Here is a 70,687-nt window from a genome sequence, read left to right as displayed (position 1 = left end):
GTGGGTCTTACATGTGTCTATTGGACCCATTTAGGAACCCTCAAGTTTCTCATCGAGGCTCATCTGTGTTTATTCTTCCGTTCAGCGGTTTTCTTTTTCATGAATATGGGATGAAAAATTCGACCGTGGGATATATTTCCAAAGTCAGAGAGAGATACTACTAAACTACGAGCTAGTTAGGATACTCTTCAACATAAAAAAGTACTACTAAACGAAAAGCTAGTTGGTCTTCCATTTAGGGTTTGGACACATACAATATGATCATGGAATTTATATTGCAGTGTGTGTGTATATATATATATATTATTTTTTTTTGACAAACAATAGATGTTAATTAAATGTTAGATTAGCCACCGACTGAGTTTAAACCTACGTCATTATGCAAGAGCTCAACATATTTTTACCACTATGATAAAGAGCCACTTGCTCAATCTATATATTCCAATGCTATGCAAATTGTCACTGATCAACCCAACTGTTGAACACATTAAATATTAATATGCGTTATTTACTTATTCCAAAAATTTTCCAATTGCAAGAGAATCCATTACTCAAATGTAATGCTTGTGACAGTGAAGGCTCAAGGAAATGCTCAAGAAACCAAACCATTTATTGAATCTACACCGTCAATCCAAAAACTATAAACTGCTTAGCACCAAACATACATCTTTCTAAATAAAAGGGAGGAACTGAAAGCAATGTCCTGCCTAAATACCACAATCTTGATGTTAAAAATTTAAACCATTTTAAGAAGAGTATATCCGGCCATATACATAATCAGTTCTTCCTCCTACATCATCTTACCTTTTAGAAAGCCCGCTAACGCTCGATTTGTATCGTGACATGGCTGATGTTATACTCCCTTCTGATATAAGCTACTACGTTGTCCAGCACCATGTCTGCATTTGCTTCTGGTCTAACTTTCACATGGCAAGCCAGCAGGATTTTCCCTACTGTGATAGCCCATATATGTAGCTCGTGGACAGCTACCACTTCGTCCATCTCCAACAGTCCTGTTTCAAGTTTCGACGCATCAATCTCTCTCGGAGTGCTCTCCATCAGGACATCAAGAATGTTCCGCATCATATTGATAGTTGTCCCCAAAACAATGACTGAAAAGATTAGGGTGCAGATTAAATCGACTATCTTCCACTCCGGCTTGACCCATATGATTGCCCCTCCAATCATTACCCCGATACTTTGAATGGAGTCTCCAAGCACATGGAGATAAGCTCCCTGTAGATTTATGTTCCGTTGCTTCTTCTCTCCTTGTCCATCTTTTGGCTTATCCAACAGTGGCTCAGCATGATCTTTGTCGGCGTGATGGTGTTTATGATCATCTTCATGAAGGTGCTCATCATCATGTGAGCGCTCCTCATGATCATGATCATGCAAGTGTTTCTCGAGAGCATGATCGTCATGATCATGATGAGAAGAAACAGTCATTCCATGACTATGACCACCGTGATCATGTCCATCATGTCCATGTCCATGTCCATGATCATGACCTAATAGTATGGCCATAACTATATTAACCACTAGACCAAATGCGGCAACGAGAAACATTAGAAATCCATTCACCTCGCTTGTGTTATGTATCATTCTAACTATGGCTTCATATACCAATATCCCTGCAAGCAACCATATGAGTTGGATGGATACCAGGGCACCGAGAATTTCAATCCTAAAAAAGCCGTAAGACTGGCGGGGAGTGGCTTCCCAGCTAGCCGCCCACAGAGAGAACAAGGAGATGGCAAATGCTGCAACGTCCGAAAGCAAATGTGCTGCATCTGTCAATATTGCTAAACTATTGGCTTCAATGCCACCAACTACCTCAACAGCCATGAACAGAACACACAGTACCACTGCTATTAAGAGTTTGCGCATGGAAGCTGATCGTTCTTTGGCATCTTTAGAGTTGGATCCAACATCCGCGAGTCCACATGGTGCTTCCCCACAAATCTTACTCCCACCATTACTTGTCTCACCATCATGAACATCTTGATGGATCTCAATAACCTGTGCATGTTGAGTATTTTGTGCTTCCATCTGAAAATCCACAAAAATAACACAAGTAATATGCGTGAATGCTTAGTGCAGTCAGTATGCAAAATAGCACGGAAAAAAATGTTCTGAAATTGGACAAAGAAAAAAACGCAATATGATTCCATTACTTCACTTTCATGAACCATATTCCATTACTTCACTTTCATGAGCCAACAAAGAAGTTCATTGATTAGCACAGACCAAATGAAGTGTATCCTTAAATCTGTAAATAATTATTACACTTGCCTGTGACCTCCAATCTCTTTCGAACACGGTATTGCGATAAAGTTATCTAACAAGAATAACACAATCTATTGAAAAAACCAGTGAAAGACATAAAAGGAATGATTCTAAACAAGGTAAGAAATTTTTTCAAAGAATTCTTCTATCATTTTTCTAGCTTTGACTTGCATCGTTTGCAGCCACTACAATTTATAGGCTTCAACATTCAACCATTGGAGTTCCTACCTAATGAGACATCCTATAGAAAACAAAACGTTCTTTGCTGGACACAATGCATCCTTTATGTAGGCAGATTTCTGCAACCTCATTAACCCCAAAAACTACAAACTATATCTTTATCAATATCCCTATTTTTCAAAACAGAGCATAAGCATGTTAAACTTCCTAGGTGAAAATGTTTATGAGATTCCTGAAAGCAAAAACATGGTTTCCGCCATGGTTTTCATTTCTTCAGTAGTGGTCACACTGTCTAGTATCTAATTTCCTTAGCAACTTAGAAGGCATCAAAGCTTGCCAACACAATTCTCTGAGGATCATGGTTATAAAATTTCGAACTCATAGTAACTTCTGAAACCATATCTTCCTCTAAATTTCTACATAAAAAAATTGAAAAAACAATGGAAAGAAAAAAGATGGCATCTCATCCCAAATCCCAATTTCTCACAGACCCAGCACAATTCAATAAACCAGTGAAGCTCAGCTGGACTCAAATTTAGCAGCTGTAGTTGCATTTTCATAGTATAGTATGGAGCAGAAAACTCATGATCCATCAAATGACAGGAATTCAATTTAGCCAAACTAACATCTGCAGGAGCAGGTTTCAAAATCGCCTTAGATTGTCTAGGCCGGTTGCCAGGAGGTTTTCGTAGCTTCCAAATAGGAACCAAAAACAAACTATATGACCTAATTTATTCATCAAATTGACAAAGTTGTTGCTGCAGATGTACTGCAAACAGGAATTCTAATAGTCCAAACATTCAGATTATCAAAGGCTTAGACAAATCGCACCAACAACATCAAAGTAAGTTATGGAAATCACAACCCAAAAGACACATCAACAAATGCTATCATTTCAGAATTTCACATACAACACAGCAGATAAGGAAATAGAAGAACCCCATTAACTATCTTTGGTGAAAAAACCCTATCACACCATCAAACCATTTCAAACATATATCGCATAATCTCTATCTTCCAATTCCAAGAGGAACAATTGATACAAGAAAAAGTTTATTACTTGATAAATATAAAAAACAGATTCACAGGAAAGTTAAGAATATATATAAATAGAATTAAGGACTTGAAAAGAATCTACCTTTGAGTTTAGGCACTTACGGCATTCCTATAGCAAAGGGTCTCTCTCTCTCTCAAGTTCAGATATTACTGGCAGTAGCAGTGGTGAGAGCCTTTTTATCTTTGGAAAGTTTTGGGAGTTGGGGAGTCTTTGCCACGAATGGAAGAACAACTTTATAGGGTACAATTATAGCCTTCACCGGATGTTCAAGAGGACCGGAAGACTAGTAGTCTCTGTGCAACTACAAGGAAAGAAAGGAGAGAGAGAGAGAGAGAGAGAGAGAGAGAGAGAGCAAATAAAAAACTTGAGTCGAACGCTGTATTGGAGTAGTACTGTAGTCATGAGGTGACCCCGCGTGGGTCTCAGTTTCTCGAGGGTGCGGCAAGATTTGTCCACACTGTTCATGTCACACAACGGACAGATAATTCATTTAGAATATTCTACTTATTTTTATTTGAAAATTCATAGAATTTTTATTTTAATGTATTAGATTGGTGTTCCGAAGATAGTGGGTTGCCCGGATGAATATTTTGTATAATATGAAAATATATTGGATTTAGGAATGGCAACCGTTCAGTTTTGGAATGAAAATACTATATTCATCTTCATAATCATGAAAATTAACCATATTCATAACCGTCAATTAACCATTGGATATTATCCATAACCATACCCACCGAGTAATGGATTTTCCGTCGGTTAACGGTCCATCTTCGTGAATACAAAAAATATATTCGTTCAATTGACTCATTATAATTTAGTAAATATTAATTTCGTAATTAAATATTTAATGTGTAAAATGATTTAATGAATGAATCTTGTAGAACATAAAAATTAAAGCTAAACATTGATAATGTTGGCTGATTTTTTATTCTCCCATAAGTACTATTGGTTTGGATTCTCATATATTTTGATTCATATCAAAACTTTTTAACTTGCCCACAAAATGCAACTCACACAGTGCAACTTTTGTATTCTCAAGGTAATGGATTTGGTATAATAAATAAATAAATAAATATATATATACACACATATATATATATATATATATTATATAATACATAATTCGGGTCGGATAAGGAGACGGATACAAATTCCTATAACCATATCCAAAATTATAACCTAATATTATTCACGGTTTTTCCTAATATTCAAAATATATCCAAATTTTCACACCCAAATCCAATCTATTCGAACAATTATCCATGGTTATCGATTTTAACCGCTAGAATTATCATCCCTAATTAGATTGGTTATGATTTGATCATCAATAGTTGTTTTATTCCCTGCTAATCATGACTGGCGGTTTCTTAATTTTGCCATAAAAATTTTGACATAAAAATTTTTCTTAAAAAGGGACCACTTATGATAAAGAGTTTTAGATTTGATTCTTATTATTATTTTTATTAGCAAATTTTATGTCAAATTATTATGAGTGCATAATTATATAACTGTGACATCCCATATCGTCTAGGGGAGTGATCCTTATATGTATATTCTCATCCCTACCTAGCACGAGGCATTTTGGGAGCTCACTGGCTTCGGATTCCGTAGGAACTCCGAAGTTAAGCGAGAAGGGGGCTAGAGCATTCCCATGATGGGTGACCCATTGAGAAGTTGCTCGTGAGTTCACAAAAACAAAACCGTGAGGGAATGGTAAGCCCAAAGCGGACAATATCGTGCTACGGTGGTGGAGCGGTCCCGGGACGGATGTGACAATTGGTGTCAGAGCCAATCCCTGGCCGGAAATGTGCTGACGAGGACATCGGGCCCCTAAGGGGGGTGGATTGTGACATCCTACATCGCCCAGGAGAGTGATCCTTATATGTATATTCCCATCCCTACCTATCACGAGGCTTTTTGGGAGCTCACTGGTTTCGGGTTCCGTAGGAACTCCGAAGTTAAGCGAGAAGGGGGTTAGAGCAATCCCATGATGGGTGACCCACTGGGAAGTTGCTCGTGAGTTCCCAAAAATAAAACCGTGAGGGAATGGTAAGCCCAAAGCGGACAATATCGTGCTACGGTGGTGGAGCGGGCCCGGGAAATGATCCTCCCCGGGCCGGGATGTGACAATAACAACTTTTGACAAAAAAAAATAAAAAATTATATAAGTTGACTCAAATTTTAGTCTCTTAATCTAAATATATCGTTGTTTTCAAATAATAAAGAGGTATTGGTCGATTCTCCCTTTCCCTTCACCCCACCCAACATGTAAGGAATTGCCAATTTTCCTTCTGAATTTTAATGTACGCAATTCAAACAAAAAAAAATATACGCAATGAACTAGCGGAACAAAAGAAGAAAAAAGAAACAATATGTGGTCTAAATTAGAAATAAAATTACCTTTTGCAATTATAAAATTAAGTTTAGGGAATAAAAATAAGGAAATTGGCCGATAAAAGTTCATGATGTAATCGGCTAAAACTTAAATCCAGGGAGAAATTGGCCAATTATAAACAAATAATTGGCTAAAATTAAAGTTCATGGGGAAATTAGCAAGCTCCTTAAAGCATCTCCAAAAAATATGTCAAAACTGCCACATAAACATACAACATTAAAAAGTGACAGCAAACTTTCTTCAACCGAGCCTTCAATTTCTTATGTGACACTGAGTCATTTGAAAGCAAGGTCTTCTGGTGGCATTGATTTTATTAGATTAGTTACTGACGGAGTTTAAACCCATGTCGTCGTGTAATGGCTCAACACATTTCCACCATTATGGCAAAGGGCCACTTTGCTTCTTTTTCTTTTTTTTTTTTTCCTTTTTTTTTTTTGCCTTATATGGATAATATAATTTGACATTAAAAAATTTTGAAGGGCCCACCTCTAATTAATGAGAAGTTTTAAATTTAATTCTCGTAAATAACGAATTTTATGTCAAATTATTATGACTTCTTTATTATATAACTTAATGCAAATTTTAATTTCTTAGTCTAAATGTATCGTTGTTTTCAAATAAATAAATAAAATAAAGGGAGATAGCGAAACATGCAGCAGCTGCATGAACTTGCTCTTTCCCATTGAGAGAAAATTGTGAGAAACGATAAAATGACCAAAACAATAATTATGTTGTAAAATTAGACAAAATATGAAGTGCAGAACATGAAAGCAATTTTTGTGTTATTTTCTCTTAGTTTCTAGTTTATAACCTCAACTTGACAAATTGTTACAGATTATTTTTTTGTATGATTACAGTTTAATATGTATGGTTTAAAGATTGAAGATATTCGTTAATACTTTGATTTTTCAAGTTGAAAATATAACCAATTCACCTACACATACCACCCCTTTTGTTGGGAACTTGCATCGAACAAAGTCATCCCACATTAGATGCAACAAGAGCCGCAAATTAAGCATTAGGGCTACACATTAAGCTATGTGGTGGAGGTCAATTGTCGACCAAGCTCGCCATCCATTTGTTACATTTACTCACGGACAATGCATGCATGGGCATCCATATTTATAATTAATGAGTTGTCAACAGCAAAATATGAGTTAGAATTCACGCTACTATGTAAATAGACATTAATCGCTTGTGAAATCAACTTGCTTCAAAGACTGATACATAAATTATCGATGCCATTGTTGGTATTGCCTTAAGCTAGATCCCCTTTATTCTGTATACAATATGCTGACATTGTCAACAGGTAACAAAACGCAACAATAAGATAAGAAGTTTAACATTTACTCATATTCTAATTAATCACATAAAGAAACATTAAACAAGACGTTTACAAACTTACAATTGCACAATATAAAATTATACATGCGAAAAGTAAAATAATCTGACTATATGTATATATTTGTGAATTTTGTGATTTCCATTTTAATTTTCGGTCTTCTATTGCACTCTTAATTCGGTGGATAAGGTAACATTTCCACACCCCATACATCTTTCTTCAGGCATTGAGATTCTATTCTAAAAGCAAATGACAACACAAGCATGGCCCCAAAAATAGGGGTACCCAACACAAGAATGAAAGTTTATCTTTTTCGGGATATAATCTCGTGTGATTGCTCACTCATTACGTAATATATGACAATGTGAATATATTTTTGGTGACACCCAACATCGCAAGAGTCCTACAACCCCAACAAACTGTCAGACAATATTACAACCCAAAAACACTTGGAGTAAATTACGATTCCTACAATTCCTCAAACTAAAATCATGTTAAGCCAACAGTTTTAACTAAACCAATTTTAGGACAAGTTACAATCAAGTTTAGATCTTTCTTTTTCTTTCCTCCCCGCAAAGATATAAAAGCCCACAAAAAATTCCGAATTTCAGGTTTTTGTTTGGGTACAAAGAAGAACAGATAATAAGGAGAAGGCAGGTTCGACATAGAATCTTGGAATAATAATCTCTTTGTACGTGTGTTGTGAGTAGTATATTATGGGTAAGCTTCAACCAATAAAACTAGGAGATCCAAGTAGTAGTAAGATTCAAATTGGTTTCATTACCATTACGTACACAAAATTTATGACCTTTTTGAAGAAAAAGAAGATTGCAAAGAAAGCATTGTAGCGTTTTATCTAGTTTGCCTCGGAGCATGCATAGCATACGTTGGAGTTCTTGGCCGTTAGAACTTATATGCCTGTATCACAAAGAACACGTGGTCCATAGGTAGATGGATCAGGGTCACGTGAGAGTGCCCGGGGTGAAGGCTAAGCCCATTTCTTGATCAAGCAGAAGTAAATGGAAAGTGGGGGAAGATCCATGGAGAGAAATGAACATAAAAACGCCTATACTTCTTGCTCAATCTTCATTGTAAACCCTGGCATCATTTTTCCAGACAAGTTCATTCAGTCGCATAGAAAGTGAATCTGATTTTCTTATTTTGTTTTTTGCTTTCTTATCCCATTCATCTTTGTGATCTTATTTTTATGAAAATGCATCATTTTACTTTGTATCCCTACTTTGTTTTATCCTTGAAACTGATGTCAAAAATTAATTTTTTTTGGTGATTTAGGTCCTTCATAACATTCATTTAGAAGTGCCAATCTTCGAGATTAATTGAGTAGTTAGTTTAATTGAATTTGATACCCTAACCCGCAGCACTTGACAAGTGCCAATCTTAATATCAATAACGTCAATTATTTGTACTAATAATATGCCGATACATTTTGTTATTACCAATGTTACGACGTTTATTCGACACAATATCAACAATTCACCCCTTAATAAATAAGGAACATCCTGCCCTTAAAGGGTCTGTCCGATGTACAATTAATTAAAGAGAGAAAACAACCGAAAACGAAAAATCAAAAGTCAGGGACGACGAGAGAAATCTGGAGGAAAAAAAATCTTGGTGATGCAAACAAAAAAAGGTTTCTATAATCAATCATCTTTGTCCTCCAAATCTAGACCCCAACACTAACAATCAATTTGCAGATTGACACTGCTGAAGCTATACCCAGCTCTAATATAATCCGATCTGGTCTTTTCACATTGCAAGCCCGAAGGGCTAATCCCATTGTGATAGCTCTGTGAAATATATTGCAGAAATATACCAACTATTTATTGACTAGCATAAGAAGGGTAGTATGGTCAAGGTCAAAATGTGTAAAAATGATATAAAAGACAGTTAGTTAGTTAGAGTTGGGAGGTTTTGAAGCTTAGGAGATAAGATAACACTTGGGTATATAAGTGTGAAAGATCTTGTAAGCAAGTAATCAATTGTAATACACGAAAATATCATATCTCTCTATCTCTCTTCTCTATCATTCTTTCTCTCTATATTTCTAGGTATTTTCTGGTTTTCTTGATGAACACTGTTATCATGGTATCAATCACTCGAACGATTCTTGGTGCCATTTCTTCCGCTGGAGATTAAAGAACTGCGGGTGAAGGTTAATGATGGCTGCAAGGTCACAGCGATTTCTGTCAAAAAGGGTCAAGGGGTTTGTTCATATCAGGTTCTTGGTTTCTGTTTTCGCAGTGCACACCATCTGTTTGTGATATGTTCTAGGTGAAGAGTGTGTGTTCTTTTTCTATGAATTTGAAGGCCGATAACCATTGTTAGCAAGTTCAAAGGCCGATAGCCATTATTTGAGTTCGTAAGAGGCCGATAGCCATTGTTTGATTGTGAAATGTGTTTTTTTTTTGTCGAAGAAAGAAAAAGGCCGATAGCCATTAGCAAAGAAGGGTAGCATATTTAGGGTTCAAGAGCATATTTTGTTTAGTTGTTTGGTATTCAAATGGCGGCGTCTAATGTCAAGATTGAAGGGTTGCTTGGGATGCTTACGGTAAAGCTTCAGGATGACAATTTTGTTAAATGGAGTTTCCAGTTTCAGTCTGTTCTTAGGGGATATGATCTTTTTGATCATTTCACGGGTGAAGATCCATGTCCTCCGAGATTTGTTATTGATACAGAGTCAGGAGTTACTACTGAAGTTACTGTGGCATATAAAGATTGGGTGAAGAAGGATCTAGCCTTACTCAGTCTTCTCATTGCTACACTATCTGATGATGTTATGGAACACATTATTGGTAGTAAGACTGCGTGTGAGGCCTGGACTTGTTTACAAGAAAGATTTGCGTCTGTCTCTATGGTTAGAATCAATCAACTAAAAAGTGAGTTCCACACTATCCAAAAAGGTGGGAAATCTGTGGATAGGTTTCTTTTAAGGGTTAAAGTTATTAAGGATCAACTAGTGTCTGCTGGAGAAAGGATCACTGAGAATGATTTTCTTATAGCTGTGCTATCTGGCTTACCTCCTGAGTTTGAAATGATAAAGACTGTGATATTGGCTCGGGATTCTCCTATATCATATAAAGATTTGAGGGCTCAGCTTCTTGGTGCAGAGGCTAATATTGAATCACGAATGAAGTCTTTGAGTACATCCATGGCAGCAATGTATGTTCATGGAGATGGATCTGGCTCCAATGTTTTTCAGAATAATCATAACGGTTTCGAAGTTGGGGAAAGTTCCAACTCTCACAGATTTCAAGGGGAGTATGATGACGAACACTCCAATGTGTTTCATGGTGGTTCTGGCTTTGTGGGGAATGGTGACAGGTTTGTCCAGAAGAGCAATTTTTCAGGGGGCAATAGGAGGTATAATGGCAATTATAACAATGGTAATTTTGATCATAGAAGTACTAATGGTTCAAGAAACTTCTCTGGTAATGGAAATCCATCTGGTCACAGAGGTAACAATGGCAGTTTTAATGGCAATTTTTCTAGCAATGGTAAAAGTGTTCAGTCACAGAATGGAAGTAGTTTCTCCAGTAATGGTTTTCAAAAGAGTAATACCTGGAATGGCAATACATCTTACAGATCTGGTGTTTCACCTGAGTGTCAAATATGTTCCAAGAGGGGACATACAGCAACTAATTGCTATCACAGAGCTGCCACTGGAAATACAGGGTTCCTTGCTTGTCACATTTATGGGAAAAGAGGACATATTGCACTGGAGTGTTATCATCGCAATAATTTTGCTTATCAGGGTACTCCACCACCTTCTTCCTTGACTGCAATGACTGCACAGGCTCATATTAGACAGAATACACCACAGAACAATGGACATGGGTTATCCAATGGGGATACTTAGATTCTAGACACCGGAGCTACACATCACATGACTTCCAATGTTCATGCACTCTCTCAAGTCAATTCTTACAATGGAGATGAGAAGATAACAATTGGAAATGGTGAAGGTTTGGCAGTCAAGAACATTGGTTCTTCTACAATTACAACTCCAAATAATGCTTTAATTCTGCATAATGTGTTGCATGTGCCTCAAATTACTGCCAATCTTCTTTCTGTTAAGATGTTATGCAAAGATAATGGATGTTGGTTTATTTGTGATGATGTGGATTTCTTTATACATGACAAAGCAACAAGGGTGATTTTGTACCATGGAAGGAGTGATGATGGGGAACTTTTCAAGATTCCAGTAACTGTTTTTGACAACTCATTTGCTACAAGGTTGAGTCGATGTGCTGCATTCTTGGGACAGAAAGTAAGGACTGCAATTTGGCATCAACGGCTAGGACATCCATCAGGGGATATTTTAGCTAGAATGTTGAAGACTGCTGACATTAGTACTAGTAAAGATACCTGTCCAACTTTGTGTTCTTCTTGTGTACAAGGGAAAATGTGTAGACAAGTATTTCCAGTAAGACAAAATAAAGCTAAGTGTTTGTTTGAGAAAGTTCACTCTGATGTATGGGGACCATCTCCAATCCAATCTATAGAAAGATATAAGTACTACATTACTTTTGTAGATGAATTTTCCAAATTCATGTGGATTTTTCCTATGATCAATAAATCAGAAGCTTGTTCAATTTTTGTGAAGTTCACAGCTTTTGTGCTTAATCAGTTTCATGCTTCAATTAAATGTTTTCAGTCTGATGGGGGAAGTGAATATATGAGTAAACCATTTAAGGAGTTTCTAACAAGTAAGGGTATTTCCCATATGATTTCCTGTCCTTATACTCCTCAGCAGAATGGTATTGCTGAAAGGAGACATTGTCATGTAGTAGAAACTGCCATTACTTTAATGGCAGAAGCAAGTTTGCCTCAAATGTTCTGGTATCATGCCTGTGCTCATGCAGTTCTCTTAATTAACAGAATGTCATCTCAAGTCTTAGAGTTTCAGTCTCCTTATCAAATTTTGTTTGGACAAACACCAGATATTCATAACTTTAGAGTATTTGGCATTGCCATTTATCCCTTACTGCGCCCATATACCAGTAATAAGTTTCAACCTAGATCTTCACTATGTGTTTTCCTTGGTTATGCTTTGGGATACAAAGGAGCAATCTGCTATGATATGAACACTGGTAAATTGATCTTGTATAGGCATGTCATATACGATGAGGAAGTGTTTCCCTATAAAACAGTCATATCTCGAGGGTGTATTCGTTCTGAACAGTCTAAGCACATATCAGGAGATGTGGTTGTGGTTCAAATGCCTATTCATGCAGTTCATAGTACAGTATTTGTATCAAGTGTAGCTTCAATGTTAGATCCAGTCTCTCAGCAGCCAGTGTCAAGTGGGCAATCCAGTTTTGAAATGGAAGCATCTCATGAATCTGCTAATCGTTCCAACTACTCACAACCATCACCTTCCCATCATCACTCCAATGCAGAAGTCAATGCATCACCCTTGTTACCTGTCCATCATAGTTCCCAACTAGAGGTATTGATTTCTATCTCTCCTCAACTCAGTGAACATTCTGAAAATCATTCCATGTCCCCAATTGCAGTGTTTATTCATCCCATGGTTACACGATTGAAAAGTGGGACTATACAACGACAAGATTATGCTACCTATTTGACATCTTTTCCAGAATTACAGTCTTTACATGTTACAGAAGATGAAGTGTTCTCTGTTGGTTATTCCTTTGTGACAGAGATCACTGATACTAAAGAACCTTCTAATTTTCGAAAAGCTGCAAGTTTCCCACATTGGCAGCAAGCTATGCAGGAAGAATATGACTCTCTCAAGGCTCAGGGGACCTGGCAGCTAGTTCGATATCCTAGTAATAGATCTGTGGTTGGTAGTAAATGGGTTTACAAGGTCAAAAAGAAGTCTGATGGCAGTGTATCGAGATACAAAGCTCGATTGGTGGCTCAAGGGTTTTCACAGGAGCATGGAATTAATTATTCTGAGACATTTAGTCCTGTTGTTCGACATACAACAGTGAGAATCATTCTTGCTATAGCTGCGATGAATCATTGGAGTTGAAACAATTGGACATTAAAAATGCATTCTTGCATGAGGATTTACAAGAAGAGGTTTATATGCACCAACCTCAAGGTTTTATTTATCCCACATGTCCCACTTATGTCTGTAAACTAGTTAAATCACTGTATGACCTTAAACAGGCACCAAGGGCCTGGAATTCTAAGTTTACCACCTATCTGTGTGCTATGGGGTTTCATGCTTCATTGTCTGACACAAGTCTGGTTGTAAAGAACACTGGTACTGATATCATCATCCTCCTTCTCTATGTGGATGATATAATTTTGACAGGTTCTAATTCTGTCCAAATTCAACAGGTCATTCATGAATTATGAAAGGTGTTTGAATTGAAAGATTTGGGCAGACTCAGCTATTTCTTGGGCCAACAGATTTCATATCCTTCAAATGGGGATATATTTGTCAACCAGTCCAAATATATCAAAGATTTGCTTCATAAAGCTGGAATGGATTCTTGTAAACCATCCACAACACCATGTAAGCCACACAACTCATTGCTTCTCACTGAAGGAATGCCATTGCCTGATCCTACATTTTATAGGAGCATTGTCAGTTCTCTCCAATACCTGACATTTACTAGGCCGGATATTGCTTTTGCGGTTAATTCAGTGTGCCAATTTATGAAAGCACCAACTGATGTTCATTTTGGAGTTGTGAAGAGAATCTTGAGGTATCTTAAGGGTACAATACAGTATGGTATTGTATATTCCGCAGCTACAACACCAAGTCTCGAGGCTTTTTCAGACTCTGATTGGGCTGCAGATTTGAACACTCGGAGGTCTGTGACTGGTTATCTTGTTTTTCTTGGCAATAATCCAATTTCATAGCAGTCCAAGAAACAAGGTTCTGTCTCTCGAAGCTCTACTGAAGCAGAATACAAAGCCTTGGCTCACACTGCAGCTGATCTAGCGTGGATAAGGGCAGTCTTGAAGGATTTGGATGTGTTTCTGCCCACATCACCTGTTATACACTATGATAATTTGTCTGCGATTGCATTAAGTGCAAATCCAGTGTTTCACTCTCGAATCAAGCACTTGGATATGGATTATCATTTTGTTAGAGAGAATGTGCAACAAGGTGATTTAGAAGTCTCCTATATTCCCACTGAAGATCAATCTGCCGATATTCTCACAAAGGGGTTACATGGGCCATTATTTGTCAAACATTGTTACAATCTTAAGCTTGGTTCCCCAATTTAAGATTGCGGGGGGATATTGACTAGCATAAGAAGGGTAGTATCGTCAAGGTCAAAATGTGTAAAAATGATATAAAAGACAGTTAGTTAGTTAGAGTTGGGAGGTTTTGAAGCTTAGGAGATAAGATCATACTTGGGTATATAAGTGTGAAAGATCTTGTAAGCAAGTAATCAATTGTAATACATGAAAATATCATATCTCTCTATCTCTCTTCTCTATCATTCTTTCTCTCTATATTTCTAGGTATTTTCTGGTTTTCTTGATGAACACTGTTATCACTATTTATATGATCAAATATAATAAATTAAATGCATAATCACTATTAGACTTATGAAAATTAAATTAGGAAAAATGAATAAGAATATCTGGCCTATGAACCGAAGAGAGGCACGATGTCACTGCCCTAAAGCTGTAGACGCCTCCCTACGTGCAGGTTATGGCGGTGCCTACAACTCTAAGATACAACCCAAGGCCTCACAGGATGTATGACCCATTATGCACGCCAACGGCAGACAGGATTGCCAAGTAGTAATCAATTGCTCAAGAATTATAAAGTAGGAATGTAAATTGACTGACAGAGATATGAGAAGTAAAAGAGACAGAATAGTTTTTAACATATTTTGTTTTCTGTCGGAGTTTTCTTATTTAAAGAACTTCTCATACCCCTTTAGAAAAGGACTATGACTCTTCAAATAAAACACAACTCATAAATACTAAAAATAAATAAGATAATAATAAGTTTTGAATCGTTAATATAAAATATAATTAAAATAATTAAAAATAACCAACAATCCCCCACAAGATTACAAATTCTATGAGGAATAAAATAAACACAATTGAAGATATGGCCACTGTTGGTTATTTCTTTACACTCCAGCTGATGAGTGAATTTCCCAGAAAGATATAATATCCACCTGTTGATCTTCTGTCTAAAGCACAACCGGCCTAATCAGCATTAGTGAATGCATTAATACTGAGAGGTTTAGAACATTTTGGAAACCATAGACCCAAATCAAGAGAACCTTTAAGGTATCTTAGTATTCTCTTGATAACTTGAAAATGAGATTCTCTAGAACTATGCATATATTGACCCATGAGATTAACTGCAAAAGAGAGATCAGGTCGGGACCATGTTAAGTATTGTAGACCACCCACAAAAGACCTATATTCCTCTGGATTAGAGAGCAGAGGAGAAGTATGATCTAGTTTTGAAGTACTTAATGGTGTAGCACAGGGCTTTACTCTATCCATTTTGGCTTTCTTGAGTAAATCCAAAATGTAATTAGTCTGAGAGATAAGAATTCTAGTAGATGATCCTTTAACTTTTATGCCAAGAAAGAAATGTAATGGACCAAGATCTTTAATAGGAAATAAGGCACTGAGTTGAGCAATTGTTTCCTTGCATGCCTGAGATAATAGACCTGTGATAAGGATGTCATCTACATAAACAAATACCAAAACTGGAGCCTTTTTCGCAAACAATGAATGATCATTCTAAGATAAAGTAAACCCTTAAGAGTGAAGGGCACCTTGCAGTTTCTCATGCCAAGCTCTAGGAGCTTGTTTCAAACCATATAATGACTTATGGAGTTGACAAACATGAGTAGGCTTAGTTGAATCCTGAAAACTAGGTGGTTGTTGCATGAATACATTTTCAGAGAGTGAGCCATAGAGAAAAGCATTGCTTACATCCAATTGGTTAAGAAACCAGTCATATTGAATAGCCAAAGTAAGAAGAAGCCTAATTGTAATAGGCTTGGCAACAGGACTGAATGTGTCAGTGTAGTCTAAACCTTCTTACTGGTGAAATCCTTTAGCAACTAGCCTAGCTTTATACCTATCTATAATGCCATCAGCTTTCCTTTTTATTATGAATACCCATTTACAGCCCACAAGATTCTGTGAGGAATGTGAAGGAACAAGAGACCAAGTCCTAGTGTTTAGGATAGCATTATATTCCTCTTGCATAGCATGTCTCCAATGAGAGTGTTTGGATGCCTGTAAGTAAGTATATGGTAAGAAGTCCTTAGAGATATGAGAAGGAATTAGATGTTTAGTTGATGCATAGGCTTTAGATTTGACTATACCAGACTTGGATTTAGTATGCATAGGATGAGTATTTGCGGAAGGGATAAGATGGGATGAAATAGTAGGGTGAGAGCTAACTCTAGGTTCAGATGCAGAAGAAAGTACAGCTGCAGGATTTGGTGAAGCTTCAGGTTGTAATGTAGTTTCATAATTTGGTGAAGTTGGAGGTGCAAGATGTGAGAAGGTTGGAGGGTGTGATGGTAATGGTGAAGATCCTACATTAGTAAACACTAAGGTAGAAGGAATTGAAGAGGGTGAGCAGGCTGAGAAAGTAGGTGAAGAGGGGGTTGAAGTAATATATGATGAAATGGAAAATGAGATTCATCAGAAATAACATGTCGAGAGATGTATACTCGCCGTGTGAAAAAATCAAGGCATCTACACCCCTTATGGTTAAGGTTGTAACCTAGAAAGACATAAGGCTTGCTTCTAGGTTCTAATTTGGATGTGATATAGGGTTTTAACCAGGGAAAACATTGGCACCCAAAAACTTTAAGAGTATTATAAGATGGAGGTTTCTTGAATAAAAGTTCCCAAGGAGAAGACTTAGTCATGGTAGGCAACAGGTTAGTGAGACACACTACTGTTGAAAATGCTTCAACCCAATAAATGTGGGGAACATGAGATGCAGCCAGAAGAATGCAAGCAATCTGAACCAAATGCCTATGTTTGTGCTCAGCACAACCATTTTGCTTTGGTGTGTGAGGGTAACTTCGTTGGTGATAAATGCCATTTGTCTTAAGAAATTGAGTATATACAAAACTTAAAAACTCTCATCCAGAATCAAATCTCAACGCAACAATAGAAGTATGCAACATGTTCTCAACCAATGCTTTGAATTCAAGAAAGGTATGAAAAACCTCAGATTTACACTTAAGAGGAAAAAACCAGCAGTACTTAGTGAAGTCATCTACAAATATAAGGTAATATCTATAACCAGAGACAGACATTATAGATGATGACCCCCATACATCTGTATGTAGAAGTTGCAGAGGTCTAGTTGTAGTACTAGAGACAGATACAAATGGAAGTTTGGAACTTTTTCCCATTGCACAATTGGAACAAATTAAAAGACTTAGTCATGTTAGTTGAAACATGAAAACTAGACTTAGAGACTATTTTATTTAAGATTTTGAAGGAGGGATGGCCCAATCTTTGATGCCACACCTCATAAGAAGCTTTGACTGTTGTAGCAAAGAGTTAATGATTATCAATAGTTGAACTAAAGGCAGTGAAGGGGTAAAAACCATTCCTCACAAGGCCTTTAAAAAGCCTCATCTCCGAAGAAAGATCAATCACAATAAAGTGAAAAGGATAAAGAGTAATTGAGCACCAATTATCAATTGTAAATTGATTTTGCAGATAGCAGATCTTGCTTTAAATTAGGAACATGTAAGACATTTCTAAGAGCAAAGTCACGTTAAGTAGTATGAAGTGTAGAAGAACCAGAATTAAAAATAGGCAAACCTTTGCCATCACCAATGTAGACTTGCTCAAGTCCAATGTAGGGTTCTGAACTCTGCAAGTTTGCAATTGAATTAGTCATATGGAAGCTTGCACTAGAGTCGAAAAGCCAAGTTGGAGTAGCAGATGATGGTGCAGTGTTGGTACACATTGCAAATTGAGATGTCTTAGGGCCAAATTGAGAATTCATGCGATAAGGACACTCAGCAATCTCATGATCATTTTGACGACAAATTTGGCACATAAGTCAGCGTCCAGAAAAATTGGAATCAAATCAACCACCATGATTGTTCCTCTGATAATTGTTACGAGAGTAATTTTGACACTAATTATTAGATCTGTAGTTAGACTAATTCTGGCGCTGATTGTTTGACCTAAGGTTTGAAAAATTCTAATTGAAATTGCGATCTTGACCACGACCTTGATTCTGATTGAAATTGATGAAATTCTGAGTAATAAATGCCTGAGAGTTAGGGTTCTGAGGAGGTAGAGGAAGAATTCCAGCAGAAGATCCAAAAGAGGAATTAGGAGGTAGAGGAAGAATTCCAGCAAAAGATCCTAAGGCAATTGATTTCTTACGATTTGCAAGTTGAATTTCTTTGGTCAATAGTAAACCATGAAGTTCATCAATGGTTGTAGATCCAAAACGAAACTGGACCGCATCAACAAAAGAGTCATAATCTGAAGGAAGGCCATGAAGTGTTACAGAGATGAGCTTAGAGTCTTCAATTGGAGCTCCAGTGCTGGCAAGAGCATCAACAGTCTTCTCAATCTATTGAAGATATGCAGCTGCAGTGGAATCAACCTTCGTGATTGTGTGAAATCTTGAATGAAGTTCATACACATGAGACTCTGAGGCCACAACCAGTCGCGATTCAAGCTTGGACCAAAGCTCTCGAGAAGAATTAACACCAACCGTATACGGAATCAGAGATTCAGAGAGAGTCGAGTTAATCCAAATAAGGATATTTTGATCATTCTCAAACCAAGCAACATAATCAGGATTCAAGATTGCATGTCCAGAAAAATCACGAAGAAATTTGGGTGGAGTAGCCACAGATCCATCAATGATTCCAGTGAGATTGTAACGACGAAAGATCGGAGCGAACAACGCACTCCATGTGAGGTAATTTGGTTGTTATGAGCTTGATTGGCACCATGGAACCAATATTTTGGATCGTGATCGATTGATGTGAAAATTAGCTTAACACACAAATTAACCCTCTTTTGACAATTGTAGCATATAAATAAGTAGGGATCGTTCTTACACCGGGGATTAGGAGGGCTTGCTAAACACTCTAAACTGACTCAAATAAATAAAACTGACCTTTAAAACACTTAAACTCACTTAAAAAAAAACTCAAACACGTTCACAAGACTCAAAATAGGCTAAAAACACTCAAAACTGCCTTAAAAACACAATCTGGGCAGTTTTGAGCCTAAACACAAACTTGGACGAAAATTGGTTCTAACTTGACTCAAAACTCTTAAAAACACAATCTAAAACATATTTGGACCAATTAGACACTCTAGAATAAACGGGGATTTGGTTTTGGACGAAAATAAACAAAACAAAACAAATATGTAAACTAGGCAGATTTTGACGAAATTGGTGGAATTAAATGGATGGTGAGATGGCTAGGAGGTTTTTCTCCACACATGGCATACTCGCATACAAAATAATCTCCAGTTGCTTATTCGATGAATTTATGAACCTCAACACCCCAAGTTAATTAGGTACGCTTAAATTAACTCTCAGATTTCCCTTAGGTCATTGAATTGAATGGAATTGGCGCATTGCAATCAAATTATTCCTTAAAAGTTTTCTATATGAAAGCGCATAAAAGAAAGACAATCAAAGATCATTAGATTCTATGGAAATCATAGGTGTTGACGAGGCATTCGTAACTATGAAAGCGCATGATACTTATGCCAAGAATTCACTTATCATAATTGTGACCAACAATCTTAACTACTCATGAATATAAGTTCCCAACGATTAGGTGAAGTTCCCTCATACCCTAGCATCATGTTTATGCATGCAAATCAAGCGTGCACTCTCAATTCATATACATAAGCAAGTTTTAATTAAAATAGATAAGTAAATTGAATTCATCATTCATGAAATCACAACTGAAAGTAATCAAATCATCATGCAAATACAACCATGGTTTCGAATTTCCCCCCTAGCCAAAGGGGGGATTAGTTCCTCATGCTTGCACAACAAAAAGTATTGAATTTAAACATTGACATCATAAGAAAGAATACACCTAAATGCTCAGCAATTCCAAGATGGATTCGATGCACAGATTGGCTCCTCTTCCTCCTCCTTGCTGCGGCACAAAGTGTGGGTGATGGAATTGGGGGTTTTGGATGGTGTTTTCTAGTTTGGAGGGATGGAGGATGGTTGATTATGGTGGGGAAGGGTGCGGCAGAGGTGTATGGATGTGGAGAATGGAGGTGCGGCACAAGGGTTTCTGAATAGCATAAGGGGGTGGTACGAATTTGTGGCTGAAAATATGTTTATATAGTCCTAGGGTTTATTAGATTAGGGTTTACTTAGCAGATTTGGTGGATTAGGGCCCTAGAATTCGGCCATGGGTTGTCAAATCCATCTAGGAAGAGGTTTTTGGCCCACATAGTTTTATAAAACGAATTGTATACCCAAATCCACAAGGATTAGGCCTAATAAATCAGAATCCCAAGGGAAAAAGGTTTAGGAAATTCGTCCAAAATTGGGCCTTCTAGAAACTAGGTGTTTTGTGGCTGATTTTGGGTTTTCTAGAAGAAATAAAAGGGGGAAGGGTGTGGCACCCTTTTAGGGTTAGATAAGGCTTCTAGAAATCATGTTTTTAGGTCCACTTGCAGCTAGGATTAAGGTGGAACAAGATTAGGTTATGATAAGATAGGATAAGGTTTGGATAAGATGAGATGAGATAAGGTTTGGATAATGTTTTGGATAATTGGATAATGTTGGATAAGGTTGGATAATGTTTTGGATAATGTTTCCTCTTTTCTTGCACTTTCCTTATCCACTTTGTCCTTAGCTTAGTTCCTTCCTCTTCTTATCACATTTCCACCTTCTTGAAGTCCAAATTCGTCCATCCATGTTAGCCCACATGCAAGCTCACCACCTAGTGTCCAAAATAGCTCCAAAATGCACCAAAATGCACTTTCTTGATACTTTAACCCATAGGACCTACAAACACACGAAATTGAGTTGTAATACGACATTAACTAAGAAATAATAGCACAAATGCACAAGAATAAGGTAGTTAAGTCGCCTAAATATGCTCCTATCATCGATGCAATTGGAGAAGTGCCAGAGGAATTAGGGCACGAATTTGTGATTGGAGGCAGATGAACTTAAGAATCTGAGTTAAAGGAAGGAGAAGCATCAGTTACCATGTTTGCGATTTAGGGTTTCAGAGAGAAAATAGGGGAAGCATAGGAAAAAGGATCGGTCGTTTGACAGAAGCGAGGGATACCATGATAAGAAAAATATCTCCTCATTAATTTTCTAATAAGATTACAGATAAAGGTATTTATACATTTCTCATCACACAGATGATTGACAACTCACTACAACAAATCCTAACTGTCTAATAACAAACTATAGAAGTATTTACAAATTGACACTTCCAAGTTTTATCTTTTACACTATGGTCCTTAATACTTCTATCCCAATAAAAAAGATAAGGGCAATAATTTCACAAAACAAAATTTTGTTGTTTTTTGTTTAAGCATCACTTACAAATGATTTTAACATCTCTAATTTCAGAAAATTATAAAAGAAAAAGTTAAACCTCTCTCCCTCCTTCTCTCTCCACACTCCCACATTCCTTTTCACTCTCTTCCTCTCTCCCTCTCTCCTTCAATTATAAAAAAATTCCGCACACACTTTGTGTGTTGGCATATACTAGTTATAAATAGGTCAATCAAGTATTTTGATACTTAAATGCATTTAAAATAAATAAAAATTACAAAATTTGTCACTACAGCTGCAACCCACTTAAACTGACCCACCATTTCTCATATTTTTTTATATTTTTGAATAGGTCAACACAAATTTAGACGCTGCACTTCTTGATTCTATTTTTAACATTTAGATTCAGACGTTGCGTTGCATTGTCCGTTTCATGGTTTGTTTTTTTCCATCACTCACACTCCTACATTTTACACTTCCAGTGACTTTTGATTTTTACATTTGGATTCAGACACTGCAATGAAGTGTCCCTTTCCTGGTTTTGTGTTTTTTACATTTTCATTCAGACACTACAATGCAGTGTCCGTTTCCTAATTCTGTTTTTTTTTACATTTTTGATTCAGACACAATAATGCAGTGTCCGTTTTCTAGTTTTATTTTTTACATTTATATTCAAACGATGTGTTGCAATGTCCGTTTCATGGTTTTGTTTTTGTTTTCATCACCCACAAGCGTCCTACACTTCACACCTCGCGCCTACTCCTGATTTTTACATTTGGATTCAAACACTGCAACGCAATGTCCAATTTTCCTGCTTTTGAATTGCAGATGTAGAACTTTGTGCTCTCTCATCTCACCATCTCACTCTTGGCAAGCTCCTCTACTTAACTGGACCAAGTCTCCTCTTAGTGATGGCTTGGATAATCATTTAACCTTCTATAACATATTTATTCACTGAATTAGGGCGTTCTATATGTTTCTCGCATCTTGGGAGTCTAGCTAACCCCGCCCCTTGTCCAATAACCATTTTGATGCTTAAGGGGAAAAAAAAAGACAGAAGCTGACTTTTTTTTATAATTTCACTTGTAGAGTCTAAACCTACAAAACTTGAGAACATAAACTACAATGCAGTGTCTGACCTGGGCTTCAATTAAAATATGCCGAAATCCAATCTTTATTTCGTCCTCCATCCCAAACCTCTAACCCAACCAAAAACAAAAGACTCAAAAAATCAACCTACACGTAGCAAAAATAAGATCCAAATTGAAAATGTATTAAAACTAATTTCAATTTTTCCATTCTTTCTCTTTCCTCCATAGCTTCTGTCACTCTATGAATTCAATCAACAACACCCTCCCCTCTTGATCTCTTATTCCTATTATGAACTTAATTGACAACCGCTTTTCCAACGAAGAATCGATGAGATTAGCCATGGATTAATGAAATTCAGCGGCGGATCGATGAGATATAACAGTTGACTGACAAATTTAGTGGTGGCGATGAGATTTTTGTCCTTACTGCTATGACCAAAGAGATTTTTATTGTTGGGCTTTCAAGTCTGGATTCATGGCTATAGTTTTCATCCATAACCGAGAGAGAGAGAGAGAGAGAGAGAGAGAGAGAGATGAGCATTTGGGTTCATCTTCACGTGTAGATAAGAGAGGTTTCATGGGAGAGATGATCATGAACCTTAAGTAATTTTATAACTATTTATATGGGCTTAAAACCGATGTAACATTCCTCATTGACCTATGCCTAACAAACAAAATTATTTCACCAATTAGGTCCAAAATAAAAATTGACCACTGATATATGGTTAATTAGTAAAGTTTTTATTGACTTTTCACTAAATTTCCTTTTCTTTTATGAGAGTGTGAACAAGTCATGAGTATGAAAAACTCGGCCAAGTTTTATAACTAGAAAGCCAAAACGGTCTACACAGTCAACTCTTCTTGACCCAATTTACTCCTGAGAGCACTTCCACTTGTTGGGTAAGGCAAGGACAGCGGCAAGTAATCACCTTTATTTTTTACTTTGAAAATGCAATTGTTTTGTGCAACTCCAACCATTGCGTAATGGTACCGGCGATTACTATTCACAAATATATTTTTTATTTTTTATGCTTTGTTGACGTTATCCTCTACGTGTCATAATTGCCTTTGATTTCTAATGAGATTTTCAATCATTCTCGTAGCGACATGTGACATTATCCATTAATATTATCCACTCATGTTTTTATAAGATTCTTGACCATTCACGTAGTGTCACATGTCCTTATCTAATCTTTTGATTACCTCATATTTTTCCATAAAAACCCTTCAAACTACTACATCTACTCACATCAATCACGTCTATCCTCCCTACTCATCTCAATTCATAGATTTTTAGAAAAGAAGGTTCTTAACTTCAACAATGTCTGGAGGTTGCAAGAGAGTCAAGATCGAGAAATAGAGTGAGAAAATGAAGAACGAAGAAGAAGACGTGCCCAATGCCTAAGGTGGAGAGACGTATCAACTAGTCAAGTGGTGCAAGCAGTCACAACAATTGACCAACACTAGCAATAAGTTGGTGGTTCAAGAACCGGTTGTGAGACGAACCTAAACTGACACAGGGAAACTTGAAGTGAGAATCTCTTGGAAGATTACTCTCTCTACCTCAAAGAACGAACCAACCAACCAGAAAATCTCCCAACTCTCTCTTAAAAGCCCCCTGTTATTTTTAGGGTAGGACCCTGATTGTTACATAGGTCTTTGTTTTTTTTTTTTTTTTTTTTTTTTTTTTTTTTTTTTTTTTTGAAGAATAATTCTGAGGATATGATTGGGCTATCAGTGGCAGATTTAGAAAAAAATTATTTAGAGGGTCACATGTAAAAGTTCACAAATATTTTCTAGACATATAATAACCTTACAAATTAAACCATAGTTCTGTCATTATAATTTATAAGACAAATAACAATACAAGGTACAATTGTCCATGGCGCATTTTAATATTTTGAAACCCCGCACTACAGCTTCATTATCAATAGAAGAAAAAACATTGCTCTCAATATAAACTACCATGCTATCACTTAACCATTGATCTCCCATTCAGTTATTCAATAGACTTTTCACAATAATCATAGCGGAAAAGACTCTCCACTGAAGCACTAGTAAAGATTAGAACCAAAGCCAATGCAATTTGTAGATACACATGATTATATACTCTATTTCTCACCGTCTCCACCATTTTTTTTTTTTTTTTTTTGCAAGATTACCAATTCCTTTCAATTAAGAAAATCGACTACTTGAATGCATATAAAGAATATAATGCCGAAGCTGATATTTAAAAAAACATAATAAGAAGGGCAACTCCTCTTGAAGCATTTTATCAAGCAGTTGAAGGACATGTATGAGAAGCAACTTCAACCTCCAAAGAAGCATCACCCATGTCATCCTTGAAGATTCACCGGAGTTCGGAAGGTCAGCTGATCCATCCGAAAAAACAGAGTTTTACGTATGCTTGTTTCCAATCTGATCCGTCCGAAAATCAGCCCTATTAATAACCAACTTTTAATCAATTAATTAACTATTCCCACATGTTGGCCAAGATTTGAAATTGTTTATTCAATAACTACCCTTTTTAACACCCACATGGTGATCAGCTTTGAAGAGAACAAAATTAAGGTTTGCCGGCAGCTCCACATTCCGTATGCATGAGTCTGCATAGTTTGTATGTTTATATAGGTAAAACCTTTGCATTTCTTTACAGAAATATTTCTACAGATAAGAGAACTTAATTTATTACCAAAAGAAAAATATGACAAGTTTGAGTACAACCTCCAAAAGTTGTTTCCAAATACCCCCAAAAATAAAATTAAAACAAGAAATTACAAAATTGTCATATGTTCAGCAGAATCTAGAAAAACATATTTGACGTGGTAAGCGACATTAGAATGCGTGAACTAACCTTATGCCACGGCGAAAAGAGTGAGTTTACCATGTGCTCAAATTTGGCTCCAAAGCCTCTCAAAAGTTGTTTTATTTGTTTATTTTACGCTTGTCAAGCTGCTGCATAATTTAATTTGTTGATTGCAGCAAATAGACCAGAGTGTGTGATGGTGTTCTGCAAGTTGGAATCAGGTGCCTCAACATTCATTACAAGCCATTCAAGTTGTTTTAAAAGAACGAGAATGATTTATCCAAGCAAGTTCCTGCACATAAAAGGTGAATCTGATTTTTCTATGTTCTTTTTCTTCTCCCCTGTGTGTGTGTGTGTGAAAATTGAATCACTTTACTTTGTTTTATCCTTGAAAGTGATCCCACTAACTTTTTCTTGATGATTTAGGTCCTTTACAATAATAATATTGACTCATAACAAATGCCAATCTTTAAGTAAGATGTGAATCCGATACCTTAAGCTGCTTGCACTAGCTAGACACCGAGAATATAAGTATTGCGGAGAAAATTGAGAGATGCGATGCCCATTAGACAATTGGGCCGGATTCCATCCACGTTACCCTACCTCACTTTTTTTTTTAATTAATCTTATTAAGATAAAAATAGAAATACAAATGAGAGGGACATAAAGCCAAACTTCACTGATGGAAATAACATAGTAAGTAACACGATAAGGGAACCCCACTTACAAAGAAAACATATGAAAAAAAAATCATCTGAAACACCCTACCTCATTCTTAATTGAAGAAGTATAAATAGAGAGGTATTCACGCCCGGTCCCAAACACCCTTGAGGGAAAGCTTTGACGCAACAAAAATGGTGTTATTTTGTGATCAAAATCTCACATGGTCGAATCATAAAAACAACTTTTTTGAAAAACAAAGGTAAAATTGTGACGATAGAAATTCTCTGGACTCTCACAAAGCGAGGAACCTTACTAACTTCACACGGCTCTTAGTGCTGAAGATATTCATCTTAATTGAATTACCTAAAACAATTAAAGTTAAAATTTAAAGTAAGAAGTCAATCGTTAATTAATGTTTAGTACTGCTTCTAAAAAGTGTTTCGGACTACGTTACGTTTGGCTTCTGATTCATATATAAAAAATATTTGTAAAGAAACGAATTTGTAAAGAAGCAATTGACAGATAGTAACACTCCCAAATCTTTTTAGGGAGCACTCGAATTTTTTATTAAAATATTTTGTAGTAAAAATCACTTGTAAATTGTAATATTTTCTACGGAAGCAATCCAAAAAGAATACAAACCTTTAGTATACGACCACACATTTCAGTGTGTGAAATTTTCTATTTTTGTTTTTAAAATTGAAGAGAGAGAGAGAGAGAGAGAGAGAGAGAGAGAGAGAGAGTGTGAGAGTGGGGAGATGAGAGGTTTATTTTTTATTTTTTATGTTTATTTTTTTCAAAAAAAAAATCATTTTTTTAATTTTTAAAATTAAAGATGTTAAAATCACTTGTAAGTGAGGCTTAAACCAAAAATAACAAATTTTGTGAAATTACGTTAATACCATTACCTTTTTTGTTGTAATATAAGACTAACAGTCTTTTCACCCTCGGTTGACAAAAATGATTCTATTAATATGTAGTTATATATATATATATATATATATATATATTATATTTTTAAAATGAGAAGTTATTTTGTATATATACTAGTATTTGCCTACACAGTTTATGTATATGAACACATTTTTTTAGAAAATAAGAAGAAGAGGGAGAGAGAGAGAGAGAGAGAGAGAGAGAGAACGTGCGTGAGAGGTTTTTATTTTTGGTTTTTGGTTTTTTTTTTAATTTTAAATATTAGAGATAATTTAACATCACCTATAGGTGAAACTTTAATAAAAATTAGCAAAATTTGGATCAGTAAAATTACATTATTGCCTATCTTTTTTTTTCTTTTTTTTTATGATAGAAGACTAAGTTGTTTTTTTACAAAGAATGTTTCGTTAATTAATAGAGATATACAAAATGATGGTAAAGACAAGCGGTTATAGCTAATCAACTGCGTGGATAGCCAAGCGTCCAAATGTCATCATGTTTATACCATGTGGCAATGCTAGAACATGAACACCAATAAACATTGCATTCAAACACCAAAATCAGGAGACATTTTTCACTATGACCGTGACATGAGGTGATACACCACATGTTCTTATATAAATGATGGATTATGTATGTTAAAAGATTAATAACTTAAAAATTAAAATTTTCCAATCCCTTACATAAAAACACGTGGTGTATCATCACCCGAAAAATTTCTCCAAAACCAGAGCAACAAATATGTACAGAAAGTATAGATATAGAGCTAGTTCTGAGTGCGAAAGGAGATTACAATTAACTTCCTTAAGTTGACCCACCATCGATGACTAGTATTACAGATTAAATGAAAAAGGAAAAACTAGACAAAATTAACCAAAGAAACACTGCACAAAATACAGAAGGAAAAAAGTTGGCAGACCTAATTGAAATCTAATTTTTATCATGACGCTCATATATCAACCTTACATGCAGGATTACCAAGCAAGGGAACTTGACCTACAAAACCTTTCTTCAATCCAACCAAAACATCACATTTCACATAAATCCCGTAGTGCCCCGTCCTTATCGCGCCGGCCTTCCACCTCAGCCTCCCCGTCACGACCACCCTTAGCGCCACCACCCCGTACACCTCGTCCATCATCAGCCCGTTCACCACCTCCACCGCCACCGGCACCTCCCCGCCACCCAGAACCGGCGACACAGCCACCGTGCTTCGATGCTCGTGCACCAGCGGTGGCAGTGTCACCTGCGGTGTGATCGCCTGGTTCTTATAGGCGACGAAGGCAGAGAGGCGGTCGTAGTAGATGGAGACGCGGCGGTTGGGGTTTCTGGTGACGAGGGTGAACTGCATGGTGGTGGAGATTAAGGGAGGGGAGGTAACGTTGAGGCTGTAGACGGCGGCGCCGACGATGGTGAACTGGGGTTTGTGGGGGCGGTAGACGAGCCAGAGGGTGAGGGCCGTGACGCCAGCGAGGAGGAGGAAGATGGAGAAGCAGGTGCACAGGGCTCTGTAGGGGACGCTGGGTTTGTCCTTGGTCATTTTAGGGAGGTGGTGGTCGGGGGTTTCTTCCTGAGGGTATTCTTTTGCCATGGGTGTGTGAGATTTTGATTGATTTATAGATAGAGAAAAAGACCAAGAATAGTTCTCTGAAAAGCAAACCAATACTCGCCCTTTCTTTTCCCCTTCACCTTTTGTGTTCCAATTGTCCCACAGATTCTTCTTCTTCCTTAGCTTTTTCTCTCCCTCACTTGCCACGTCCACCTCTGCTTTACCTTCTTAATATTAATCTCTCTCTCTCTCTCTCTCTCTCTCTCTCTCTCTCTCTCTCTCTCTCTAGATATAAACCCTTACAATTTTTATTTACTAGATAAAATCCCACCTAATTCTAAATATCTAAATAAAACCCCACCTAATTCTAAATATATAAATAAAACCCAAATTTAAAATAAATAAAAAAACTGCCAAGTAAAAAAGCAATTGACCTATTATTACAAAATATTTACAGCTCGTGCCACAATAATCAAATCAAATCAATAAATTTTATTGCTCACCTTAATTATAATGAACAAATAATTAGTGCAAGTACTATTACCCCTAACATATATATACATACACACACACACATACACACGTTCAAAAGTATATAGTACTATTATAAGTTCAATAAATATATATATATATATATATATATATATATATATAGTACTACTACACGTTCAAATATATATATGCACAATACTAACATATATGTTAAAGTAATTAATTTACCTATATGTAAATTTATGATTAGAAAATAATATATATTTTGTAGGTAAATTAATAATGAATCAAACAACATTCTTTTGTTTTGTAGATAACTTATTTTTTATATATTATTACATATATTTGACACATTTTATTACTATATGATATACGTACAAGTAATAGGTAAATTAGCTTCGAATCAAATGACATTCCTTTATTTTGTAAGTAAATTAATTTTCAATCAAATAGCATTCTTTTGTTATGTAGATATTTTATTTTGTATGTATCAATATCATATATACTAGCATATGGGCACACACAAAATGTGTGAGAAATTTTTTTTATTTTTGTTTTTGAAATAGATGAGAGAGGAAGAGAGGAAGAGAGTGATAGAGAATGTGGGAGTGGAAATTTTTTATTTTTTTTTTAATTAGAGATATGTTAGGATTACATGTAGGTGAAGTTTTGAAAAAAAAACAAACAACAAAATTTGGTTGTGTGAAATTATATTTATGCCCCATATTTCTTATTCATGTTATGTTTTAATTAGAGGGTTAAACTAGTAATTTCATAGGATTTTGGTTGACAATGAGTGTTTTATTAATTAGTAGAGATATTTGGCACATTTTATTATTATATGTACAAATAATAGGTAAATTAGTATTAAACAAATAATATTGTTTATGTAGGTAAATTAGTTTGCATGTATTGTCACATCCCCGCCTGGGCGGAACCACTTCCCGGGCCCGCTCCACCACCGTAACACGATATTGTCCGCTTTGGGCTCACCATTCCCTCACGGTTTTGTTTCTGGGAACTCACGAGCAACTTCCCAGTGGGTCACCCATCATGGGATTGCTCAAGCCCCCTTCTCGCTTAACTTCGGAGTTCCTACAAAACTCGAAGCTAGTGAGCTCCCGAAAGGCCTCATGCTAGGTAGGGATGGGAATATACATATAAGGATCACTCCCCTGGACGATGTGGGATGTCACAATCCACCCCTCCTTAGGGGCCCGACGTCCTCGTTGGCACACACACGACTAGGGTTAGGCTCTGATACCAAATTGTCACATCCCGGCCCAGACGGAACCACTTCCCGGGCCCGCTCTCCCAGTGGGTCACCCATCATGGGATTGCTCAAGCCCCCTTCTCGCTTAACTTCGGAGTTCCTACGGAACTCGAAGCCAATGAGCTCCCGAAAGGCCTCATGCTAGGTAAGGATGGGAATATACATATAAGGATCACTCCCTTGGGCGATGTGGGATGTCACAATCCACCCCTCCTTAGGGGCTCGACGTCCTCGTTGGCACACACACGACCAGAGTTAGGCTCTGATATCAAATTGTTACATCTCGGCCCAGGCAGAACCACTTCCCGGGCCCGCTCTCCCAGTGGGTCACCCATCATGGGATTACTCAAGCCCCCTTCTTGCTTAACTTTGGAGTTCCTACCGAACCCGAAGCCAGTGAGCTCCCGAAAGGCCTCGTGCTAGGTAGGGATGGGAATATATATATAAGGATCACTCCCTGAGCGATGTGGGATGTCACATGTATTGCATATATGGGTTTAGTATTATGTAGGTAAATTATTTTTTATATATTTTACATATATTGGGTATATTATTATTTTTTTTTAAGCAATCTAACATTTTAAAATTTTAATAGTAGGTGCAGTATTTGAATCAAATTTTTTTTTTTTTGTAGGTAAATTATTTTGCATGAATTTTACATATATCAGGCATTATATGATATATATATACATATATATATATATATGTGTGTGTGTGTGTGTGTGTGTGTGTGAGAGAGAGAGAGAGAGAGAGAGAAATAATTTACCTACATTAATATGTAAAATATAATTTTATTGACTTAATTAAGAATGTATAATAACATATATTAGACATGTTTTATGTTATTATATATAGGCAATGAATTTATAACATTATTATTTTTTTTTTTTGTAAAATTAATTCTCCCTTACCATGCATCCGCATGACATTAATTATGTACATCAAACACTCAAATAGGGTTTATCAAAAAAAAAAAAAAAATCAAATAGGGGTATTTTAGGCATCCGAATTTTTTTTAATGTCTTAAGTCAACCATAATTAATGAATTTGCTAATGTGAAATCTAGTCAATGGGTTTTATTCAAGTAAAAAACCTATATGTCGGGTTTTATGTGGAGAAAATTATGTTTTAGGATCTAAAGTCATAACCATGGTGCCATACTAGCAAGTAGTTAACCTTCCCCTTTATATTCTGGCTAATTTAATAGCACACTAATCACTCTTGTAATCCATAATCCGCAATAGCATTTTTTTTTTAAGTCACTTTTCATGGATTCCTACCAAAACACAACAAAATTATATTTCGACATTTGATACTTATTATTATAACACGTTCCCTAATACGACTTTTGAATGAATAATTTATAAGCAAGATATAAGAAAACAACGGTTCAATTTGCAAATTAACCGCACTGTGAGATCACTGACATGAGCTCAAGAAAAAGATTAGCTTCGTATTAAGTAATTAAATTGTAGTATGTCCTTGAAATTAAGTTTCTCCACATTAATTACTGTTTACATTTCTTATTTCTCACGTTAGACCTAATCAATTAGACGTTGTTCAAATAACTTTATCGACTTTTCTTTTAATCCTCAAGTTAATAATTATTTACTCTTTTTTTTAACTGTTAGTTAATTGGCCTTAGTTAATTGGCCATACGATTGTTTAGCTGAATTGCTTTGTGGTTAAGTATTAGGGCTAAGCTCCCAAAGGCACCAACCCCACTGCTTGCGTATACATGCACTAGCACTAGTTGCCCATTATTCAACTGGGACTGCCCTTTCACAATTTTGTTCCTTTTTTTTTTTTTCAGTCCTTTCCTTTTCTACTAATGAGATATTAGGAATGAGTTAATTAACCTGAATAGCCATTTTAATTATTTCCGTCTTAATATATTTTCCATGTTCGAGTTAGGCAAACCTTCTATAAGTTTCTGGAGGGAGGGAAGCTTACATAATACGTACTGCTATTTTTCTGAGATCTGGATAAGCTCGGTCGAGTCCTTTGATGAGGTTGAGGGAAGCAAATGGAGCTATCTGCATGAAGACAATAGGTGGCTACGTTTTGCCTTTAACACATGCTTTGCTTTTGCTGGATCCCTGCCTCGTCACATCCCACGTGTTACACTCAATGTTACAAATTGCAAGGGTCCCACCCCCAACATTTCATGCTAACGCTAAGGTATATATAAAAGCAAATGTTGACCTTGCATGCAATATATTTGCGTGACTTCATTTTTTTATATTGGTATGTGTGACTTCATTTTGCACTCCAATGGAATTCCTAGCCTTATTAATAAATCCAAATGAGTCGGTTTTATTAATAAAATGCCTAAATTTAGACTGGCTAGACTCGTTTACAAATGAAAAAAAGTAGAGTTCATACAAAATGGATCTAGCTCGACCCTCGGCCTCCTGTGACATACCATTCCCTCACGGTTTTGTTTTTGGGAACTCATAAGCAACTTTCTAGTGGGTCATCCATCATGGGATTGCTCTAGCCCCCTACTTGCTTAACTTCGGAGTTCCAATGGAACCCGAAGCCAGTGAGCTCCCAAAAGGCCTCGCACTAGGTAGGGATGAGAATATACATATAAGGATAACTCCCCTGGGCGATGTGGGATGTCACAATCCACCCCCCTTAGGGGCCCGACGTCCTCGTCGGCACACTCGTGACCAGGGTTAGGCTCTGATACCAAATTGACACATCCCGGCCCGAGGCGGATCACTTCCCATGCCCGCTCCACCACCATAGCACGATATTGTCAGCTTTGGGCTTACCATTCCCTCACGGTTTTGTTTTTGGGAATTCACGAGCAACTTCCCAGTGGGTCACCCATCATGGGATTGCTCTAGCCCCCTACTCGCTTAACTTCAGAGTTCCAATGGAACCCGAAGCCAGTGAGCTCCCAAAAGGCCTCGCGCTAGGTAAGGATGGGAATACACATATAAGGATCACTCCCCTGGGCGATGTGGGATGTCACATCATGTACGAGAGATTTTTCAGTGTGATCGACACACAAAGTGGTACATCAGTGTCACTATAAAAATGATGAAATATGTGTGTCAAAAAATTAATAACTTAAAAAGAAATTTTTTTATCACTTATATAAAAATACGTGATGTACCACCTATGTTTCCGTTACATTTAATGAAAAATTTATCCTCCCGTACAATCCTAAAATAACCCCCATGTAAGCAAAAAAACACACTCGCCCTTAAAAAAGTATATCAGCTACTTGACAACTTAGACAAATAAATAGGCCTACGCGGTGCAAAAATTTGCAACTTTGTGAGTTGGGCTTTTACAAATTGTTACATGCACTAAATAAAAAATATGCAAAATGTAGGCTAAGTCTTCCATCAATGAAAAATATGCAAAATATAAATGGAACAAAAGCAAAAGAAAGAAAAGGGGACATCCCTCAACTTAGTGTTGATTAAGATGTTTAAGTGAACTCTATAATTGGTCTTTGAATTTGCACCTTAGTTTAGAATTTGTCCATGAATTAAAATATGTTAATTTAATTATGTGAATTGAACAAAATGTCTGGATCAATCCCGTGGGGATCCTCCTGACGAAATGATCGCATCCATTCGTACAAATCCAACGGTTCGACTTTTAGTTGCAAGTCTTTCTCCCCCTTTCGCAGCTATCTCTTGCCCTTCCTCTCTTCCCCTCAACTCCTCTTTCTTCCTCACTTCGAAGCACCCACCGCCACTGTAATCCCACATCTTACACAACCCAGCAACCCTTTTCGGCTCTCTCCCACCCCAGCGTCCCCAGCTGCAAATTCCTCTTCCTATTGAATAAAGTCCCAATTTGAAGAAGCTAAGAAAATATCAAAGAACAAATGGCAAGACTCAAAAATAAGAATTACAAAAGTAAACAAGGAATTTAATTGGGGTGGGTTGGGTTGAAGAAGACCGAAAAGATGCAGGGGGTGGTTGTGGGTGGATCCAAGTGAAGGAGAGAGGAGTTGAGGCCCTTGAGGGGGAAGAGAGCAAGGGGAAGGGAGAGCTGCGAAAAGGGATAGAGAGACATGCAACTAATCCGACCGTTGGATATGCATCAACGAAAGAGATCAATTCATCAAAAGTATCCCCACACGACTGATCCGGATAGGATCTGAGTCCAAAATTCTAGTAGCCAAATGACATGAACATATGCCAGTCCCATGTGTTTTTTTATAACATTCATAAAAATTAAAATTAAAACACAAATGACATGAACATAAGCCGGTCCCATATGTCTCTTCCCTTTCCAATCCCAGCAACCCAACTCTTCCATGTCTTCCCAACCCCTCCGGTGCCAAGCCACTTCCACCAAATCTTGTCAATTCGGTTGAGACGATCAAGGAAAGGCTAAAGGTTGCTTTATCTGAAATTTTTCCTCACACTTCGACTATTAACCTGCTACATCTCAAGCCAGTCTCCAAGGTGTTTGAGGGTTGTGGGGCTGCTGTAAATATCATGCCAGTCTCACTCCATCACAATGGGCAGCTTGTTGGTGATAAGTCTCAAACAAAGGCGTTCTTCGTCGTCGATTCTATAACCGAGTATAATGCTCTACTCAATCGAGATTGGATTCACTAGACTGGTTGTATCATATCCTCCCTATATCGAGTTTTAATCTTATGGGATGGAAAGTCGGTTGTGGTTCACCCGGCAGACAGTCAGCCAGTCAAGACCAATATCACCCCAGCTCCTTATACGATGATCAAGCTGGCTCCATCACGCTTCAAGGTGTAAATGAAGGTGACCGGCCAACCAAAATCTTTATTCAGAAAGTCATCAATGTAGGTGTTGAAACCATTCAACAGGATTCAGTGCAGCTTGGTCTGGCTAATCTCATTGATTTCTCCAATGAATAGCCACACTGATGACGATGAGTGAAAGATCGCAATTTCATCTATAATGAAACGTTTGTTGGCCCGTTGGTACACAATTTCTCAAGATGCTCATTCTGGAATCAACTTGATCGAGTTCCTCACTAAAATAGATAATGGTGTTACTCTTTCTTTCGAAAATTTGAAAGCAGCGTTGGCCGAACTTGAGCTTAATCGGCCTCAAGTCCAAGCCTTATTAGAAGAAATAAATGTAGGCACGACCGATGATCCACAACCTCTTTTTATTAGCTCCTTGTTACCTTAGCCCATAAAAGATGAGCTTTGTATTGAATTCAAAGATTGTTTTGCTTGGAGTTATCACGAGATGTCTATCCTAAATAAGTCCTTGGTTAAACATGAACTTAAAATATATAAAAAAAAAATTGTAAGCCGTTACGCTGATTCTTGATTGAAGTACAACTTAACATCAAAGATGAGATTGTTCGTCTACTGATTGCCAACTTTAGTAAAAGAAGAATAAAACAAAACATACCTACCTCCCAAAATTTCAAGCGTTTCCAACACTCGTATAAACAACTGGCTAACCAAGCACACACTGATGCAATGAGTCTCGGCAAAAAAGTTTCTCAAAAAAAATTACTTTGGATAGAAAAAAGCACGTCATATATGTTACAAACTCTAAGTGAGAAATCAAATGCACCTTAATACTCTCCATGTTATCAACAACATCGAAAAGCTTGAAGCATCCAAACATACATAAAAAAATGCTTCATATGAGAATTACAAAGACACGAAAGAACTTTGAAGAGGCAAAAATGCATCTACTTTTTCAGCGTTAAACAAAAACAGCCACTCGCTCCCTCGCCCTCCTGCCAAAAACCCCACCGTCCTCCTCCTCCTCCTCCTACTCCCACTCCACCAAACCCCTTCAGGATTTCGGCTCTCATTCCAGAGTCCAAAAGCTCATCACCTCTCAATCCAACCCTCCCTTCGCCAAAGAGATCTTCGACTATGCCGCCTACCACCCCAATTTTCGCCACTTCTATGCCTTCTACTTCACTCTCATCCTCAAGCTCGGCTGATCTAAGTACTTCTCCCTCATTGACGATCTCCTCCTCCGAATCCGCCTTGAAATCTAAAACTACACTGTCTCCCTAGCCCTATTTTCCCACCTGATCAAAATCTACGACGAAGCCAATTAACCCCAGAAGGCCCTCCGAGTGTTCTATACTATGGTGGAATTCGATTGTAAGCCTTCCATCAAACACCTGAACGGCATTCTTCAGATTCTCTTTTCCTACCAGAACTTTCTCCTGCAGGTGTTCAACGTTCGATGTCTTCAATGACGTTCATCGTCATGGGCTGACGACCAATATAAAATCATACAATATATTGATATGTGCGTTTTGTTTGAACGGGGATTTCAGCATTGCCTACCAACTGTTCAATAAAATGTTTGAAAGAGACCTTGTGCCGGATGTGCAGTCCTATCGGATTTTGATGCAAGGCTTATGTAGGAAGGGGCAGGTGAATATCGCGGTCGATTTCTTCAAAGACATGTTGAACAAAGGGTTCGTGTCGGATACGCTGAGTTACATGACATTGTTGAATAGTTTGTGTAAGAATAAGAAACTTCGTGAGGCGTATAAGCTGCCTTGTAGGATGAAGGTTAAGGGTTGCAATCCTGATATTGTGCACTATAACACTGTTATATTGGGGGTTATGTAGAGAGGGGCGCTCGAGGGATGCTTGTAAGGTTCTCGAGGACATGGCGTCAAATGGGTGCTTACCAAATTTGGTATCTTATCAAACCTTGGTTAGCAGGTTATGCGATCATGAGATGCTTGACGAGGCTAACAGTTACATGGAGACAACGGTATCAAAGGGGTTTTCTCCGCATTTCTCAGTTATTCATGCTTTGGTTAAAGGGTTCTTAATGTGGGTAGGTTTGAGGAAGCTTGTGGAGTTTTGGAGAAGGTGCTAAACCACGGGGAAGTTCCTCGTACAAATACTTGGATTACGGTAGTTCTTAGGATATGCGAAGAGATTGAGTTGGTGAGAATGGAGGAAATTCTGAGAAAGGTAATGAAGGTGAAAATTAGGCCAAACACTAGAATTATGAAGGCAGCGTTTGGTTTGGAGGATTACTTGATCAAAAAGATACAAGCGAACCCTAAAAGAGGTGAAAGTTCTAGGATGGTACTAGTTTAACCTAGAGGGGGTGAATAGGTTCCAATTTAAAAACGAATTCAATTTTCAATTTAATTTTCAGTTCTCAAATTAAATCCACATTCACATCACAAATCAAACTATCATACTCATATGCAATTAAAACGTTACATAAAAAGTAAACAAGGATGTAGGATTTAACAAGGCTAAACGCACCACTGGGAAAATCCTCGGGCTCCCAAGACAGGACAAACACTAAGAGAAATGAGTACAGAAGGACTTATAAAACTCACCAACTAGACACGCATACTACTAGGCAATTTTGTCTTCGTGCTTTGCTACTCGATCTATCACATCCCGACCCGAGCCCCTACCACATCTCGAGCTCGACTCTGCCATAGCATGATATTGTCCGCTTTGGGCTCCAACCACGCCCTCACGGTTTTGTTTTTGGGAACTCACAAGCAACTTTCCAGGGGGTCACCCATCCTAGAATTGCTCTTGCACGAACCCGCTTAACTTCGGAGTTCCAATGGAATCCAAAGCCAATGAGCCCCCAAAAGGCTTCGTGCTAGGTAGAGATGGGAATATACATATAAGGCTTACAGGATCCACTCCCCTGGGCGATGTGGGATGTTACAATCCACCCCCCTTAGGAGCTCGACGTCCTCGTTGGCATACTTCTGGCCAGGGATTGGCTCTTATACCAAATTGTCACATCCCAACCCGAGCCCCTACCACATCCCGAGCTCGACTCTGCCATAGCACGATATTGTCCTCTTTGAGCCCCAACCACGCCCTCACGGTTTTGTTTCTGGGAACTCACGAGCAACTTCCCAGGGGGTTACCCATCTTGGGATTGCTCTCGCGCAAACTCGCTTAACTTTGAAGTTCCGATGGAACCCAAAGCTAGTGAGCTCTCAAAAGGCCTCGTGCTAGGTAGAAATGAGAATATACATATAAGGCTTACATGATCCACTCCCCTGGGTGATGTGGGATGTTACACGATCTCTCCTCAACCTTTGAGTGAAAGTGGCATGACACTAACGCGATTATGCAAGACACTAACTCAATCTCTCCTCAACCTTCAATGACTGTCTCCTTGAACTTTGCAAGATACTAATGCGATCATGCAGAATATATGAAATGAAATAATTTTTGGAAATCAACCAATGAAAGGGGCTTGAAAACTTTGAGTTTTAACGATAAGGACAAAATAAAGGGTAAAATGAATAGTACCATGATTGACTTTTTAGTGTAAAAATGTGATTTTTCGTTAAAGTGAACAGTACTGAAAGCTTTTTGTTAAAGTTCCCTTATGAAAATCACAAGGCACATTTTCATAATTGATTTCGATTAAAGCACAATGAAAAATTAGTGAACAAAACTAAATTTTTCTACCATAAACCTAGGCTGCTGACTGACATGGAAAACAAACTTTCTGCTGTTATATGAATGACGATGCTTTCAGTGCATGGTGCTGCATCAAATGCAAACTACAATACATACCTTCAGGGCATGCAGCAATATATAAGAATATATATGTATTCTAAAACATGCAGCAAGTAATGGATCTATATAATGCATGTAGTTGTTGTACACTATCATATATATATATATATGACTTAAACAATGAAAGTGCAGCAGCAATCCAAGACTAAAAAAACTTATTCTCATATAGCAACAGTATCCTTTTCACTTTCACGAAAACGCAATGGCAGCATCCACAACTCCTTATTAAACTAGACCCGTATATCAATAACATGCGGCAACAGCAAAAACGAAACCCTAATGTAATCCCCATCTGTGTATAAACGGCAGTTGGAGACTTCAAAATGACTTAAAACTCTAAATAGATGAGATAAAAATAAAAACAAAAACATTTGAAGGTGTTGAGATAATAACGCATAAAACTAAATTATCAAGTGACTCATCCGGATGTATATGCTAAGGTTTTGTTCACACTTAAAAAGTCATGGGCTTTGAGTAAATCCTAGCTATCATGTAAATCAACCCAAGTATACTCTTTTCTCTGTAGACATATCGCCGTAACAATAATCATGTCAAATTGATTGATCTAATATATTGTAGTTAATCCTAACTACATGGATGCATATGCATGACAAACTTACCTGAATGGATGTCTCTGAAACGCTTGCTATTTTAGTGATCGAGAGCACAAGAGACAAACTTAGACTAAAATAATTACAACGAAAACATGTACTAGTCTAAGACATTACAGATTTGGGCGTTTTGTTTAGCAATAGCCAATTTTACCCAAACAAGAGGTTACTAAATGCTTTTTGGTACTTGGCTCCCTGGTTTTTATTACTTCCTGGGATCTGTTAGATTTTGGTCGAGTTGCTTGCTCCAGTTTTTTCTGTGTTTCACGAAATCCAGTCACAAATGTGACAAGTGCTCTTCCAAAGGATGCATCTTGCTCCAAGCAACTGAAGTTAGTTGCTACAGGTTTAATTTTGTTTCAATTGGGAAGTTGCCAGGATCATGGAGAACCGGATTGTGCTTATGGTTCACAGCTAGTGTGATCGTAGGCAAAGATCAGCCTACTCGCATAGTTTGGGCATTGCCGTTGTTGTCTGAGTTTGTCTGAATTTTAGACATCCTACCTTGAAGTCGCCTACGTTTTACAAGAAGCTTTCTTAATTCTGATTCTAAGAACAAACATTCAAGAAATTCTGGAGGTCAGCTTGTTGTGTACAGCATTGTTTTCTATTCATTTTCGTGATATTTACTCGTTAATTGCGGTCCCAGTGTCTAGTGCAGCAAAGAAATTGATTTTCTGGTAGAAATAACATAATTTCTCTGCATGTATATGCAAAAGTTAACAAGTATTCTTACTGTATCATCAACTAGTCTCTTCACTTTCTCTTGCTCTGTAAATACACGATACACAAATCTATGAAACAACTCACCGCTGTCCGCCAATGTTTGTATTGCACAAAACTACGAAGACTAGGCGCATTGTTGCGATGCAAATGTAAAAGTTTTATAATCCGGCAGGCATTCGGATGGATGACCGCTTGCGCTGCGTATCAGATTTGCCAAGAATGATGCTTAGCAGCCATTACCAAAGCATATATGTGAGTGACTGATCAAGTCTTCGCTGCAGTGTAAGTCGTTTCTGGAAGTCCTCTAACCACTATTCTCCGACCGCAGAACTCCTGCCAGTGCAATTGATTAAGTCACAAGGAGAACAAATATGCAACAGGAAATCGAAGGACCAAATCTCACGTGGGAGTTCAAGTATTTACCGTTCCATTTAACGACATTGCTGCATCGCGTTCTGCAGCCGAAGAGAAAGAGAGGAACCCATAAGCGCGATTCTTCCCTGCCTTGCGGTCGTGCAACACTTTTGCGCTAGCTACGGTCCCAAACTGGCTAAAATGGCTTCTCAAAACATGAGGCTGGACAGCCCGCGCAAGGTTGCCGACGTAGAGTTTGTGAGGGCTCTCATACACCATGTTTTTCACCGGTGATGAATTCAATGCCGCGGTGTTCTTCCTCTTCGGATTCATATGAACCGAAAATCTCACCCGCATTTCCCTCCCTCCAACATCCTTCAAAAACAAATTTCACATTCAGTTATATTATGAGCGATATTCTACTTTAAACTAATCCAAACTACGGATAGGGGGATTTGAACTCGGACTCACGGGGGAGCTCAGCCGATTTGGTACTAACATTCAGTTAAACTAAGAATATAGTGACGCACTAAAAGGGTGGATAAGTTTTGTACTAACAGATCGATCCAATGCAGTAATGGCGGTTTTCGCAGCGTCCATGGATCCCATGGTGACGTAGCCGCATCCGCGGCTGAGCCCAGTATCCGGGCTCCGGCAAATCTCGGCGGAGAAAACAGTTCCGTGAGGGTTGAACATTTCCATCAGGTCCGGAACATCAATGCTTCTCGGAATATTGCACACATACAGCTCACAGGGTCTTGACTGCTCTTGCTTGTCGTCCAATCCCCCATCCGAATGGTCGTCGTTTCGACTGTCGTACTCGTACTCCGCCACTCCTCCGTCATCAGTGACTAGGCCTCCCTCCCGCTCTTCCACCACAGCCAACGCCGTGAAAACCCCAGCCTTCAAATTGGGGTACTTAATCTTCTGCTGCAATAAAGGCGACGAGACCCAATTTGAAACGGTGCGTTTTGGTGTAATCGAAGAGGAAGATAGAGTAGGTGTTAGGTTTAAGCAAGTGGCCGCCATAGCCAAGCTGATCAGTAGCTCCACAACTTGGAATTTTTTTTTTTTTTTTTTTTTTTTTTCCGGCTCCATATTTGTGTCATTGGTGCTGTGGATAAGATAATGAGATCACGGCTCTCCGAGTCCGGGCATCCAAAAGTTGCACAATCCGTTAGATTACCCGGCCCAGATTTATTTAAAGCCCAAACTACGTTTCGGAGAAGCAGGACATTGTCGCTTTGTGCATGTTAGACCATCTTCAAAGGAGATGTTAAATCCTAAGTAAAATATTATGTAATCAAATTTAAAGGTACGAGTAAGCTCCAAACAATATATCAATCATATATGGATTGACATAATATGAGTTTTCATATTTCAAATTTGATATACGAGAAAAAGTGATGTCAAATAATTTTTAATTATTTTATTGTGTAGATCCCACTAATGCACCAATTATAAATCTTGAAAATTTATTTCCATTGATTTCTTTTTAACATGGGTTATACAAATATTATTTATAACAAAAAAAACATAACGGTTGGAAAAAGATAAAATCTGATATTGCCACATCAGCCATCAAATTAACATTTCACAGTTATCTTTTAACATGCTCTTACATGATGTAGTATTCATAACACTGTTCTAAAAATCTCCATCTAGCCCCGCCTATGAGCTCAGTGGCTGGTTATTGTCCTAATTAATCCTTATACGTTTGAAAATTAAGAAATAGCTCGTAGAACACCTAGGGGCCCACCTAGCCCTTCCAAACCCGTATAGATAACGACTCTCACTTAGACGAAAAATATAAAACTTTCGTTTTGCATTTTGTTTTTTTAAATAATTTTATGAGACCTGTTGAATATTGAAGAACACAATGATATGCGTATTCCTCATATTTTCATTATGTTCTAATATTTTATAATCTCTATGTCATTTTATTTTCTAATTTATGTATTCTTATGAAATCATGTATTTATTAAGTATAATTAGATACTTATTTGTACGATATATAATATATTTACTTAAACCCGTCGAGTCCGTCTACCCCCTCTAAGCGCTAGCCTAGGCTCCAACCCACTGCTCACTAGCAGCTAACATCTTTTAAAACCTTAATTCATAAGCATCATGCCAAAATTAAGGATGTTTTTAGAATAAATGTGGTCAACTTAATAAAAAGTTTAAATTTAAATTTTTATGGGGGTGTAAATAGAAATTGTGTAAACTGAGATGCGTTGTTTAAATACAAAAAGTTAATGTTTTTCCTCTCGGCATTTTATTGCTTCCTCTTCCCTTCTTCTCCAACAGTCCAACCGACCCATCTGAGACCCGAGCACGCAGATCACAACCAAAACGTCGTCGCCCAGAGACACCGGATCAAGGAAATGGAGTCGGATCAACCGTCCATAAAGTTCGGGACCCAAGAGGCCCTCTCGCACGTGCGAGCCCTGACGGACGTCGGCGCCATGACGCGCCTCCTCCACGAGTGCATCGCCTACCAGCGATCCCTAGATCTGGACCTCGAGAACCTCCTTTCCCAGCGCTCCGACCTCGACAAGCAGCTCCTCGCCCTCCGCAAGTCCTCCCAGGTTCTCGACATCGTAAAGGCCGACTCCGACCACGTCCTCTCTAACGTCACCTCCACCTGCGACCTCGCCGACAACGTCAGTGCCAAGGTCCGCGAGCTCGATCTTGCCCAGTCCCGCGTCAAGTCCACGCTCCTCCGCCTCGACGCCATCGTCGAGCGCGGCAACTGTATCGATGGCGTCAAGCAGGCCCTCGACGCCCAGGACTACGAGGCAGCCGCCAATTACGTCCAGCGCTTCCTCCAGATCGACTCCGAGTACCGGGATTCCGGTGCCGACCAGCGGGAGCAGCTCATGGAGTCGAAGCGGCAGCTCGAATCCATCGTCAGGAAGAAGCTCTCGGCGGCGGTGGACCAGAGGGAGCATTCCAATGTATTGAGATTCGTCAGGCTCTACACTCCGTTAGGGTTAGAAACGGAGGGTTTGCAGGTTTACGTTGGGTACTTGCGGAAGGTGATTGGGATGCGATCCCGGCTCGAATTCGAGCACTTGGTGGAGCTAATGGAGCAGAACAATCCGACCCAGGCGGTCAATTTTGTTGGGTGTTTGACCAATTTGTTCAAGGACATAGTTTTAGCGGTGGAAGAGAGCGATGAAATTCTGAGAGGGCTTTGTGGTGAAGACGGAGTTGTTTACGCCATTTGCGAGCTTCAAGAGGAGTGCGATACGAGGGGTAGTTTGATCTTGAAGAAGTACATGGACTATAGGAAATTGCCTAAGTTGAGCTCCGAGATCAATGCCCAGAACAAGAATTTGCTCAATGTGGGTGGCGTTGGTGTTGGGTCCGAGGGACCCGAGCCGAGAGAGGTTGAACTGTTCTTAGAGGAGATATTGTCTTTGATGCAGTTGGGTGAGGATTACACTGAGTTCATGGTGTCTAAGATCAAGGGCTTGACGAATGTTGACCCGGATTTAGGTCCACGAGCCACTAAGGCTTTTAGGAGTGGAAGTTTTAGCAAGGTGGTTCAGGACATTACCGGGTTTTATGTCATATTAGAAGGTTTCTTTATGGTGGAGAATGTGAGGAAGGCTATAAGGATCGATGAGCATGTGCCTGACAGTCTCACGACTTCAATGGTGGACGACGTGTTCTATGTTTTGCAGAGTTGCTTGCGGAGGGCAATATCCACTTTGAATATCAGCTCAGTGATTGCTGTGTTGAGTGGTGCAAGTAGCTTGTTGAGCAATGAGTATCACGAGGCTTTGCAAGAGAGGATGAGAGAGCCAAACCTTGGCGCAAAGCTGTTCCTAGGTGGTGTTGGGGTGCAAAAAACTGGGACGGAGATTGCCACGGTTTTGAATAATATGGATGTCAGTAGCGAGTACGTCCTCAAACTAAAGCACGAGATTGAGGAGCAATGCTTAGAGGTAATTGAAATGATTTGCTTTACTCTGTGCTTTAATTATCAGGATTTGTGACATGAATAATAACTACATTGTTTGGGCAAGTCTTTGGCTTGCATTTCGCTTTGTATTGGGTTAGAAGCCCCAAATCACTATAATTATGCATACTTAGGTTTAGTCAAACCTGCATTTGATGTATCCAATTTCCTGTAGTTGGAGTTTCCAATGGCCTTGATAATGTTTGCGAACATAATAGAATGCTACATACTTGAGCACTTCACAGAATTTCCTGCTAATACAAATGGGAAATGGAGTTTGATGGTACAGTGTTAATTGTGAAAGAGTGATGTGTGGTTGCCCACTGATTCTGCATGACTGATCACTGCTGCTATCGTAGACTTGGTTGCACGGAGTCTTCATTGTTAAGATTTCTTATTTGTTGTCTTGTAAGTCGATAAGGACAGTCAGTCAACAAGGACAAAAGAATACGGGCTTGTGTGCTGTTGTTTTATAAATGGCGTACGGTTTGTTCATGTAGCTGTTGCCCTTACCTCCTTAAGCCTTTGGATGTTTCAGTTTTATGGTTAATTTTTTCCATGTTTTTTACTGAAATTTTGTCCATAGAAATGAAGAGTCAAGAGAGCATTTTAACTCAGTAAGACAATTTGGCCTTTCTGAAATCCTCCATTTGCTAATTGCTTTCGCCCACCTTCTTGCCTGTACTGGAACTCGTATTGAAATGTAGATCGTTTTGATATTTGTCATACACTCACAAAATCGTGCGAGTGGTCTTTTGGCTTCTTTTATATCCTTCTCGCTTGTCTTAAGTTCATGTTTGATGTTATCATCTGATGTGATCATTCGTTTGGTTGGATTTAAATGTTTGCGCTACATATTATTTCCTTCTGTATCAAAGTAATTCCAATATTGTGGATTAAACGGAACGTATCATGTTTATCAGGTGTTTCCTGCACCAGTTGATAGAGAAAAAGTGAAGTCTTGCCTGTCCGAGCTAGGGGATATGAGCAGCACATTCAAGCAAGCGTTGAATGCTGGCTTGGAACAACTTGTGGCTACTGTGACACCCCGTATCCGTCCAGTGCTAGATAATGTGGCAACGATCAGCTATGAGCTATCAGAGGCTGAATACGCAGATAATGAGGTTAACGACCCATGGGTTCAAAGACTTCTTCATGCTGTTGAGACGAATGTAGCATGGCTCCAGCCGCTAATGACTGCCAACAACTACGACTCATTTGTGCATTTTGTCATCGACTTCATTGTGAAGAGGCTTGAAGTGATTATGATGCAGAAGCGATTCAGCCAACTTGGAGGCCTTCAGCTCGACAGAGATGCCAGGGCATTGGTAAGCCACTTCTCTAGTATGACTCAAAGGACCGTCAGAGACAAATTTGCGCGTCTCACACAAATGGCGACAATCCTGAACTTGGAAAAGGTCTCGGAGATTCTTGATTTCTGGGGCGAGAACTCGGGACCTATGACCTGGAGACTGACCCCAGCCGAGGTCAGGCGAGTCCTGGGTCTGAGAGTTGATTTTAAACCAGAAGCAATTTCCGCTCTGAAGTTGTAATCCCCATCCGACTCGACACTTACCCTTCACATTCACATTCTTTTGTTTTCTTCTTCATAAATATTATTCTTCGTTCATATTATTACCAGTTTTTGTACTAATTTACCCTTCAAACTCATACAGTGTAGAAGAATACTTGGATTATGAATTTATAGATTTTTTCATACTAGAATTGCTATATATATAAAAATAAAATAAATAATGAGTACGCATCTTCGCTTCTTTGACATCAATCGGAGTTCCTGATTTTTGCTTCTCTGGCTTTAGTCTTAAAAAGAGTTCTTGAATTCAAATCTCAAGAACGATACTTGTTGATTAAGAAAACAACTCCGTTAACTTGGGTATCCCATTTTTGCATTCTGGAGTCAACAAAGAGACGTTTGGCAACATTGTTGAGAAAGTTCAAAGTTGGCTTTCTGGTTGGAAGCGCAGTACCCTCTCTCTACGGAGAATTTTTTTCATTGTAACCGGAACACAGGTAGTACATCACGTGTTTTTATATAAGTGGTGAGACATTTTATTTTTTTAAGTTAATAATTTTTTAACATACATATCACATCATTTGTATAGTGACACGTGATGTACCACTTCATGTTCTTGTCGCATTGAAAAATCTCTCTTCTCTATGGCAGGTAGGCTTGTTTATCTCCATTTAGTCGCCTCAGCCATTTCGATCTACTCAATGCAATCTACTCGTCTCCCAGTTTCTATAGTGATGGAGAGTCGGATCTGGAAGCCATATTAATCTTGGAAAGACAAATGGCTTGAGTGTGGTGTGCTTGAAGAGTTTGCTACCATTCCCTTTTCAGATGACGTGCTTGAATGGACTGTTGAAGACTTCCTTATTGATTCTGGTTGGAATATAGATTTGTTGTACTCTTGCCTTCAAATATTGTGGAACAAATTTTTAGTTTGCATATCTCTCTCTCTCTTTGGCGATGATGATATCATTCCCTGGAAATGGAATTTCATTTGGAATCTTAAGCTCCCACCCAAATTGGTGACTTTCCTCTACACTATTGGTCATGGAAAGTCCTCACTAACGTGTAGAGAGCTAGAAGAGGACCCTTGTTGTCCAATCCGCCATAATGTAGGCTGAAAACAATTTGGGCAGAGGAATCATCATGGAAGCTGAGCTTTGGAGTATTTTCATGGGTCTTTCTATTGCTTGGGATGAGAGTTGTAGGGATGTGATTCTTGTACCGTTGTTATTTTGATCCAACAACCTATTTTGGTTTCGCATCCGCTCTACAATCTCATTATTGATTGCAAAGAAGCTATCAAAGGAAATTGGAGATGTGAAGTCACTATCTCTATAGAGAAAATAATGTCTCAAGTGATCACATGGCTGACTTGGATCATAGGTTATCTCTTGGTCATCATGTTTTTGCTTCTCCTCCTACCACTGTCATGGCCCTTCCTAAGGGAAAATGATCATCGTCGAATCCTTTTCCTAGGGAACCAGGGGATCTCGTAATCGTGTTCGTTCATCATACATCGTGCAATCAGTTTTCGTTAGGTACTATTTATATTTAATTTAAAATTTAAAATTTAAAATTTAAAATGATTTCTGACCGTATGATATACGATAAACATACACGATTACGGGATCATCCGAATCCCCAGGAAAAAGATCCGGCCCTTCCCAAGGCTGTTGTTGCCTGGCTTTTTTGTTTTGCTAGCTGGGCTTTGCCCTCTTTGTACCAAAAAAAATAAGACAAAAGGAACGTCGAGTACATGTGTTTCTATTTCTAGTATTCTAGGCTCTCTGTATTTTGGGAGTTTAAACAATGCATGAGCTCCAGTTAACTCCAGTTAACTCGTTAAAACGCGGAATGGGTCGAGTTAAGACACGAAACAAGTCGGATCCAACGAATGCAAAATTTTGTAAATGTGTAGATGTAATAAAGTTGGAAACGGCGAACCAACATCACTAGAGGGTTTTGCTTGCCAATCCAAAAACAATGAAATTTTAAAAAGATAACCAAAATTGAAAAGATTTAGCAGGACATAAAGCTGATACAATCTTCGTAATAGTTGATTGTATAAGTCGATTGCTTGAGGCTCCTACCGGCGGAGATTAGACATGAGCAGTGCCCTGAGTGAATTTAGGATCCTCGCATCTGTAACTGCCATCAGGCCCGATTCCAAAACCCTTGGGATCGGCAAACACATTCTCAAGCAGCTGGCTACGAGGTGGAAGGGGGCTCTCATCTGCAAACTCAACGGCATCCTCAACCAACTCATCGATCTTCTTATGGATGGCCTTCAAGTCTTGTTCAGTCGCCAAATTGTTCTCAAGTACGTATTTCTTGAGGGCAGTGATGGGGTCTCTGGCAGCGTAGTGTGCCTTCTCAGCTGCCAAATGGAACATAACATAGCGGTTAATACACAGCTATAAACTCCGTCAATAACTAATTTTATAAGCTCGTTAGATATGCTAAGAAATACGAAACTCCATATATGCCTCAACAATGACAGACACAGAACCATCTAGTTCATACTAGTGGTGTAAGTCCATAATCCAACAAGTAAACTATATCAGGATATTAGATATGAAAAGGCAAAATACTAATCGCAGGAGAAACCATCCACTTCCTAGTGCATATAGCGGTTCAAGTCCAAGATCGAACAAAACATATACGAATCAGGATTTTATAATCACAGTTAAATCCCAATAATATAATGGGAGCAATGGAACCAAAAGGAGTAGGTGAATTAAGCATGGACATATTTTAGCTCCTAAAATGTGTAGACCAAACCAACATGTTGAATACAAGTACGCATCTAAAAGAGGAAGGACATAATTCAAACACTCACCAGGGTCACGAAGCTCATCGGGATCTGCCAATGAGTGTCCTCTGAACCTGTATGTTTCACATTCAACCAAAGTTGGCCCTTCTCCTCTCCTGGCCCTTCCAATCGCCTCCTTTGCCACCTCCCTCACCTTCAACACATCCATACCATCCACATGAACACCTGGCATACCAAACGCAGGCCCCTTCTTCCAAATTTCGGGATCAGAAGTAGCCCTCAAATGCGACATTCCAATGGCCCACAAATTGTTCTCCACAACGAAAATAATCGGCAATTTCCACAATGCTGCCATGTTCAAACACTCGAAGAACTGGCCGTTATTAGCAGTTCCATCTCCAAAAAATGCCAAAGTCACGTGATCACAGTCTGCCTGTTTCATCACTTCCCTCCTGTACTTAGAAGAGAATGCTGCACCTGTTGCCACTGGTATACCTTCACCAATAAATGCAAACCCACCGAGCACATTGTACTCTTTCGAAAACATGTGCATAGAACCACCTTGGCCTCGGCAACAACCAGTAGCCTTTCCAAAGAGCTCACTCATCACCTCGCGAGCAGGGACACCCTTACTCAACGAGTGCACGTGATCACGGTATGTGCTCACCACAGAATCCTCCTTCTTTGTAAGCTTGATAAACCCAGTTGACACGGCTTCTTGGCCATTGTAAAGGTGAACGAACCCGAACATTTTGCCTCTGTAATACATCTGAGCACACATGTCCTCGAAAGAGCGACCCAATACCATGTCTTCATACAGCTCCAATCCCTCCTCTTTTGTTATTAGCTAAATGCACAAAAATTCAAAAACCATATAGTCTTAGACGGGAATCATCTCGTAAGAAAATGAAAATTTTCGAAAAACAAAGCTCAGATGTGTTCTTCTACATCTCTATAAACTTAATGCATCGATACGATGAAGTTGCATAAACTTGAAACATACTAGACAAATCAAATTGGATTCAATCCATCCAGAAACAAAACTGAAAGCGATAAGCTTTGGATTGATCTGTTCTGGGTTTTCAATTTTTGGATCAAACAACTTAAATTACGATTGATTTGAGTAAATTTGATCGTAAAGCTCAGCTACCCAGCACTAAAAAATCCAAGATCGATATAATTGAAAATCCAATTCTCTAATCCTTCAATTGGATTACCATGCATGAGAAAAACAAAGCAAACCCAGAAAACCCAATCAAGCAATGAAATCCAGAACAAAAGCATTACCAGATTGGAGGAAGCCTGGACCTTCTTCTTCTTAACAGCTTCGGAGACGGCAACGACTGCGGATGGGCGGTGAGCACTGGAATGAGAGAGGGAAGCGGGTCGGAACTTGCGGGTAGATCCGAGAAAAGAGGATGCCTTGGGGGGGAGCAGGAGGGAGGGCATGTCATTGGATCTGGGAGTGGCGGCGGCATTGTTGAGCTGGAGGGGCTGGGCCAAATTGGTGGCGGAGGAGAAGGACATGGCTGCTCCCTGTTTCCACTGCCTCCGTCCGTTCGGCAAGTGAGAAAATTTGAGGTGAGGAGAGAGAGAAAGAGAAAGGAAGGGGGGGGGATGGAATGGGGGATTGAGGGAGAGAAAGTATAAGAGGAGAAGAAGGGGCGGAGGAAACAAAGGGAGGAGGCTTGGAAATAACCGCCGGATATGAAGAAGTGGGGAAGCCAACCAACAACTTAACCAACTATTACTACTTCTAGTCGGTGTTCTTCAATTGACTTGCTTTGGTTTTTGCAGCTTTCATAATTTTTACGTGTTGCCTCGTAATCTCCGATGGGACTTTTTGTCCACCAAGTGTCCGACTGTATTTTCTTGTGATAGTTGGAGTTCTCTCTCGTTAACTACTCTTCGATTTGGTTCAATGACATTCAATTTTAATATAGTGGAAAAATGTCTCGTGTTTGTTTATTTATTATCATATAAATAATAGGGGAGAAGAAATCGAATCTATAATTTTTGATACAAAGATAAATGTTCTTAATCAATTAAGATATAAGTTAGAAGGTTTCAAATTCAATTTACAGGATGTGAATCATATGTATTTGAAATGATTTCGATACTAGATTGTGCTCTACCGCAACTTGTCATGGGTGTGATGACAACTTATCGAATGTACATAGAGTTTCTTTGTGTATGTTAAAGGGAAGGTTGGGGATTAATCATTTTCTCTATGGAGACTCCCTCTTGAGCAATGCTATACCATTTTAGATGCCCTTGAGCAATGCTTGACTCCTCAAGAAGACCCCCAAGCAATGCTTGAGCCTTTTTGAGTTTTGTCGAGCAATGCTCGCAGTATGATTAAAATTATGTAAGACAAAAAGGATAAAATATTTACACGTCTACATTTTCTCAAAGTATATATTTGTACAACATGAAGATCAATGATAATTACTCATCCAAGAAACTTATTCAGTCTAAGGGAGCTCAAAATGAAAAACGTTTCCTTTCTATTTAATTCCTATGATATCCCACATTGCCCAAGGGAGTAATCCTTAAATGTATATTCCCATCCCTACCTAGCACGAGGCCTTTTGGGAGCTCACTGGCTTCGGATTCCGTAGGAACTCCGAAGTTAAGCGAGAAGGGGGCTAGAGCAATCCCATAATGGGTGACTCACTGGGAAGTTACTCGTGAGTTCCCAAAAACAAAATCGTGAGGGAATGGTAAGCCCAAAGCGGACAATATCGTGCTACGGTGGTGGAGCGGGCCCGAGAAGTGGTCCCGCCCGAGCTGTGATGTGACAATTTGGTATCAGAACCTAACCCTGGCCGTGAGTGTGCCGACGAGGACGTCGGGCCCCTAAGGGGGGTGGATTGTGACATCCCACATCGTCCAGGGGAGTAATTCTTAAATGTATATTCACATCCCTACCTAGCACGAGGCCTTTTAGGAGCTCACTGGCTTCGGGTTCCGTAGGAACTCCGAAGTTAAACGAGAAGGGGGCTAGAGCAATCCCATGATGGGTGACTCACTGGGAAGTTGCTCGTGAGTTCCCAAAAACAAAACCGTGAGGGAATGGTAAGCCCAAAGCGGACAATATCGTGCTACGGTGGTGGAGCGGGCCCGAGAAGTGGTCCCGCCCAAGCTGTGATGTGACAATTTGGTATCAGAACCTAACCCTGGCCGTGAGTGTGCCGACGAGGACGTCGGGCCCCTAAGGGAGGTGGATTGTGACATCCCACATCGCCCAGGGGAGTAATTCTTAAATGTATATTCACATCCCTACCTAGCACGAGGCCTTTTGGGAGCTCACTGGCTTCGGGTTCCGTAGGAACTCCAAAGTTAAGTGAGAAGGGGGCTAGAGCAATCCCATGATGGGTGACTCACTGGGAAGTTGCTCGTGAATTCCCAAAAACAAAACCGTGAGGGAATGGTAAGCCCAAAACGGATAATATCATGCTACGGTGGTGGAACGGGCCCGGTAAGTGATCCGTCCCGGGCAGGATGTGACAATTCCTGTTTAATTTTCTCCAAATAAAAAGTCATTCACATTATCTTTAATATATCTTAAATATAATGAACATTTATAAATCAATCTATTCGTGCGTATCAAAAGAGGTCAATGTTTATTATTCCAAGACCTTAAAAGACCAACTATTATGCATGCATTACAGGCTAGGTGGAATGCCAATTTGTGTGATATATTATTAAAAATAGAATAGAATTTTCTTTTGACTACTTTTTTATGTGACTAAATTTTAATATTTAATGTTTATTACTTTGCATATTTATTTTTTTTATAAATAAAATAGTATCAATCTGCTTATATTCAAATTACATATTAAAAGAATTCTTTCTTGTCAACTAAAAGAGTGTAAAATGACAATCTAATTTTCTATTACGGAATAAAATTATGAACAGTAAAATAAATTTACATAAACTAAATTTTATAGTTTTTTTTTAAGTCTCACCCAAAGGTATCCTAGCATCCTTTAATCTAAAACATAAAAAATAAAAAGGAAAACTTCTGTCACATCCCGGCCCCGCCTTCCACCACATCCAAGGCTTGACTTCTCCGTAGCACGATATTATCCGCTTTGGATCCCGACCACGCCTTCACGGTTTTGTTTATGGGAACTCACACGAGAACTTCTCAGTAGGTCACCCATCATGGGATGGCTCTTGTGTGAACTCGCTTAACTTTGAAGTTAAGATGGAACCTGAAGCTAGTGAGCTCCCAAAAGGCCTCGTGCAAGGTAGATATGAGAATATACATATAAGGCTTACAAGATCCACTCCCCTGGGTGATGTGGGATGTTACAACTTGTCTCTCCAATTTGATGTTCTTTTTTTCTCCTTTTCTCATTCCCATTTTAAAACAAAAATAAAAATATTTCCACAATCAAAGTGTGTAACATATGCTAGTATATTTTTCACAAAACAATTAGTAGTTAGGGAGAAGAGAAGCGATGAAAATCAAGGGAGCACCAAGGCAGATAAGCACAATCGCTTTCAATCACTGTTGTAATATGTCATATGAGTTAAACTCATTGTATAAATGAATAAGAATACTACTGTACAAACAATTATTTAATTATTTTCTTTAATAAGACTACATTTTTTTGTGTTGTCAAATTGTTTCCGAGTTTATTAGTTGAATTGAAACCAAAACAATTAAAAAAGAATAAAGTATGTCGTCGTCCAAATCTTATGACCATGTGGACAAGGATGACTTCCAACGTGTCTTTGGATGAGAGCTACAAAAGCAAAATCCATTTTCTAATTTCAAATATTCACATTTTATAGATATATTTAAACTGTGAGTAGACAAACAAGAATGGGTCCATAGCTCAGTGGTAGAGCATTTGACTGCAGATCAAGAGGTCACCGGTTCGAACCCGGTTGGGCCCTTTTCTCTCTTTTTTCACGTCAATATAAAGCTGGGCCCTTAAAATCCGCTCCAAACCCATACCCGGATCGTGTCATATCTGATATTTTAACTAGTCGTGCCGTGTAATATCTGTTAAAATAAATAGGTAAAATCATCCGACCCAATAATATTAACAAGTAATATGCATATCTGATATTTTAACTAGTCGTGCCGTGTAATATCTGTTAAAATAAATAGGTAAAATCATCCGACCCAATAATATTAACAAGTAATATGACCCGACCCGTTACCCGTTAAGGAAGATGAACAGTTTGGATGCATGATCTCATCAAAATTTAACCGTTGATTGTGTTGTTTACATTTATGCTTCATTGTTCTCATCAAATTTTGTTTTTTCAGATTTTCTTTTTTGAAAGCATGATCTATTAGAGGATGCAGGAAGATGAACGGTTTGGATCGTTGATATTATGTTCAAAATTTTACGGTTAGTGAAAATATTGCTTGATGTTTATAAAGTTTATACAAACTATATGACATCAACTCATATTTCAGTTAACCATAAATATCAAGGAAATTTTAAAAATGAAATTCAGTAAGAAGAATAAAGTGTAAATAACAATTGATGGTTAAATATAAATTTAAGGTTTATGGATTATGGATTATAGTGTTAGATTTCGAAGCTGACCCTTCATGAAAGTTGTAAAGCTTGTCACTATAAGTGATTGTATATATTTTTTTACATTTTTTACACTTCTACAATAATTATTATTAATTTTATTAATTTTTCTCTCAAATAAAAAACATTATTCATGAGGGTTTAGAAGATTTTAAAAATCTAAACGATAATACAAGTGTAACCATTATCTACTTGTAGAGAAATAATGATGAATCATGAGTGTTTATAGTCTTCTTAGTTCTTGCCTATACTAGTTTATTTTAATTTTGGACAACAACATGTTAAGTAAAATTTATCATAGTAATGATAATAAAGAACTCTCATTATAAAAATAAATAATGATAAATTTTTTTTTAAAACTTATATAGAATAATAATACAAACTTATATATTTAATATAGAATATATTGTATATATAATATGGCTATTGTATTTTATAATAAATATTTTAGTAATTAAACTTTAAAATTATCAAAATAATTTTTTTCTTAACAGATTGAAACGGGTTATCTACGTGTTACCAGCGTGTACACTGGATTCTTAACGGGTCATCTGATAATGACCTAATTAATTATCGTGTTGATCTAAAATCTATTATTTTTGTGTCATTTTCGTATAGTATCGTGTCAGAAACTGCCGAGTCTACCCGTAAAGGCATATGTGGGTCCTCTTTCAGTCACTCTGTCACTAAACCAGGCGAGGTTTGCTTCTCTCCCCTCTCTCTCCGCTTCATTGATTCTTCGTCGTTAGCTGATTAAGCTGTTTATCTTTCTCTCAATTTTGTTTGATTTATGATGAAAATCGTGGGTTAGCTTTAATTTTGTCTGAATTTTGCCTTCAATAGTTTTCATTTTTAGGGTTTATCAAGAAAATTTTCCCCAATTTAGAATTTAATTTGATCGTGGCATCCTTTGATTTTTCCAGTGTTTTTGAGTTGGGTTAATTTTAGATTGGCAGGTTAATGGATGCATTCAATTGTACTATGTTAACAGGGAAATTTTGGTTTCAAGTTTATATTTTTGCTGTAATCTGCTGCTTTTCCAGGGCCTCCTTGTTAATTTTTGTCCAGAATTTGATATTAGCAACCCAAATTCATTGGAGAAATATCCGGAAAGATTATTGTTCGAAGCATTGGCCTGCTTTTTTGAAGTATTTGAACTCTTGGATTTTGCTGCTTATGCAGAGCTGCAAACAAGGGAAAGAGAAGTCTCTCTCCTCCCGCCCCTCCCTAGAGCCCAATCCCTTCTCGTCCAAATGGCCTCCCTTGCCTCTAAACTCTTCCGAGTCTCTCCCAAACTCAGTCACTTCCCTCAACTGCGCTTCAATCTTCTCCTTCCTCCACCAAAGAGATCCTCTCCCAATTCACTGCCCTGCAAACCCAACTCTTTGAGCATGTTGAGCTGGATATTCTGGATCCAGACGCGAAGATAGTGATTATAGTACGGAAGATGGAAGCTCGGACGACGATGAGTAACAGCGAGCTACTAGTGCGACGCTGGAGTTTCATGTGTTTAAGTTTTAAAATTCAAATAGCAAACTTGTTAGTCGTGTGAAGCAGATTGCAACTTTGAATAATTACTTAGAGCGCAAGTTATGTACTTTGTCGGAGCATGTCTACTACAAAATGTTAGCAATCTTTATAAAAAATAAAAAAAAAATACAAAATTTATACCACTTTACAAATTAAGTAATTACAAGTTCACACGGTTTCAAAAACAGACACAAAATTGACATGGAAAGAATAACACGAGAAAAAAATAGGTCGGGTCGGTGGTACAAAAACTTTACTTTACAACATCTGCAGAATTTCCAGCTCTAGTATTGTTGTTAGTTGTTGTGTACATGACAATAACGTCATCGCTTGCTGGTCTTCTCCTTGCCTGCAAAGTGTATCGACACATTAGATGTTAGAATTGGACACATTCACAAATTTAAGAACTCTTACATGAGGCTAACGACGTACGTACCATTACCAAATATGTTTGATTTTAAGGGTAACCGGAGAGACGACCCCCTTACTTTTAGGTCCCTGAGTTGCTTGGTTTTACTTTGTTGCCCTATTCTCGAAAGATCAGTGCTGCTTTCTGCCGGTGAAAGAACAGTTCCTTTCTGAACCTTCTCATGATACACAGCCGGAGGTGCGAGCTTTAGTTGAGGCATGTTTTCAATCTCGACTAATCCTCGGTCTCTTTGCAAATTGGTCAAGATATCAAACTGTAGCATCCCAGTTCAGTTTTTCATTAGCTTGCAATGTAAGAACGGTGATCATAACAACAATGATAAAACAATCACTACAAGGACAACAACAATAAGATATTGCCATACCCTTGATATTTGCTGAAGCCCGTACGCATTCTCTGATGCACTGCTTTCGTGTGGGTGGGAAGTTGTACCGTATGTTTGTTGGGGTCTTGACAAAAACTCCTTCACCAAACTCTTCTCTGGAAGGACCGATTTGCTTCTAGACCTCTGAGACTTCTTCTTAGGCATACAAACAGGGCATCCAGAGGCTGAGCTACTGCTTGATGCGCCATTCTCTAAAGCTTCACATTGAAGATGCGTTGCATGACCACAATTGAAAATGCGAATGTAGCTAGAAGAGTTCTTGTCAAGAAGACAATCGCATAAACAACATATTTGACTCCGAGGGGCGTACCCATGGGAGGCCCCTTTCTTGAGTATGCTCATAGTGTAGAATGTATCATCTTCTATCAGGGACTTGGCAGTATCCTACACACCAGAGTAAACAATTTGAACGCAATTGCAGATAACATAGAGGAAGAAGTATATTGGACGTTTTAACAACACGATTCCCTTAAAACAAGTTAAATGAGAATACATCATGCAACATGACTAGCATAAAAGACAGAAAGAGATGGTATACCAGAATTCTTCTTTCAAAGCCATATGTGCTAAGCATCCCCAAAATTGTGAATTTAAAATCACCAAATTCTTGGTTGCCATTATCAGAGAGGAGTTTGGACATGATAGTTGGAAGGCGAACATATCCTATCATGCCCTCAACAATCTCCTTGATGAACCGAGAGAACAGTCTTCTTAATATATGAAAGCCTTTATGGAGCTTTGAGATTCTCCACTTGATTATAAAAGCCATCTCATCCTCTTCTGAGTCCAATGACTTGGCCACCGTCGTTTTAACATCTTCTCCTTTAGATACCGTTCCAGCATCAAATGAATCTGTTAAAGGCTCACAAAACCTGTATTGAAATTTGGAGGATGATTAGTCTTCAACAAATCCATGAACTTATACTTTTAGAATACGACAACATTTCTTCACAAATAATGAAGAGCATGGCAGCTCATTTAAGGGATAATTGAACAAGAATCACTCTATTATTATTTTTTCTTTTAAAACTAGTGTATCCAAGTCTTTGATCTGACTAATCACTATACCCCGTCTGACCCCACAACATTGGGGAGCGAGAAACTCTAGCATTTGTTAGGTGGGTAGCATGGGAGAGAGTTGAACCCCAAACCACTTGAGAGCAAACCAAGGACCTGACCACTAGACCAACAAGGAATCCTGGAAAGACAAAAGGCTGAAACCTAGGACTGTAATAGCCAGATACTTGTGCTCGTGGAAAACTCGGTAAGAAACAATTGGTTTTGCACTTACGAGTCAAGTAATCTAAACCAGAGCGCCTCTGATTCATCAGGATTTAAGCGATGGGTGTTCCTTTGGCACAGCCCAATACAGGCATGCAATATGCTGTTAATGTCGTTCACCTGTAAGAGATAAATTACATAAATAAATAACAGTCCAGTGAATCTGTAGTAACATACAAACAAAAACCTACTCAAATGCTATGGCTAAAATAAATATGATATGTACGGACCTCTTCCAATTTTAAAGCATTGCTGAAATGCTCAGTACGAGCAGAATTACTTGACGCCAGACTTGCCACAGCAGTATCAAGCTTCATAAATTTGTCACTGAGGGTGGAAAGTGTAAGTAAAAGAGCACTGCCGACATCACCAACCCTTTCCAACAAGAAAGAAGCAGCATCTGTTATCCCATATTTCTGGCACAGGCGTAAACAGTGTTCCACACGATAGCTATCAAATGTCTCTAAGAACTTGAGAACTGAATTGCGCTCGTACTGACATAACAGCTGAAAAGTGAAAATGAAACATTAAGAGGGCAACAACTAAGACAAGCTTTATGGTACAGAAACCAGATGGCAATGAAATACAATCACTCAACTCTTTCAAGCCCCGTATTTAAAATTTGGTCAAGATGAATATACTGACCCAATAAGAACATTATCATAGAAGGAAGAAATTCAACTGAACACCTAATTATTACAAAAAAAAAAAAAAAAATCAAAATAAAGAAAAGATTAGATGTAATTCTACAAAGTGCTCACCTCCAGATAAAGTTCAATCATATCATCAGTCACATTAACAGGATTACTACGCAAAAGCTTTGGGAAATCGGAGATCCTTTCCAGATACGCCTCAACTGCTTTCGATTGATCCTTAACCCTCACAAGATCATCTTTTCTTAAACTTGAGAAGTCAAGCGTGCCGGATAAGTGGACCTCAATCACTGTTTTTAAGTAAAGGAACAGACTTTTTGGATGGGAACGAAGTTTAGAGAGGATATGAGAACCTTCTTCTATAGTAAAATGATCGATAACCAAGAAGAATGTGCCCTCTCTGCATTGGATAAATTTTTTTTTTTTGAGGTGAATAATCAATAAGGAAGCTTTCACTGGAGAAGACAAACTACAAATGAATGAACAAGTGACAAAGAAAAAATAAAAGAAAAGGTTCAAGATAACTAAGAGATAACCTGTTTAAGTAAAAAAGCTCTGGAATTCGAGTAATAATTTCTGATCGAAAAGCAGCGCATTCCTTGTCAGTCAGCTGTAATAATGTTTTGTTGATAAAGGAGAAGGCATGAATGGGTTCTTCTACATCTTTCATGTAGCAATCCAAAGCAGCAAGATACTGATGTCTGCTAGTATGAATTAGGCCACAAACCTAAATGTCGCCAAGAGACCTTGTAGTGAGTAATCTTAAACTGAATGAATTATGAGACAACATCGTATGGTATTGGTAAATATACCTGGTAAAATCGCGCTTTCTCGCATAGCTCTAACACATAAGATGAATCCCAATCGGTCTCAGGCACTACCTCAAGAAGTCCCAGAACCTGCTTCTCTCTTCTTTTTGAAGTTATGCTATCTCCGGAAACACATGGTGGAAAGTTATTATCTGAGGTCAAATACTCCAAAATCTGAGACAATACACTTTTCGAAACAGTGGCTCTTCCACATGCAACATAGTATGCAATAAACTCAAATAGATGATCTATGTCTTTCTTTGAAGGCCACACTACTACTGATCCAGTGTCATCATTGCTAGGAGATCCATCTGTTTGAGAACTGTCCTTACTAATAATGCGAATAAGAGAATCTACTGTGTTCTGAACCATTGAATTTTTATTTTGAGCCGTTAACTTGTTCCCATCCTGCATATCTGAATCATGAGAAGAAAAGTCAGATTTTGAGATTTCATCTTCTACGAAAGCACATCTCAGAACGTCCAAAGTAGCTTCAGTATCTAGCTCTAACAGAAGATACAGGTTAATATATTCTCCTCCTGGCAATACACTTGAGACTGATCTTGAATTAGGGGCATCAGAACCCTCCAACAAAAATTGCAGAAGTTCTGTTCTCAGAGATGGCAAGCGTGAGGGGGGAATTGTTCCCTGTCCTGCAACCACAGATAATAAGTGCAAACTTTGTTAATCAGATTAGTTCATGTGAAATGCAGCAATAAATGAAGCTATGCAAGTGAGTCAAACATGTATTCAAGTACAAAAGAATGCTAGTTTTCCTTTGATTGCTTCATACTTATTCAGTAAGGTTACTCTCTCTTTTTCGATGAATTACTTATTATTTCAACATCACAAATCCATTTCTAGTTACAGATGGGATTATCACACAGAGGGATATACTCCTGTGATATTCCAATTGAACAACTCCAATAAGTGTAAGTCCGTACCTGGTGGAAAAGCAAGGCCTGAAAAGCAGTACTTTAAATAAACCAGCATCCTGTAACTGTAAACAAGAAAAAAAAAATACAATAAGACCACTTGAAAGGCTCAAACAAAAACTGACAATATACAACCAAAAAGTAACAAGAAAAAAAATGTTGTACAACTGATTATATGCTTTCAGTAAGATAATAATAAAGGGTAAAGACCACGCAAAATGAAAGGAGAAGCAACTAAGGGAGCACGATAAACAACATATTGACCATTTAAACTCAACTAGAACACACAAAGGACTCATTATTAAGATAACCATACCCAAGGGCAGTAGCACCTTCTCTTTGACTATTTCGCAAGACCACCAACAGCTCCTCTAAGGGTGACCTGAAATCATCCAATCCTTTATTGAAGAGATACACCAGAGCACTATACAGCCCGTGCTCCCTGCATAACCTAACAACCTACAATAAAACATAACAAATTATCTGCATGTCTGAAAAATATGACAGACAAATACAGCAACATGAAAAACTATAAGCAACAATCTGAGAGACACAGACCTGATTGAAATCCAAGGATGAAATATCCATGTGAAGGACACATTGTTCAACGCGCTGTAACCACCCTGTGCGGCTATAATGCTCTACCAGTGCTTGCATAATCTTAGGAAAAGGGCAAATGAAATAACATTATTATGTATAACATACTTGCCAATACAGCCAAAATACTTGAACAGTATGCATTACCTCAGGTGGAAGAGAACCAAGCATGTCCTTCAATATATAAGGCTCCAACAGCTCCAAAAATGTGTCTAACAACATTTATAAAGAAAATTTGATTGGTAACATGCAATGATGGAAGAAAGTGATAGATGCATGTTGTTGTACTTTTATGCGCAAATGGAAGCGAATTCTAACAAAATGCCAAATATCACGTCGTCCGCGAAATTGAAGAAACAAACAATCTCATAATAAGAACACAAGAGATTAATGTGGTTCGGCATAAAGCCTACATCCACAGGTGAAACACAGCGAGGATTTCATCAAACAAACGGAGATTACAAAAGAGTGTTTAACTCTCATAACCCAAATCCCACAAATTTCAAACCCTAAACCAAATGAGTAGAGAACTTGAACAAATAGAGAAGATTCTCCCAAATTGGTCTCTAACTCTCAAACTCACAAATTGACTCTCACCAAATCGCAAAACGAATGAGCCATGAAATTGCCACACGCTCATGACTCCAAAGGGTGACCTCCGCCCATAACAAAAGAGAAAAACTCTCTAAACTAATGGTGACGGCACACAAAATAAACTAACCCTAAGGTCCTACTTATAATCAATGTTTTAAAAGGCTCGCCTCAGGGTGCGCCTAGGGGCCCTCTAAGGCTGGGCTTGAGGGTTGCCGCCTCTGTTTTGAGGGAGTGGGCGTAAGGCTTCGCCGGAGCCACCTAGGCAGCAGGGCTTTTTTTTTTTAACTCCCAAACCCAAATTTTGCATAGGGTTTTAACTGCCTCATACCTCTTCCTTGCACTATCGTCTCTCTGCCTTTTTTCTGATTTTTATTTTTTATATAATGGATGTGTGTGTTGTCTGCGTGCATTGTTATATGTGCGCTCATTGTGCTTTTCATCCTCTATTTTATATATATATATATATATAATATATATGTCTATATATGTGTGTGTGTATTTATAATATATATGTGTTATTGGTTAATAATTGGACGTAAATCCAAAACCTAATCAAATAGGTAATTAGCAAAATTACTCCACCAAGCAAGGAATCTAACCAAAAAAGTCAAATCCAGGCCCACATAGGACACCAAAACAAAATAGGTAACACAAACCTAATTTCGGCATTATCCTAATTTTATGCCAAAAATCACAACACATGTAGCTACAAGCTATCGAACAATGCACATACTTGGAGCAAATGCTGCAAAACTGCAGCTGAGACAAGCAAAAAAAAGATACACCACACTTAGAACTTAATTGCCATCTTCTATCATATGTCAAAGTACTAATCCAGTCACTTCAAAAGAAGAAAATATGTTATTCACTCCAGATTGAGCATGACACTGGCTATGAGTTACGGTAAGATAAAATGACATGGCAAGTGTATTTTATCTTGTTTATGTGACACAGTTGGACATTACAAAAAGCCATTCTAACTCAACCGTGCATGGATGGTAAAATGAACTTTCCCTCTATATAAGCATATGAAAACCAAAGGATGTTTCCCTTTTTGTTTCATATCAATAGAGTAAAATGTAATCCAGATATCCAAACTTCAGCTTAAAGTTGATGAAGTTTACAAAAAATCATAAACGCGAAAATAAACTGAAATGAGAATACCTCTCTGTTGAACAGCTACAAACTTGGAGAAGATTTCATCAAAAAGTATGTCAGTCCTTTTGATATGGACACAGAATTCAACTGCAACTCCACCAACACGGGTGTATTGCTCTTTTATTTCAGAGTGCATAGAACTGCTTTTGCTGTTTACGTCATCAGCTTGATCCCTTTTTCCAATTTGGTTGCAGAACGCTACTGAGATATATGAAAATACTTCCTCTACATATGACAATAGCAACTCAACCAGGTAGGACATTATGGTCTCCTGTACAGCAACCAGAGTTCTAGGAAGGTCAACAACACCATGAGCTTGACCATCATAAATTGTCATTGCCATGTTCAAGGCACCCATCCAATCACCTGCTCCCCGTAAAACCTGAATTCGTTCTTTCCATGGGAGAAGTCGGGAAACAATAAGATGCATTGGTCCGAGTACATATACTGAAGCTCCTCTTACAGCTACACAATTGTGATACGCTTTTTCAGGATTTCCAAATATATTAATGAAGTGTGTATGATAAGCAATGAGATCATCCCCTCCAAAACCATCAACAGAAAAACTTGTTTGGTGAATCACAGTTCCATCCTTTGCAAACAAACAAAGTTGTCCAGTCACCGTGAGAACCACCAGCATCTGAAGCCACAAAACTTCAAATTAAGCTCATTCTTAAGTAATGTAAACTTGAACCATGTACAGAACTCTTCATAGGCAGAAAAACATAAATTTATTTGGTTAAAAGAATAAACATAAATTCAGCATGACAGAAAACAAATAAACAGGTGCATACCTGATCATCTAGCCAAGCCACACCTATGGCTGCACTTTCAAGAGACCATTTCCCATATACTTTCAGCTCTGATTTGACCAACTTTGCCACCAGAACTTTTCGATCCCAAGCAAGTGCAAGTAACGAAACTCTTTCAACTACTTCAGCAGGCATATTTTCTACCAAAAATGAAGAACCTCATCTTAGGAAACCATCAACAGGAAACTTAACAAAGAAAGTCAATCCTTACCGCTACTAGCAGGTGAACAGTGTGACTGTATTGTACATTTCCAAGCAGTACAAGGCATAGAACCCTCCCGAACCCCATCTGGTTTGGAAAGTCGAGCATACACTTCCAAAGTGGGAGTTAGTCTTACCTACAACAAAGACACATGGCATTTAGCACACTGAAAAAAAAAAAAAAAAAACTTTTTTATAAATAGGTAATCATCAAACCCCAAACCAAAAGGTACATGGAATTCACGCTATCATCTGAGGGCTTCATACCACCAGAACAGTGTGATGGGTGACAAACACGACCACACCTTCTTCGACCAAAGAAGATCCCTCATTGAAGAGTTTCCAACCTGCATCTCCACCAACCACACCCCCCATCATACCACCAATACTGCTGCCTGAAACTGCCCCACTTCCCTGAGAAGACAGTGAAGCCCCTCCAAAGAATTCATCAAACAGGAGTGGTGAAGCTGACAGCACTGTGCCCGTATTTTGTCCATCAAGAAGGCACTGTTCCAATCAACATACACAAGATCATCAAGTTTGATAGAATTACATTGTAAAAGATCACAGAATCACACATCAACCACGAAGCAAACATTTTTAAACATAATGCCAACAAAGAAATTTTTTTACCTGTGTTTTAATCGAGAACCTATTAAGCAGGGGAACCACCGAGGAAGAATGTAATAATACCAGACCCTTACTATCACCGGTAACTGCCTTAAATTGACGTGTAACCTGAGAATCCTGCCCCAAAAACAACATATGTACAACTGGAGCCGTATGTTCTCCAGTAATTATTTTGGCAGCCGATGCCCTCTGCACGTCCCAAACTGTAATGTGACCATCAGCATAACCAGCTAAGAGCAAGTCCCCTTGCTGATTGAAGCACATAGAAGTTACAGCAGCATAAGACCGTTCTCCTTGCAACCCAAGAATTAGCATCTGGTACATATATAGCATAGTTTGTTAACACGAATTCCCCTATATCTATATCATTGGAAGTTAAAAGTAAGTAAAGGAATGAAAGCTAACCTTTGCATCCATGCTGTCAGCAGTATGAGCAGAGTACTTGCTAGGAATAACAAGAATAGACCCTCTTCCCATTCCTATTGCAATGTAATTATTGTGAACTGCCAAGACTTGCGGTGAGCCATGATCACGCCTTAACGCCGGAGATGAAAGGGTCCGAGTAATGGGATTATTAGCATCGACATTGAAGTATCCTAATGTGGTGGAGCCTCTCCGAACACCCTCAAGCCTCATGGGTTGAGCAGCGGCACCCTCTTCCCAATGCAAAGCATTAGAAGCTTGCTTCTTCTCTAGCTCTTCAGCGATTTCAAGTGGCTTGCGCAACTTCTTTTCAGATTTTTTACTAATCCTCCTGTTCTCCAATTCCCCAATTCTCTCCTCCACGAGTTGAGTGATTGAACCCAATTCATCGTCATCACCAATATCGCTATCGTTACCAATATCGCCATTGTTATCCTCAGACTCCTTACCACCACCATCATCCTTGCCACCACCACCACCATCATTATCCTCACTATCACTCTCTTTCGAACGGGGACTGTTATCATCTAAGTCTTGAATTTCTTGTTTACATTCCTCTACGACCTCAACATTCTTACTAAATTCCGTACCTTTAACATCATTTGCGTCTAAATTTGTCAAATTCTCATCAAAACTACTTACATTCTTCTCTTCTTCCACAGCATTCCCAGCACTCGCCTCATCAACTTGAGATTGATCAACTCGAAAAGTCTGCTCTAACTTGCTTTCGCTCCCCAAAACCCCGCCTTCTCTCAACAATTCACCCCCAAAATCCACTTGTAATTCGTTTGATTTTGTCCTAAGCACTTCCGGACCAATTGCAGTCATATCACCAGTAGAATTGGAACTCACCTCGGATTTTTCATCCAGTTCCGAACTTTCAAGAACCTTCTGGATAACTCCGCTCACGGTGCTCCTCCTCGACTTGATTGCCGCGGCGTGCGGCGTTGGCATCGACCTCGAGGCCGCCGCCGCTGCAGCCAGGGCCGCCCCGGGCTTCGCATTCGTTCTCATGCCTCCGAGCAACCATGGAGACGGCTTCGGAACCCTCCCGGCCGGATCCTCCGATAAATCCCCGGACTTGACCCGACTGTACAGATTGGACCTCGGCCGGACCGCCCTTTCATCCTCGGACTTAACGACGGGGACCGATACGGCGTCGTTGGGCGGTTCCGGTGGTTTGGGATCGGAATTGAGGCGGTAGATAGAGGAGGAGGACGGGGACGATGAGGCGGACGAATCGGTGTCGTTGAGGATTTCGTCGATCGTGCGGTGGGGGACGGAGCTAAGGTCGTCGTCGTCGTCGTCTTCGTCGGAGAGGGAGAGGTGCGAATTGAGGAACGAGTCAAGGTCGAGTTCCATGGTGAGTTGCGGTTCGAAGCGAGTGAGCTTCTTGGTCATGCTGGTACAGCCCAAGCCGCTGCTGCTGCTACTGCGACGTCGTATTGGTCATCTTCTTCTTTGTCATGACTGGTAAGTCTCTGGGAGTTTGTTTCCTTCCCACGTCATGTCGTTTGTTCTAATGAAATTGGGAAGTAGAGTAAGTAAAACGGTATGTCGTCTGTTTGCGAAAAGGCGCGGCAGCTGCCTTGCGGTTGCAGGTGGAGAGTTGCCTGCACGCGTCACTCGGTAGCGATGCGCAGTTGTTGTCTTGGTTGGCTTAAAGGCAGCTAGATTTGACGATGACCACAGGAGTTGCGTTGGGACTTGTGGTCCTTTTTTTTATTTTTATTTTTTAATTTTTTATTATTTATTTATGTTATAGTTGTCATGAACAAATGAGATTTAAATTTTAAATTATTTTCGTTTACTTTGTAATATTTTGAGTTACTTAAGAGCAGTTTCACCTCTAAAAACTTTGCACCAGCACCCAGCGCATTTATCCATTCGAATGAACAGTAATAGACTCCAGTGAACAGTAATAGGTCAAAGCATCTCCACCCCTAAAAAAATGCATTGGCATCCAGTCTAAAAATGTGCTTGACACACCCCGTCCTAAGGAGGGCGTGTTGGCCGTCACGTAAGAGTGACGTAACCATGTGCACAGTGCGGAAGCTAAGAAGATAAATAGAATTACAAATAAATAAAAACTGAATCACTAGCAAAACTAGCTAAGAAATGATGATAGTGCAAGTCTAAGTGTATAAATACACATTCAGAGCAATAAGAACGTCTAGTTGCAGTCAAGGAGGACAATTACTAAGATATAACACCAGAAGATTAATCCTACTTTTGTGAATTCTGTCAGAACTCCGAAATTAAGTGAGTAGCGCACGAGAGCATTCCCAGGTTGGGTGACCCATTGGGAAGATCTCGTGTGAGTTCCCAGAAACAAAACCGTGAGGGTGTGGTAGGGGCCCAAAGCGGACAATATCGTGCTACGGTGGAGTCTGGCCCGAGAAGTGGTCCCGCCCGGGCGGGGATGTGACAATTTGGTATTTGAGCCTAACCCTGGCCGTGGTGTGCCGACAAGGACGTTGGGCCCCTAAGGGGGGTGGATTGTGACATCCCACATCCCCCAGGGAAGTGATCCTTATATGTATATTCCAATCTCTACCTAACACGAGGCCTTTTGGGAGCTCACTGGCTTCGGGTTCCATCGGAACTCGAAATTAAGCGAGTAGCGCATGAAAGCACTCCCAGGTTGGGTGACCCATTGGGAAGTTCTCATGTGAGTTCCCAGAAACAAAACCGTGAGGGCGTGGTCGGGGCCCAAAGCGGACAATATCGTGCTACGGTGGAGTCAGGCCCAGGAAATGGTCTCGCTCGAGCCGGGATGTGACAGCGCTGGCACCCAACCCATTTAAAATATTTTATATTTTTTTAAAAAGAATAAATAAAAAATAATAATTTTATTTTCGGATAAGATTTTTAACCGATTTCGGATAAATTTTCAAATAAACTTAAAAAAAAAACACATTAAAATAAAATTACATACTCATCAAATAAACTTAAAAAAAAAACACACTAAAATAAAATTACATAAACTCATCAAATAAACTAAAAAAAAAACACACAAATAAAATTACATAAACTCATCAAATACACTTTATTCTTCTTGTTGTGCCAACAATCTTTTCTATTGCTCCACAAATTGTTTATGCACTCTCCTTGAAGAAGACATTGCAAAAAAAAAACTCAAGATTTGAAAACGATGAAGATGGATGTAGGGATATATGGTTTATATGGACAAAAAAAAAAAATTAAGGATGAGCTTTTTGGTATTTTTTTTCACACAAAAAGTATATGAAAGCTTTGGTAGAAAGTGTAGAAAATATTGAAATGTGGTGTAAGGTGGAAGATGAGGGTTAGGTATTTATAGAAAAAAACAAAAAAACTTTTTTAAAATTTTTTTTGTATTTTTTCATAAATTTTAATATAGTTAATTAATCTAGACCGTTGGATTTGAAAAATATTCAAATCCAAGAGTTAAGACGCTGCCACGTGGCCAACGATCATAATTCTGACCGTTGGGCCTTTTTTTTATTTTTTTTATTTTTATTTTTGGTGAAAAAAACGTGAACCGTTGATCTGTGATCGGACGGTCCATTTTAAAAGTCAAATTCACATTTTTTTACCGTTGGAAATCCAACGGCATTGAGAGGGCCACGTCGCCTCCTTCGGGTGAAGCACAAGTGGGCTAACAGTGGGGCCCGCCGCCTGCACCTTTGCCCCCTACTTGTGCCCACTCGCGAGTAAGCTACACGCGCCAGGCAAATAAGCCGGCTCCTTGGTTAGTCAATTTTGGGCTGGGTGCTAGGCAAGTTGCTGGGCTGGAGTGAATGGACAGGGTGCCAGCCTGGTTTTTTGACTGGGTGCTGGGCTATTCCACCTCTGGTGGAACTGCTCTAAGGTCACATATAAAAATGAATTTTAATTCAACAAAGATATTAGTAATTTGAATGATTTGTGATTGTGAATATTATTTAGAGTCTCTTTCTCTTGTCACATTTTGTTAGCTAAATAAATTAGCTAGTTATTCTCTAAACATAACAAGCTGTTCCAAAAAAACCTTGCTTATACTTAATTTTCTTCACAAAGTTGCTTGCTTCAAGGTGTAGAATCAGCATTTGGCGAGGATCCTCCTGGTTGTTGACTAGAGGTCTTAGGTATGACAACGATTCGATTTGAGGACGAAAATGCTATATCTATCTCTATAATTACGAAAATTAACCATATCCAAAACCGTAAATTAACCATCGCGTATTATCCATAACTATACCCACTGGATAACGGGTTCTCATTGGTTCACGGTTATATCTATCTTTATCAATACAAAAAATATATTTGTTCGATTTAACGCATGATAATTTAGTAAATATTAATTTAAACATGGGAGTTTTAACGAAAGCCCGCAGTACTGTTCACTTTAACGAAAAATCACATTTTTACACTAAAAAGTCAAACCTGGTACTATTCACTTTATCCTTTATTTTGTCTTTATCGTTAAAATTCAAAGTTTTCATACCATTTTTTCATTAGTTTTCCTTTTAAACATTGATAATGTTGACTGATCTTTGATATTTTCAATAAGTACCATTGAATTATCATAGATTTTGATTCATATTAAAACTTATGAACTTTCTCACAAAATGCAACTCACATAATGCAATTTTTGTATTTGCACTCAAAGTAAGGGATTTGGCGAATAATGAATATACATACGTGTGTGTATTTATATATATATTTCAATACTTTAATATTATGAATAATTATATTATATATTATTCGGTTCGAATTCGGGGACGGATATGGATTGGAGACCTTTATAACCATATCCAAAATCATAATCGAATAATATTCACCATTTTTCTCCATATCCAAATTTTATCCAAATTTTCATATCCAAATCTAATTCATTCTGACGATTATCCACGATTATCCGGTTTAGCGGTTAAAATTATCATCCTAAGACATACTAGAAGTCTCAAGGTAGGGTAGGCAGCCTAGGATTGAGAATCTGGGATACGAGACAAGACTACAGGAAGCTCTTTCCTCCTCTTGTTCTTGGACATTAGTCCAAAAGACCCCAAGGTGACTATGAGAGAGCAATTTGCACATGAGAATTTGTTTGGGCATATTCTGCTGCGGATTACACACACCGCTAATGAATCTTGAGGTTCTTGGCACTGCAAACCCCTCCACCAAACACCTTTTAGTCGCCTTCTGCAAACTCGAAATTACAGTTTCACCCTCCTGCTTCACTGCTTAAAACCACAGCTATTTGCACTGCAGCCTTCACCGCACAAGAAAGAAGCATCCATCGGCAGCTTGCTGTGAGGAGCTCAACTGCTTCCGTAGGAAGTAGGTTCTTCTACGATCCAGAAACGCTTTAAGGTTTGACTGCCAAACATAGGTAGAATCACTTTCGATTGTCAAAAAGCACTTTTAGCCGTTTCAGAAGCAATCCCGAGTTGATCTTATTACGATTTGATAATCTTTTGTGTTTTACTGTTTTGCAGAACATAATAGAATTACAAAGTTGATGGCAACTATCTCTGCTTCAAGCTTTGCCTCCACAAGTTCCCATGTCAGCTATGGCGCTGTGTCGTCCGGATCAGACCCGAAAACCGGATTTAAGAAAATGTGTTTTGGAAAACAGACCCTGACTCACAATGGGTTGAGA

The 70,687-nt window shown here is 38.5% G+C and overlaps 8 protein-coding genes and 1 non-coding gene across 12 annotated transcripts in view; 4 read left to right on the top strand and 5 right to left on the bottom strand.

The window, feature by feature from the left end:
- Positions 1-589: 589 nt before the first annotated feature.
- LOC137734670 (metal tolerance protein 1-like) lies at positions 590-3,835 on the bottom strand. 2 transcript variants are annotated; one of them, XM_068473931.1, is made up of 2 exons: positions 3,605-3,835; positions 590-2,049 (listed from the first exon to the last, which is right to left on the bottom strand). In XM_068473931.1, the coding sequence occupies exon 2, from the start codon at positions 2,047-2,049 to the stop codon at positions 820-822; it is 1,230 nt and encodes a 409-aa protein (XP_068330032.1). In that variant the 5' UTR covers positions 3,605-3,835; the 3' UTR covers positions 590-819. The 2 variants fall into 2 exon arrangements, with proteins under 2 accessions (XP_068330032.1, XP_068330033.1); XM_068473932.1 differs by having other exon boundaries at positions 3,625-3,835.
- A 24,036-nt stretch (positions 3,836-27,871) lies between these two features.
- Positions 27,872-28,846, bottom strand: LOC137735639 (NDR1/HIN1-like protein 12). Its single transcript, XM_068475083.1, has one exon. It carries the CDS (start codon positions 28,833-28,835, stop codon positions 28,194-28,196), a length of 642 nt encoding a protein of 213 aa, XP_068331184.1. The 5' UTR covers positions 28,836-28,846; the 3' UTR covers positions 27,872-28,193.
- Positions 28,847-36,171: 7,325 nt separating this feature from the next.
- LOC137734371 (pentatricopeptide repeat-containing protein At4g01400, mitochondrial) lies at positions 36,172-37,618 on the top strand. Its single transcript, XM_068473647.1, is given in 4 exon segments — positions 36,172-36,729; positions 36,731-37,123; positions 37,125-37,338; positions 37,341-37,618. Coding segments are annotated over 4 exon segments (1,443 nt in total).
- Positions 37,619-40,380: 2,762 nt separating this feature from the next.
- Positions 40,381-41,882, bottom strand: LOC137733849 (28 kDa ribonucleoprotein, chloroplastic). The gene is made up of 3 exons (XM_068473042.1): positions 41,338-41,882; positions 40,849-41,154; positions 40,381-40,758 (listed from the first exon to the last, which is right to left on the bottom strand). Exons 1-3 carry the CDS (start codon positions 41,875-41,877, stop codon positions 40,690-40,692), a joined length of 915 nt encoding a protein of 304 aa, XP_068329143.1. The 5' UTR covers positions 41,878-41,882; the 3' UTR covers positions 40,381-40,689.
- A 1,187-nt stretch (positions 41,883-43,069) lies between these two features.
- On the top strand, positions 43,070-46,466 carry LOC137733848 (conserved oligomeric Golgi complex subunit 4). Its single transcript, XM_068473041.1, has 2 exons — positions 43,070-44,735; positions 45,673-46,466. The coding sequence occupies exons 1-2, from the start codon at positions 43,167-43,169 to the stop codon at positions 46,300-46,302; spliced, it is 2,199 nt and encodes a 732-aa protein (XP_068329142.1). The 5' UTR covers positions 43,070-43,166; the 3' UTR covers positions 46,303-46,466.
- Positions 46,467-48,164: 1,698 nt separating this feature from the next.
- On the bottom strand, positions 48,165-50,947 carry LOC137734813 (pyruvate dehydrogenase E1 component subunit alpha-3, chloroplastic-like). The gene is made up of 3 exons (XM_068474096.1): positions 50,344-50,947; positions 49,123-49,903; positions 48,165-48,660 (listed from the first exon to the last, which is right to left on the bottom strand). The coding sequence occupies exons 1-3, from the start codon at positions 50,581-50,583 to the stop codon at positions 48,383-48,385; spliced, it is 1,299 nt and encodes a 432-aa protein (XP_068330197.1). The 5' UTR covers positions 50,584-50,947; the 3' UTR covers positions 48,165-48,382.
- A 2,948-nt stretch (positions 50,948-53,895) lies between these two features.
- TRNAC-GCA (transfer RNA cysteine (anticodon GCA)) lies at positions 53,896-53,967 on the top strand. Its single transcript has one exon. It is a non-coding gene; the product is annotated as a tRNA-Cys (tRNA).
- Positions 53,968-56,237: 2,270 nt separating this feature from the next.
- On the bottom strand, positions 56,238-66,704 carry LOC137733966 (uncharacterized). The gene is made up of 19 exons (XM_068473193.1): positions 65,044-66,704; positions 64,642-64,953; positions 64,276-64,515; positions 64,019-64,145; positions 63,790-63,947; positions 63,002-63,635; positions 61,391-61,455; positions 61,205-61,306; positions 60,963-61,105; positions 60,656-60,711; positions 59,715-60,364; positions 59,439-59,629; positions 59,011-59,302; positions 58,480-58,755; positions 58,260-58,369; positions 57,507-57,840; positions 56,948-57,352; positions 56,590-56,836; positions 56,238-56,502 (listed from the first exon to the last, which is right to left on the bottom strand). The coding sequence occupies exons 1-19, from the start codon at positions 66,460-66,462 to the stop codon at positions 56,477-56,479; spliced, it is 5,787 nt and encodes a 1,928-aa protein (XP_068329294.1). The 5' UTR covers positions 66,463-66,704; the 3' UTR covers positions 56,238-56,476.
- A 3,323-nt stretch (positions 66,705-70,027) lies between these two features.
- The window catches only part of LOC137733254 (granule-bound starch synthase 1, chloroplastic/amyloplastic-like), a 3,821-nt gene continuing 3,161 nt past the window's right edge, over positions 70,028-70,687 (top strand). The window contains exons 1-2 of one of the 3 annotated variants that reach the window (XM_068472402.1): positions 70,028-70,365; positions 70,524-70,687. The exon at positions 70,524-70,687 is cut by the window's right edge and continues 216 nt beyond it. In XM_068472402.1, coding sequence (XP_068328503.1) covers positions 70,547-70,687 — 141 coding nt within the window. In that variant the 5' untranslated portion in view covers positions 70,028-70,365; positions 70,524-70,546. Of the gene's footprint in view, positions 70,418-70,523 lie in introns of all 3 variants that reach the window. The other 2 variants (XM_068472401.1, XM_068472400.1) reach the window with 2 other exon arrangements.

This window comes from Pyrus communis, chromosome 5 (genome assembly GCF_963583255.1).
Source record: "Pyrus communis chromosome 5, drPyrComm1.1, whole genome shotgun sequence".
NCBI classification, from domain to species: Eukaryota; Viridiplantae; Streptophyta; class Magnoliopsida; order Rosales; family Rosaceae; genus Pyrus; species Pyrus communis.
The sequence above is the reverse complement of the archived record's forward strand: the minus strand, read 5'-3'. Positions and strand labels throughout refer to the sequence as shown.

Excerpts from the sequence above, each read along its gene's own strand:
- LOC137734813 (XM_068474096.1), bottom strand. The coding sequence starts at position 50,583 with ATGTCCTTCTCCTCCGCCACCAATTTGGCCCAGCCCCTCCAGCTCAAC. Across the intron at positions 49,904-50,343 it reads TCCAGGCTTCCTCCAATCTG|CTAATAACAAAAGAGGAGGG; the intron begins GTAATGCTTTTG and ends TTGTGCATTTAG. Across the intron at positions 48,661-49,122 it reads CGATGAGCTTCGTGACCCTG|CTGAGAAGGCACACTACGCT; the intron begins GTGAGTGTTTGA and ends TCCATTTGGCAG.
- LOC137733849 (XM_068473042.1), bottom strand. The coding sequence starts at position 41,877 with ATGGAGCCGGAAAAAAAAAAAAAAAAAAAAAAAAAATTCCAAGTTGTG. Across the intron at positions 41,155-41,337 it reads TTACTGCATTGGATCGATCT|GATGTTGGAGGGAGGGAAAT; the intron begins GTTAGTACAAAA and ends TTGTTTTTGAAG. Across the intron at positions 40,759-40,848 it reads CAATGTCGTTAAATGGAACG|GAGTTCTGCGGTCGGAGAAT; the intron begins GTAAATACTTGA and ends TTGCACTGGCAG.
- LOC137733966 (XM_068473193.1), bottom strand. The coding sequence starts at position 66,462 with ATGACCAAGAAGCTCACTCGCTTCGAACCGCAACTCACCATGGAACTC. Across the intron at positions 60,365-60,655 it reads AGGCCTTGCTTTTCCACCAG|GACAGGGAACAATTCCCCCC; the intron begins GTACGGACTTAC and ends CTGTGGTTGCAG. Across the intron at positions 56,837-56,947 it reads GGCTTCAGCAAATATCAAGG|TTTGATATCTTGACCAATTT; the intron begins GTATGGCAATAT and ends GGGATGCTACAG.
- LOC137734670 (XM_068473931.1), bottom strand. The coding sequence starts at position 2,049 with ATGGAAGCACAAAATACTCAACATGCACAGGTTATTGAGATCCATCAA.
- LOC137735639 (XM_068475083.1), bottom strand. The coding sequence starts at position 28,835 with ATGGCAAAAGAATACCCTCAGGAAGAAACCCCCGACCACCACCTCCCT.
- LOC137733848 (XM_068473041.1), top strand. The coding sequence starts at position 43,167 with ATGGAGTCGGATCAACCGTCCATAAAGTTCGGGACCCAAGAGGCCCTC. Across the intron at positions 44,736-45,672 it reads TTGAGGAGCAATGCTTAGAG|GTGTTTCCTGCACCAGTTGA; the intron begins GTAATTGAAATG and ends CATGTTTATCAG.